Raw genomic sequence first — 72,089 nt, 5'->3', positions numbered from 1 at the left:
GCCTTTGACCGTTTTGTGCGTTCTGCCATCGTAGCTAGCAACAAAATGACAAATGAAGCGAAGTAGCGCGTGAGGAAATTAAATTCTTCTTCGTTTAGTTTAAAGGCGGTTGGCAGGCCATTCAATTGAATTTAGTCATTTTATTAGTCAAACGTTGTATGTTTGTGCACCAGTGATTTGATTGAAATGACATTACTTATTTCTCGAGACATAAGTCATAAGTTACATTATATTACTTAGTCTCGATAGCGCTATCGATAAGCTCGGACCTTATTGATATTCGGGTTTTGAGAAATTTGGAACCGGGTCCTTACAGAACCGGGTATCGATTCCCATCCCTATACATCACGTTAGCGTTGTCGGTGAAAGCATGGAGCGCAAATTCATGAAACCTGGGGATGATGTCCTACGAAACCTGGGGATGATGTCCTACCCATAGATAGAAGAAGGTAGAGAAGGCGAGCCTTTTGGCAGTTGGTGCAAGAAAGAGAGCCTGGTGTTTTTGCTCGAGGAAGCTACTATATGCCAGCAGTGGTAAGAAAGTGCTTGCTCGTCATGTCATAGAGCCGCTGCCCGTGCATTCAAACTTATCACAACGTTGCCAGGAGCAACTGTTACCCTGCGTGTCCACTACAGCGGCGCGGGCGGAGCGTCAGTTTCCAATTAATTTTCAATGAAACCGGGCATGACGCTCGCGTAGGGCATTGCGTTGCTGTAGTGGACACGCAGCCTTACAGCTGACACACCGTTGTCTATGACTAACCGTGTCTGCGACTTAGAAATACGTTTGTGCACATTTATTGTGGAACATGACTTGTCATTCACAATTTCTTACACCCTGTGTAGAAAACTAGCAGAAGACAAAAAAGTGTTTCTCTCCAACCCCAGGAGTTGTCTTAATGAAAGGCTATATGGCTTACTTTATAGGTTGATATGTAATTATGTTATATATAAATGTTATATAGCACACACAGTACAGCTGTGTGCATGTCATCAAGGTCCCTGGAAAGGGCCGTGGAGTTACATGGTCCCACCAACTTAAGAGGACATACAGAAATACACACCCTAATATTTATGTGAATATTATTGTCCTTTTGAAAGGGTCAGTGTACGCATCCCTAGATAAGAACTGTGCTTAATTACAATCAGCAACCTGTTTGTTTTGAGTTATTTTAGATGTATGTAATATACTGTGACTCTCATTTAGAAACTCATCAGAGTGATGGCAGCCTTGGGGCATTACAGGCACGAATAGAGGAGCTTGCTGTGATCATCAAAGTGCGAAGCCAAACGTATTAGGTATGTAACGGAGTTCAGCAAACAGAATTCAATCTTATCCAGATTAACTAAAGCAGTGATGCTTATTGTTTTATTTTGTCACAATAGGGATTCTAGTCTAAATGTATACAGTACATAGTGAAGTGACAGACAGTGACTGAAGTGTGCAATTTTTTAATGTTTTTTAGATACCAACAAGAGATGCCACAAGATTCGAAAAGTCATTTGGATGAGAAAAAACGCTTGTCAACTGCCGTTGATGACTACAACAAGCTGGCTGAGCAAACTTTACAGATGGTGTCACTTGATGCCATCCCCCAGACTGATATGTGGCCTTGGCAGAACATAAGACATGAAAATTAGTTTTCTATTATTTATTTTTTTACTTAAAATGTAGGCTATGCTGTTTTTAACAAATACTTATTATCTCTGTGCAGTGGTGGCAAATCAGGAACATAGCTTTCAAGTTGTTAAAACTATAATATCTTCCCTTCTGATGTCGATTAATTGAATTTGCAGTTGCTGCAGACCTTCAGACCAAAAGGAAGGTGTTGGCTGTGAGGTGCCTGAAGGAGGAGGAAATGATCCTTTGCAGAGAAATACAGCAGCATTGGACAGTGTTGAAGGCACAACATTTGCTGACATGGCTGAGGATTCACAGAAGGGACTATGGTGTCTGGTGCTTAAAAAGCAAACAGAGCTTAAAGCACAAATGCTGAAAGTACAGCAGAAACCTCAGCCACCAACTGCTCCTGGACATAGACTCAGAGGAGATGCCAGAAGAAGATGATGCAGCTGACAGTGATTTCAGCACTTCTGACGAGGAGTAAGTGTGTCTACTAGTTATGTTGCCAATTTCACCTGTAGGCCACACCTATGCTCTTCTTGATTAGTTGTGTATCTGATTGGAATCATTGAGTTTTTATTTTGTTCTGTTTCCAATGTTGATACTGTCTGCTTTGATACTGCAGTTTTGACATACTACTTCATAATTTGACCTTTGACATATGCAATATTTTCATATGCAGTGTTTGACTTTGTGTAATTATATACATAATATGAGCTCATCTTAATTTTGAAACCTGTATCAAAAATATGACTAAAACATATATTTCTATCACTTAAGAATTATTGCGAAGGTGCAACCTTTTCTCTCTCTGGCTGACACATATTTTCTGATTATTTTACAAGTTTATAAATCACTCCATAGTCATGCACCATGCAATATATTTCAGGACTGCTCTCAAAATACATACTCAGTAGATCCCTAAGTTCCTGTGGCACTGTACTTTTAACAGTTCCAAAAGCCAGGACAGACATGGAGAGGCAGCTTTTAGTTTTATGCTCCCAGCCTTTGCTGCATAAGTAGCTTTACAAGTTTGCTAATGTGTATATAAAATGTGTTCTGTACAGTTTGTGTGTGTTCTATGGTGTTTAAAGTAATGTAGACAGGCATATACATTACCGTTCAAAAGTTTGGGGTCACTTAAAAATGTCCTTATTTTTCAAAGAAAAGCACTGTTTTTTTCAATGAAGATAACGTTAAATTAATCAGAAATACACTATACATTGTTAATGTGGTAAATGACTATTCTAGGTGGAAACGTCTGTTTTTTTTTATGAAATATCTACATAGGTGTATAGAGGCCTATTTCCAGCAACTATTACTGTATGTGTTCGAATGGTACATTGTGTTTGCTAATTGCCTTAGAAGACTAATGGATGATTAGAATTAGAATGCCAAAGGTCTGCAATGTTGTAATTGCTGCAAATGGAGCATTATTTGACGAAAGCAAAGTTTGAAGAACAAAAATTATATTTCAAATAAAAATAATTATTTCTAATAATAATAATTAACCTTGTAAATGTCTTGACTATATTTTCTATTCATTTTGAAAGTTATTTGATTAATAAAATAGTGAGTTTTCATGGAAAACACAAAATAGTCTGGGTGACCCCAAACTTTTGCAAAATATGCAATTTTTAATTAATGTCGTTTTGACGTTTGTGGCTGTCTGATATGAAGACAATCTCAGTAGGTTACGGTAACTAAGCCTGTTATAGCAATAAAAAAGTTTTTTTTGTACAACGTAGCTGGCAATGCAATGGTTATTTCTGCACACACTGCAAGTATTCAAGAGTACATTTTCGGTCTCCCACGGTGGAAATCCGGACATAAAGATCATACTGGTTTAACATAAGACGAGACCTATCATAAGCGATGGCAACAAAGCTGGAAGTAATACCGTAGGGACAAACTTGTAGCATTCCCATTTGAATTTATATTTGTTGTTTTTATTTTTAGTTATATCTGTCCATATATATCACATATATTGTGACAATGTTGGTACTCTCACAAAAACGGGACTAATTCCACACTCATGGCAAAAACACGATTCAACACCTTTCCCCAGGATAACCACCGAACGTTAGAATGGTACAGTAGTACCGTATTTTTTCAAATAAACGCCACTGCGTTTATTAAATAACGTTCATTTTGGGTGAGGTGTTTATTTGTGAGCGGCGTTTAATTAGTAAGAGAGGTTTCGTGAATTGTAGCTGCAGTGCAGCCATAGACAACTTCGTTGCTGGCATTGTGACAAATCATGCAGCTAAAAACGCAGGTTTCATTTACGACCGCTGACCTCCTTGTCTATTCTTTGTTTGTCTGTGAGTGCGGCAACTCCCTTTCTCATTGGCTATCAATCAGGTGTGCGTTGGGTAGCCTACAACTGTCTCAAATACAAGTGTTCTACATTGTGTAGAAATCTGAAGCATCATGCCGAAACGTTCATACACGTTAGCTTTCATACAGAAATCTGTGCAGAAAGTTATGTACATGTGTAATAAATACTGGGGTTGAATTTAACCAATTAAATAAACGTTCCACAACGTTCATTTTTGGTGCAGCGTTTATTCGAGGGCGGCGTTAATTCGAAGAAATACGGTACCTCAAATTTTTGTTTGTTTTGTTTGTTCCTGAAGAAGTCATCCACGAGTTTCTTCACATCGGCTGCCTTGTTTGTTGTTGTAAGAGGCTTACAAAATTAAAAAAACGTCCTTTATCAAGTCATCTTTCACATAGCGCACAAATACAACAAGCTGGCTTAGATTGGAAATGTCTGTGTCTTGTTCAGTTTGAGGCTGAATTTTGCTGGGCTTGAAATCAGATCCGAAACTACTTGAGCCAAGATGTCATCGCTCATGTCGTCTATTCTGCTGCTGATAGTGTCATGTGAAAGAGGAATTTGGGATGATTCATCTTCAGCAGCTTTTCCCAGCATGATATTCGCCATCTTCAATGCAGTTGGTTTTACGAGTGTTTCACCAATGGTGTGTGGTTTGCCCTGCTTTGCCATCAGATACGCAACTTCGTACGATGCTGTGAGTATCGGTTGGTCGATGGGTACAAAGCCGAGAACAGGCAGAGTAGCCTTTTCATCGAATCTGGATCTCTTCACTTTGAATTCAGCAAGCGTTGTGTTCTTGTATTTCCCATCTCCATGCAGCTTTAAGAAGTGTTCCCTTAGTTTTGCTGGTGCTAGACTAGAATTGCTCAACTTAGCATTGCAAATCATACATTGAGGACGCTAACTCCCATTACGTTTATTAATACACGTGAATCCATATTGTAAGTCTTCGTCTTTTTTTCTCTCAACATAGTTAGTATGAAAGGATTGAAAGATTAACCCTCGTACTGCCTTCGGGTCACATGACCCAAAGGTTCATAACGAACCATCGTTGTGTTTACCCAATTTTACCCAATACAAAAACAAATTAAAATAATTTTCTTTTAACCATCGCAATGTGGGGGGTCTGAGACAGCCTAGCTGTTAAAAGAAAATGCTTCACTTTGTCTTTGTATGCGGTAAATTTGTCGCAATACGACGGTGGGTCACAATGACTGATGGGTCAGAATGACCCGAAGATAACACAAGGGTTAAAAGAAAATCACAAATGATGTACAGAGAGCGTATAGTGTCTTGCTGAGTGAACACCGGTGTTACGTCCCTACTGGTTCCCAATTTATCTGGTTCCCCAGCTGTGCGTGCACCTATGGAGTCAGTCAGTCTGCCTCTATCACCAGATTCGTCACAAATTCAAAAACATATTACTGGCGATTTTCTAGTCGGATCTCATATTTGCTGTGGCAAATATGAAAGTAGGCCTATAGGCTCTGTGCGCACTACATTAGGCTACCATTCGCGACAAAATAAATGGAGACAAAATAAAACATTTGCAGGCTCGCAAGAAGTGGGATTCGATCGCACTAGAGCAAAAATACGTGTGCATCAAAGTCCGTTGATTTACACCGCAAGCTATACCAGCTCACAAAATGTAGCTAAATCGTTACGTTAACTACGTTGGCCTTCAGGCAATGCGGTTTTGGTTCTTCTGAATCAACTAGTTACCGTAGACACTGTAGGCTACTCATCACGTATTTGGAGTTGTCTCAAGGCAATAACCACGATATCACAGACCCTTAATAGGCTGCAAGGTGAACCACGAAAAGTCTTTTAGAAAATGATTCCCGCTCCACAGTCTGGCATCTACACAATCTTTAGCTCATAAAAAAGAATGATTCGTGCTAAGCTACCCAAAAAAAGTTTGTAGCTGAAATTGCAGTCGATTATCGTTTAGCGTCTATGTTTTATGCAGAACTAGTTTCTTCCGAGCGTAATAGGATTTTGGTGGCACGGTTCGACACGTGATCGTTCTACACCAATAAGGTAGCTGCTTTTTGTCAACATGGATGGATATGTTTGGCAAATAGAGGATGGGACCTTGCACGTAACAGAAATTCGGCCCCTGACAGTGTTTTGCATGTGATACACTGCGGCTGCAAAAGTGCGTGTGATACAGGAAGATGTTCATGTTTTTCTGCAGGACTGTGTTGCACAGACTTATGTCGTTGTTGTAATTGTGCCAACACAAACGAAACTGAGGAACTGGAAGATAACTGTCCTGACACTGACAGTGAGGACTGAGTGTCCTTAATCTGTTATTCCTTATTCTGTTTTGTACAGTTTTATATATCATATTTTTGATTACGATTGTTTTTATGGTTGATCAGTGTTTTCATTTGTGGAAGAATGAATGAATGAATGTTACAACAACGATATAAGTCTGTCTGCCCCCCCCCCCCCCCCCCAGGTTAATGTAATAGCCTAGTTTAACCCTTGTGTTATCTTCGGGTCATTCTGACCCATCAGTCATTGTGACCCACCTTCGTATTGCGACAGATTTACCGCATACAAAGACAAAGTGAAGCATATTCTTTTAACCGTTGGGCTGTCTCAGACCCCCCACATGCAAAGGTTAAAAGAAAATTATTTTAATTTGTTTTTGTATTGGGTAAAATTGGGTAAACACAACGATGGTTCGTTATGAACCTTTGGGTCATGTGACCCGAAGGCAGCACGAGGGTTAATAACTAATGTAATATTGCACATATTTTCGTACTATTTCCCCTAAAGCAATAAGGTTAGGCTACTTAGAGACCTTCCACTCATAAAGTATGTTCTAAATGGCATAAATGCTGCCAATTATTGACGTATTAATGGACGTTGGTCAGTAGCCTAGCCTATCGATTAAGGTACTCGAAAGCATGTACACTGTCTGCTTCATTTGAGCTTGATAGGCTAAGCATTCTGTAGCAAATAATAACAATAAACCCACTATTAATTAAAACTACTTCTGCATAGTAATGCACCGAAAATACAAACGTAAGCAAAGGCAGCAATCGCTATCGAATCAACAGACATGTGCAATTTAGCAGGGGAATAATACAGATCACCAGTTAACTTAATTTAAATTAGCAAGAATATAGACTAATACAATAACAGGCTTAAATTAACTGACAAGTTAGCTATACGACTTCTCAAAGACGCACAATCTCAACTGCGTTGTGAAGCGCGTATCCATGCTATTCTCCGACATGCACTCTAACAATCACATAGACGTCCTAAAATTTAGTACAGCCCTATTTCTGATACCATGACAGCAGAAATGTAGTCGTGGCGGGCCGCCACGGCAAAATAAACATGAAACACTGTAACGTGCAAGGTCCCATCATCTATTTGACAACCATATCCATCCATGTTGACAAAACGCAGCTACCTTATTGGTGTAGACGGATCACGTGTCGAACCGTGCCACCAAAATCCTATTACGCTCTGAAGAAACTAGTTCTGCATAAAACATAGACGCATCGACAATCGACTGGAATTTCAGCAAACTTTTTTTTGGTAGCTTAGCAGGACTCGTTCTTTTTTATGAGCTAAAGATTGTGTAGATGCCAGACTGTGGAGCGGGTTGAAACGATAACAGGGTTCACCTTACGGCCTATAATGATCCAGTCAAAAAATCATAAATTCCAGTTTTCCAGTTAGCAATCAGCAGCTAAACTAGCAGTAGGCCTAATATTGTACCCAATGGGGTAGGACCCCAAAAACACTTCTTAAATGAAGAACACCTTGTATACTGTGTTATATAACTGTGTACAGTACACAATTAATTCTGGGGCTCTTTAAATACTGTATGTGTGTGTGTATACTTGCATGGATATATGTGTGCATATATATTGTGTGTGTGAGAATATCCGTGAAATTGGAAGAGACAAGTACAGATGCAAAACGGAGGATGTAAACCACATTTTTGTTAAGAAACCAGGCCAGCGGAGTGCTTTCGTAAAACATGTTCCTTACACATATTCCTAAACAAATGTGTTATTACATTTATAATACAAGAGTTTGGCAGATGCTGCAGTAGCCAGAGGCCATCTATGCGATCAAAAGACACATACTGAGAAAAAGCGATTGAGAGAGTGAAAGACAAAGAGAGAGTGGACGGTGGGATGGAGGTAGAGTAAGAGATACAAATAAATGTGAGCGTGTGTATAGAGAGAGTGACAATGAGGGGGCAGTATTAGTAGATTAAAGTAGTCACAGGATTAGGCAGCAGGTTTTAATGATGAAAATTGAAAAGGCCCCACAATTTCTCACTCTCGCTCTAAATTTTTTTTTGCATGAAGAGCAAACACAGAAGACACACATACATTCACTGTGGCATTCTGGACACACACTAATGCATTTCAATAAGGTTATATGCAATGCATTGACATTTGTTTGCAGTCATATGTGCCATAAGATAAACCTGTCCATTAAGACTGTTCTCCCCTGAAGATTTTACTGTATCTTCATACGTGGATTCAATAGATGAACACATTACAAAACATTGTCTGACAGCGAAGCAGGGGGCAGAAAAACAGATAGCCCATGATGGAGAGTAAACCCTCTGATACACTATACTTTCCTGTGTTATATCCTCAATGGGAATATGAAAAATGTGAAGTGGTGTTCTGCAAAGAAGAGATGAGGGATGGTTTTAGGCAAAGTGTATAAGAGATGTGACAAGAGAGATATAGACCATTGACCCACCAAACGTTTACCACAACATTGAAAACTGAAATGTGGGGAGCAATACTTTAACTTTTCTGACAACCTGCTATTGAAATGTTAAAGATGTAGCCCTTTATTCTGTATAAAATTATACTGTGTTCAACATTCCATGTGTGCAGAGAGGAACTACCTCTAAGTTAACTCTAGGCTTACGTAAACATGCAGACTCTTATCTTGTTACCCTGGGGGAAGGGTGATAATTTGTTACTGACTGTGTGACTAAGACTAAAAGATGTTGGGTGTTTGTTTGTTTAAAGGAGATACTGTTCGACAGAGCTAGGTGGAGACATAAGGTCTGGTAACCATTTGCTTGTCACCTTTGTGGAGGAGCTTTTATGACACCAGAGGCCTGTATGTCAGCCGTATGGCCCCTCCTTATATTTAGGAATGCCCAGGACACAGAAGTACCACAAGGAAGATGTGTAAAAAAAAAGATACTTTTATTCCTATCTAACATGTTCGGTTAAAAACAAGGTTTAAAAGTAATGGCATGATCGCTGTAGTACAATCGAAAAAATAGTCCCGAATGTCGCAGGGGTACTCAATTAGAAACCCAAAAGGTCCACTAACTAATTGGCGGACCGCGGTCCGGGTCCGGACCCAGGCGGTGAAGATAATTAATTGTGGAGCTGGCGAAGTGCCGTTGTATTAATAGAGAACTGTCTAAATAGGAGTGTTTTGTTGAGTAATGTTGAGTTAGGGGAATTCTATATTAGCATTTAACTTTCGTTTGTAGGCTAACTTTAGTTTGGTTAAGTGAAGCCCTCGTGTGTGTGTTTTTCTTTTGCTGCAGATTTACGGTAAGTTTACACTGCAGCGACGCGACAACATGCTTTCCATTCATTTTCAATGGAGCTAGGCGAATCGCTTGCGTGGTGCATTGTGGGTAGCGACGCAGCGCGATCCAAGCGATTCGAGATTTTCTCAACTTTATGCAAATGAGGAGCTTTCGCTAGCGATGGCCAATCGGAGTGTTTTCTTGTTTCTCGTAACGTAGCAACCATGGTAAACATTTCTAGCTTTCAGTTTCAAAATGCAGGAGAAACTAATCGCCTGTGTGGCTGCATATCCAGTCCTGTACGATACGTCTCTGTATTTGTACAGAGACATTAATAAAAAGAATGAGGCCTGGCGCAGGGTTGCCGACGTTGTTGGTGCTTCTGGTGGGTTTTTTGTACTTTTAAATTCATTCTCGTCACATTACGTAACTTCGTTCTGTGGTAACTAGCTAGCTAGCCCGGCTGGGACTCCCTAGTTGTATTGACAGATTAGCAGAGACTTCGAGTAATATAATAAAACGTTTTTACACATGTCAACGTGTATGTCTATTAAACATTTTTGTATAGGCTACAAGTTGTATTTTGATCAATATTGCGAGTACGTAAACCAAAGTCTGCACACTTTGCCATGACGTTATACGAACTACAACAGTGACTTTAGAGAACTACAACTCTGCATTAATCTGTCTGACACGCCCGAGCGTGGTGCACTGTGGGAAGGCGAGCGATGGCAAGCGATTCGTGTCGCTGCAGTGTAAACGCACCGTTACATGTTCTCACACTCGTAGTGTAACCGAGCTCTTTGTAGGTTCGTTTTAGATATAATATTATATGGTCGTGTGGACAATAACAGGGTAGCCTAGAGAGCGGTGCTCTAGAGTCGTTGCTACAAAACCAGCAAAACGCTGCCCTCAGAACGTTGGTTTGGTGTGTTGTAGTTCTTTCTGTGGGTCTGGTGTTGGTATGTATGAGGTGATAAAACTACAAATCCTGTGATAAATGCAATACCTGCCCGCGAAATACGTCTCCTCACAGTTTGTTAAAGTTCGGCTATGTGTGGAAAATGGGAAAGTGTACTTTCAACGAGACATGGCTAGATCACAGCGATTTCCGCTGTTGGTTACAAGCGGTACCCAGCTCCAGGTACGAGGCTCGCTGCAAACTTTGCCAAAAAAATATTCAATTGGGTGTGAAGGCGCTGGAGTCACACTCTCACTCACACACTTTCTCTATTTTGAGGGCAAGTTTGTTTTACCCTATTTTCATTTGGGGGGTAAGGTTTTGGGGATTTGGCACGTTGTTGGGTGTGGAAGGTTACTAATGTGATTAATCTATGTGTAAAATTAATGCTTTTTCAATGACTGAATTCATTTAAATAAAAAGTTTTTTTCTGAATTTCTTTGATTTGAATTTTGGTAAGACGTCGTGTAGGTCTTAAATTTCAATCTTTATGGTCTTAAAAAGGTCTTAAATTTGACTTACTGAAACCTGCAGAAACCCTGAATAAGACATGGACTCGGTCCCTTTTCACAACTTGTATTTGCCCACTGCTCTTCTTGACACCGCAATTTGAACAGCCCTCACTGACTTCACCTAATGCTTACGTCAGCATCATGCCTACGGCAACTCCCGAGGGACAAAACACCCTTGTCCGTTGAACAGAAAGGTCTGCTACAGTAGGCTATCCTCAGGATTTGCAAGCTAGCTACACTTATGCTATATCTAAAATAATTTTGTAGACATAAAAATGGATTTTGTCACTAAGTGAGTGACTTGGCTTTATTTCTGGACATACAATCCACAACCGAAGTGTGTTACACAATGCTGTAAGAACGCCTATACTCGTGCATTGCTTGGTATTGTAGCGACAATGCTCTTGGTACCCAGAATTCCCCGCGGCAAGCTGAAAAGCTACGAAGTTAAGGGCAATAGCTTAGTTAGATAAGCATTGTTTGGAGTTCTATTGTTGTGTTTGTTCTGTTTTGATATGTGTAATGCTATGGTCTGTAGTTGAGATAATTGGAGTGTTCACCCTGATTGGGAATGTTGTCTAGTTAGATGGCTATCCAAGCTGTCCAAGAGGAAAGTGTGTCTGGGTAAATAAACAGTTGTGAGCATTGTTCCGCTCAAAGCTAGCTGGCACTCTGGTTCCCGGCACTCTGGTTCCCCTTCAGGCGCATGGGTGAACAAAGAAATCGAAAGTCCGGGGTCGAGCGGTGTATGGGACATGGCTTGCGATTGCTTTGTTGACTGTGCGGTGGGAAACCAGGTATCGGTCCCCCCTCTCTTTCTGACTACTTTCCCTCTTTTTTTTCACCACTCGGCTGGAGACGGAGGCAGAATACGTGGCTTGACCGCGGTTCGGCCAAAATCCCCAGCCCAACCACCCACCTCCCCCCAGTTGCGGAACACCCCGAACCGGCCCGGAACCCTCCGGTGCCACAGGGCCTGGTGAGAGGCAGGAGGCAAGAAAGCGGGAGGAGGGTGCTATGTCGTGGTAGACCGGCCCCGACCCCCCCCAGCTTTTCCCAGCACCCCTGCCGACTCCCGGACCCGTCCAGCTGCGGAACACCCAGGACGGGACCGGAAGCCTCCGGTGCCCGCTGGCCCCGGTGAGAGGCGAGAGGCAGAGGAGCAAGAGGAGAGGCTAGGTCGTTGCAGACCGGCCTGACCCTCCACTCCCAGTACTCCGCACTCTCCCGGATCCCCATACCCCCCCCTCCCTTGCGGCTGGCCAGACCGCTCGATGAGTCGGGATCGGGATCGTCCTTTTCCCGCCAGACCAGACCCGGAGGGAGGAAGGAGGGACAGACGGGCAAGAGCCCCACCACCTTCGCCGAGAGCAGGGAGACTCTTCACCCCAGACCAGACGGGAGGAGGGCCAGGAGCCCCAACACCAACGTTAGGAGCGGGCGAGCCACAGGAGAGTGCCGTCCCTTGGGGACGGGCTACCAAGTGGCCTCAGCCCGCTCTGAGTTTCTCTTCCCCCCCCCCCTCACCCTAGCAGGTTCGGGGGACACGCACCACCACCATCATCATGGCTGCCAGGATGAACCCTGGGGCGATGAGACGGGTGAACGCCGTCAGAGTGACAGTGAAATCCGAGGAGGCTGCCGGGGACGGAGCCACCACAGGATCCACAACCACCGCAACAACGACAGGACAGAAAGACACGACAACCGGAATGACCCGCCTGGAATTCAGCAGAGCCGTACTCCAACGAGGTATGGGCTTTGTGCCGAACGACCTCAACTGCCTGGTGAAACCACCCTCAACCCCCAACACCTTTGAGGTCAGTTTCAAAACACCACAACTGTTAGAGCAATTCTGGACCATGTACCGCCAAAACAAAAATAACCCGCCCTTCAGTCATCTCCACACAGAACCACTTTCAGACAGGGAAAACAAAGTAGTCACCATCCAATTCCACAACGAAGCTGTGCAGGAGTACGACGTGGAGGTTTGGCTGCGCCGCTATGCCCGCGTCAACTCTGGAGCGAGGAGGGTCCTGGACGAGGATGGAGTGTGGACCGGGGCACGGAAATGGCTGGTCCAGCTCACACCGGATCCATCAGCGGTGGGCGGTGTCCAAGACATCCCCAGTACCATCAACCTGGGGAACCACAGGGGCACCGTCCACTACTACGGTATGCCCAAATTGTGCAGGACCTGCGGCCACCTTGGACATCTGGCCGCGGCCTGCACAAAGATGATCTGCCGCATCTGTAGAGGGGAACACCCCACGGCGGCGTGCACCCACACACGCCCCTGCAACCTGTGTGGGCTTCAGGGACACCTCTACAGAGACTGCCTCCAGTCCTACGCCAACAAAACCAGGAGACCGGCCACTACCACCACTACGGCAGCACCAGGAGCTCCACCTCAGATAGAGCCAGCCGACCCCCCTCTACCGACTTCCCCCATCCCTACCCCTGCCCCTCCCACCTCCCCTACCCCTGACCCCCCCCGTCAGACTCCTCCACATCCCCCCTATTCATCATTACGGACCCCGACCCGGTTCCTGACTCCCCCACCAACCCCACCCTCGACCCAAAGACCGACATCCTACCACCGGGGGCAGTCTCCCCCCCACTGACACAATTAGGCCTACTGGACCCTCAGACAGACCTATCCATCCCTCTCCAACCGACACCTGTCACGACAAATCAGCCAACATTACAGGACTCTGACTCCACTGACATGACTTCCCCGATATACCTTCCCATACGCACCTCCACCCCTGCCGGGTCGGTAACCGTAAGGGAGCCGGCCCTGGTAGGGATTGTCACCCCCCACGACTTACCCCCACATTCCCAGTCACTGTAAAATGAAAACAGCAACAACACACCGCTCACAGACTGGAACCAAGTCGTTCTGAAGAGGAAACGTAAAACCATCACTGCGACCTCCGAAGACGACTCCACCTCGACATCCGACTCCCCCTCCCCCCCGGAACCACCACCAAAGCCTCCAGGCCCCCCTCCCTCCCCCCCCCTCCCCTCCCTCCTCCCCTTCCCCCACGTCCCCGCCCTTGCCCCAAGTCCAGACGCCAACCCCCCACAGCAGTCTCTGAACCCACACAGGATCAGACCAGCCAGTCCCGGCCCACCCAAGGACCCTCCGTGCCGGCCGAACCTCCACCACCAGGCAGACGGTGGGGGGACGATGAAGCCGTGAGCAACCAGGGGGAGGTGCCCTATCCGGACTACGCACAGGAGGCCATCAGGAACCTCCAAATCATCGCAACAGGAATCGCCGGACCCGCCAAACCATCACAATCACCATGACCATCACAATAACATCACTCAACACCCGCAGTATGTTACAACAGGAGAAGAGGGCAACCGTTTTCAGACACCTCTCAACACAACCGGCCGACATCTACCTCCTCCAGGAGTGTGCCATCCCCTACAAAGGGATGGATGCACTTCTGGAGGGGGAGTGGACTCGGGGAGACTCTCTCTGGTCAGGTTCCAACACGGCCAGAGCGGACGGGGTCGGGATGTTGGTAGCCAATCCATTCCTCCGACAAACCAGCCATCGAGTCGTCGAGAGCGAGCGGATCCTGGCCGTCGACCTGGAGGTCCGGGGTTCCCCGCTCAGGGTCATCAACGTCTACGGCCCCACCAGCGTCGCAGAGAGAGTCTCCCTCTACGCCAAGCTCCGACCTCTCCTGATGACCCCCATGCCAGTAGTGGTAGGGGGCGACTTCAACTGCGCTCTGAGGGACGAGGATCGGAGCAAACCCAGGAAGGACAGATCTACCACAGCACTACAGGACATAATCAACGACTTCTCCCTGGTGGACGTCGGCGGCACCTCCCCCCCAACACACATGTGGGTGAGATCCTCGGGCTCTGCCTCTTCAAGGATCGACATGTTCTTGCTCTCGCCAGGCCTGGGAGTGTGTGCCTTCAAGACCCAGGCGACGCACTTCTCAGACCACAGGATGCTGACCGTGACCCTGCGATGGGAGGGGCCAGTCAGACCAACGAGGGGGCCCTGGAGGATGAACACATCGGCACTCCAGGACCCCTCCACTAGCCACTCCTTCTCCAGGCGCTACCTGGAGTGGAGGACCCTGAAGGAATTATTTACATCCCCGATAGAGTGGTGGGAAATGGTTAAGTCCCGGGTCAAGGGGTTCTTCGGAGGGGTGGGAAGGAGGAAGGCTAGGGAACAAAGGGCCCGTTTTCACCACCACAACGAGGCCCTACAACGCCTTAGCCTCCTCCAACTCAGAGGATTCGACGTGACCCGGGAGCTGTCAGAGACCAAGGAACATCTGGCCACACTCTATCGGGAAGAACAGGAGAGGAAGACCTTCAGGGATAAACTCCGGGGCCTGGAGGAGGAGGAGAAATGCACAAGATTTTTTTTCTGCAGGGCACGGTCCAAACAACAAGGCATCCAGTCCCTCTATAACACCAGCGGCCAGACCGTCACGGACAGCGACGACATCAGGGAGGTGACTGAGGAGTTCTACGGCCGGCTGTTTGACATCAAGCCGGCAGACGGGGCTCTGGCGGAAACCTTCCTTGACGGTCTGGACCAAATCAAAGAGGGGGGCGAGAGCGAGGAACCAGAGCTGAGCCTGGAGGAGCTCACCCGGGCCGTGCACTCCATGAATACCCAGAAGGCCCCGGGACCGGACGGGATCCCGGCGGAATTCTATCAGGCCTTCTGGGAACTCGTCAAGGGCGATCTGGCCCAGGTCCTCCGGGCAGTCTACAGGGAAAGGAGGCTAGGAGAATCAATGCGACAGAGTACAGTTACACTAATACCCAAGAAGGGGGACCTCAAGGACCTTCGGAACTGGCGCCCCATCAACCTCCTCTGTTCGGACTACAAGATTCTCACGAAGGCCCTCATGTGGCGCTTCCAAATACACCTCCCCACAGTCATCAACCCGGACCAGACCTGCGGCGTCCCCGGAAGGTCCATCAATGACAACTTGCTCCTGGTGAGAGACCTCATCTTCCACTCCCAGGAGCGGAGGTCCCCCTTCGCGCTCCTCTGCCTCGACCAAGAGAAGGCCTTCGACCGGGTAAGCCATGGCTTCCTGCAGGAGGTGCTAGGGAGGATGAACTTCCCACAACACCTCATCCACTGGACCAGGCTCTGCTACAACAACATCACGAGCAGAGTCCTGGTCAACAAACAGCTCACAGACCCCTTTCCTATCCGGTCTGGGGTCAGACAAGGATGCCCCCTAGCACCCCTGCTGTACGTCATCTACCTGGAGCCTTTCCTCCGTAAAATCAGAGCTACACACACCATCCAGGGTTACCACCTCCCGGGGGCCCAGGGAGAGAGGCTTCAGGTGGTGGCGTACATGGACGACATCACCATCGTCGGCACGGATAGTCGGTCCATCGCCGTGGCAACGAAGGTGGTGGATGACTACTGTGCAGCCACTGGCGCCCTGGTCAATCGAGGTAAGAGCGAACTGTACCTGTCGCAACACTGGAAAGAAGCGATGACCACCTCCTTCCCTGTAAAAACAGACAACATCAAGCTGCTCAGAGTCATCTACCAGAACAACGGGAAAGGGACCCTGACCTGGGCCAACACCATCAGTCAAGCCAAACAGAAGATCGCCCAATGGAGTGCACGGTCCCTCACAATAGCGGGTAAGATCCTGATCCTGAAGGCAATAATCCTCCCCATTCTCCTCTATGTCGGTAGGGTGTTTCCCCCGGACAGGGTGACGAGCAAGACCATCAAGCGGCTGATGTTCACCTTTGTCTGGGGGAGCAACATGGAGCGCTTGAAGAGGACCATCATGTACAGCGCGGAGGAGAAGGGGGGGAAGGGGGTCCCAGACATCCTCAACATCATAAGGGCACAGGGCCTCTCCCAACTGAAACCCACCAGGCTCAATGGGAAGTACACGGAACATTACACCTGCACCCCAGTACCCTTTCTCACCCCCTTCCTTCCTCCCCTCTCCACCATCTCCCCCTATCACCTCACAGGGTTCCAGTTGGCCACATCAGCCCAGCAGCAACATCCTCCACCCCTCAAGGACCGGTCAACCCCCCCACCCCCCCAGCACATCCGCTGCAGCACCTGGAACCCTCCTCCCTGGACCCCCGAAAAGGACACTACAGCCCCCCCCCCCCTCCCTCCCGGCACAAGGACAAGCCCCCCCCCCACCTCATCAAGAAGAATGGCCCCTCCCCCCCCCCCCTTTTCACCCATACACCCCACCCTACTTACCCGGACACCACAGGGCACACTACACCGCACCTGGACTGGGCCCGACCTGCAGCACCCCCAACCATCCCTGGAGGAGGGGATACCCCCTCGAATGGCTCCTCCCGAGGTTTCTTCAAAATTTTCTCTAAAGAGTTTTTGTGAGGAGTTTTTCCTCGCTTTCCTGGAGGGTTTTAGGTTGGCGCAGGGAGGGCCCACACTCTGGTGAAAGATTAATGAGTTTTTGAGGTAATTGTCATTGGGTGATTGTATATGTTTTTGTATTATTTGCATTGGGTGAAATGTGGTGGAAGTTATAACATGTATTTGTAAATACTTGTTTTAATTTTGGTAAAACCAATAAATACGTAAAATCAAAGCTAGCTGGCGCTACGGTATCGTTGTTCGGTCTATATTCCAGTGCGGCCTGTACTCTGATATACAAACACAAAGCTCACATTCTGGTGGGGTGCGGCTTATAGAAAATGCGGCTTATTTTCCAAAAAATACGGTACCCGGCTTCCACAGAGCTTGATAACAACCCATTCATTTGAAACAGGTGTGCTGGAGCAGAGAAACATCTAAAACATGCAGGACAGTGGCCCTTGAGGACCAGGATTGGAGAACCCTGGTCTACTGTCTAATAGCTGATGTAATATTTCACATATTTTCGTCCTATTTCCCCTAAAGCAATAAGGTTAGGCTACTTAAAGACACCCCTTCCACTCAAAGTATGTTTTAAATGGTATAAATGCTGCCAATTAATAATTGACGTAACTTATTGTAAATGGTCAGTAGCCTAGCCCATCGATTAAGGTAGGCCACTCTAAAGCACGTGTACACTGTCTGCTTAATTTGATCTTGACATATAGCCTAAGCATTCTGTAATAATTAATAACAAACCCACTATTAGTTACATTATCTTAGTGCAGTGTAACTACTTCAGCATAATAATGCACCTAAAATACAAACGTGAGCAAGGGCATTCAGCAATCGCTATCGAATCAACAGCCACGTGCAATTCAGCTAGCAGTTGAAGAATACAAACAACGAAAATCACCAGTTAACTTAATTTAAATTTGCAAAAACTATAGACTAATACAATAACAGGCTTAAATGAACTGACAACATAAGTTAAACGATTTACAGTTCTCAAGGACGCACACACGCAATCTCAAATGGCGGGCCACCATGGCAAAATCAACATAGAGGACTGAGTCAACAATTGTCTGAGTAATACCGTATATTACATGCAATTTTGTGGTACGGTTATTTACTGTTATTTTACCGAATCGGTCTGGAAACTTTGTTGCCAGTGCTTTCTCAGATTTTTTTTACAGTGTATTTCTGTCATTGTTATGCATTGCAATATTTTCTTACGGTTGAAAAAGAGTGAGGAAAAGGGTGTCTTATTTAATTTCATGAATGTTAAAGCATTATGTTGGAGCTCAATGCTCTTAACACAGTGGAGATGGTTGTGTACTTCAGGAAGAATACAGTCCCACTCACTCCCATCACCCTGTGCGACTCCTCAGTCAACACTGTAGAGTCCAGTGTTGCCACAGTTACTCTGAAAAAGTAACTTAGTTACGTTACAGTTACTTGATTTTAAAAGTAACTAAGTTAGATTACAAGTTACATTCAGCAGCTGCCGACAACACCCCCACCGCCTCAACATAAAAATAGGTGCGTTCGACTTCATGCAGCGCCGCCGGTGCACCTATTGACAACCGTCTCTATAAGTTCGACTGTGCAGTGCTGCGACTCCAAATGTTTCTTCAAATTTAACGTTGTGTTTTTGTAGCTTGATAGCACTTTGTCGCCACCAGCACAGAGTGTACAACGAACTTTGTTCGTTCAATCACTACATACAATCACTTCGTACAACGAAGTGATTCGTACAACGAAGTGATTGTATTTCCAACTCGAAAATGCGCATCTCTCTCTCTCCTGCTACATTGTTGTTTGTGTCGCTGAGTGGTGGGTCTATGTATTTACACGTGACGTGACCCTCGTGCTGAAAGCGTGACTTAATTGTCGCATAGGCTTAACTCCCAGAGACGCAAGAAGAAATCAAATATATATTTTACTAATAATGAAAAAATAGTAACGCACAGTGACTTGGACAAGTAACTTTAATCTGATTACTGGTTTGGAAATAGTAACGCGTTAGATTACTCATTACTGAAAAAAGTGGTCAGTGGTATCACTGGTAGAGTCCTTCCGCTTCCTGGGCACTATCCTCTCCCAGGACCTCAAGTGGGAACTGAACATCAGCTCCCTCCCCAAGAAAGCACAACAGAGGATGTACTTCCTACGGCAGCTGAAGAAATTCAACCTGCAAAAGACAATGATGGTGCACTTCTACATAGCCATCATTGAGTCCATCCTCACTAGGGCTGTCAAAATTGCTCAAAAATGACGTTCAAATATTCCCTTTAAAAAAACACATATATTCGAATATATTCGAATTTCTGGTTGCCCATTAGGCACGTCAATAACAGGACAAATTAATACAACGAGAAACAACTACTTGTATACTGTAGGTAGGCCTAATTTATTGAATTTTAAACATATTTAACAACATATAACCTACACAAAAAGAAGTAAATTAACTAATGGCCAAGACCGCAGACCTTGGCCTCTCGCTCGCACACACGCACTCTTTCTTTCTCTCTCTCTCCCGCACCGTCGCGCTCTCTGCGCATTGCGGTGTAAAATGAATGACAACAATAAACAAATGCTGAGTTCTGATCAAGAGTTTTGTGCAAGCAATTTAAGGTTGCGATTCTTGTCCCAAATATGGCAGGCTTCATTCAGTGATTGAAACAAATATTATTAACATTAATTGAAGTTTTACAGTATAGAACCGACATTGAACGCTCCGAACAAGCTGTGCTGTGGTAAACATGGAGATGTAGCCTCAAGTTGCTAGTTGTTGAATGGTAAGCTAACTCTAGCTTACATAGCTTACACACTACTTTAGCTGTAGGCTCAACAAGTTTACCATCAACTGACCAAAATCCAAAATATTTCCAGACATCACTCTTTAGATGTTTTGGGGTTACAATCACTTTCTCTGCTGCGGTCAAGCTGGGTTCTGCACTTTCTGCCATCTTCCACGCAAGTCAACTGTCAGCAGTGACGCTGAGGCGCGCGCCCACCCGCAAAGCAGACAGACGCGCCGCTGCTGCCACGGTTGTCTTTTTAAACTTTTTTTTTACATTCAAATATTAATTTTCACATTCTAATTTCTGTTTTTAAACCACTATTCGAATATATATTCGAATATAGAATATTCGTTGACAGCCCTAATCCTCACCTCCTCCATCACCATCTGGTACACTGCTGCCACTGCCAAGGACAAGAGCAGACTGCAACGTATCATCCGCACTGCTGAGAAGGTGATTGGCTGCAATCTGCCTACCTTCGAGTACCTGCACACCTCGAGGACCCTGAGGCAAGCAAGGAAGTCTCCTCCCACCTTGGACACACTGTTTCAGCCACTTTCCTCCGGCAGAAGGCTGCGGTCCATCAGCACCAAAACCTCACGCCACAAAAACTGTTTCTTCCCATCCGCTGCTGGCCTCATCAACAAGGCCCAAGACCCCTAACTGACACTAACAGACGAATAGAGTACTGAGCGTTACATTAACATTTCTCTGTCACTGCACACAGCCTTACTAAACTCTTTTACTTTATCATTGCATTTTATATTGTACAGTATTTTTTGTATTTTGTTGTACATTTTAACAGTTCTTACATTTTATATCTAAGGATGGCACACATAAAAAATATTTTGAGTATGTTTACTGTATGCACCTGCCCACCAAAGTTAATTTGCTGTTTGTGTAAACTACTTAAACTTGATTCTGATTCATCCCTTCAGGTGATATGGGGGTGGGGGGTGGGAAGAGATCCATTCTCAACAACAGTGAGACAACAGTCTCTCACACATGTGCCCATACAACCAAGAAGACACACATACACTCACTATGGGGGCGTAAAAACCCTGTTAACATTTCAGAGGTCAACATAAGCATCTTACCATACGTGCGCAGCAGCGAGAGTCCCCACTGTAGTGAGGTCCACAAGACCACACAGAGCCAACATCTTGCCACACCTGAAGAGTGATTCAATCACATCAGACAAACCTAATCAGCCCTTGTGACACCCTCAGTATGCTGATTACCCACCAAACGCCGATGCAAAGGAACCATAGAATTGGGGGGGACTTCCCCAATCTACCTAATCAGCCCTCCTGCTAGCTTGCAAGCTTCAAAGGGCCTGCTTGAGACAACACGTCTCCAGCAACCATTTGCTATCCGTTTCGGCGGCGATTTGAACAAAGAACATACCTTGATCAGAACTTTTGAGGAAAGTTCTTGAGACTTCACCACAAGAGTACAAGGTGGAGAATTATGAGAGGGATATTTGTGTTATGTTTGTTACTTTGTTTTAATGTTGTGTTCACTGAAATCTTGATTCTAGTAACAACTCCTTCTTCCTGAAAGATAACCACGTCATTCTTGGTATCTACACGAAGCTATCATAATAAAACAATCATTCAACTATATTTTGTAACTGTACCAAGATGTCCAGAACAATATTTGAACCATCGAATGAACCAGCCAGAGATCAGATCACACCTTTGGTAGGTGTGAAGGAAGGAGGGGGGAGTTGAGAACCCAGCTTCCCCCAATCCACATCTGACCATAGGATGTGAACATAGGACCATAGGATCTAAACATAGGATTCCCTAATGTCCTAAACCAATATTAGGGTGGTGCCCCAGACTTTATGATAAATTAAGTATTTCTATCTTTAAACGAGCAAACCCCGCTACACCACCATTCCCAAAAAAATTAAAGGAAATGCACAGAAAGACAGAGGTAGAGAGAACAAGAAAGCGGTAGGTAGATGTCTAAATTTAAAGTGACAGCAGTATCAGTCTTGTCTGACTGAGGGGAACTGGAGTCTGCTTTGATCTGCCTCAGGCTCTGATACAGATTATTTCTCCTTCCTGTCGGACATATTCTACTTTGTCTAATCTTAACCCACTCGCTGCAAGGACTAAGCAACTTAAATGAAGTTCATAAGTATCAGTAACACCAATTCCGTTTTTGCATCCATTGTGTTTCAGTGATGAGCAGCTCTCCAGGGAATTCGTGAAATCAAATTAGGGTTAGCTAGGAAAATAGTATTACCAACCTTAACCCTGAAACCAATATTCTGAATTAAACTGTATTCTAATGGGTAATTCCCAATTATCAATCACAGAGTAGGTTCTTATCCTGATGACTATCCTGACATTACTGCAGCCTGGTTAAGTCTGTCAAACGCATCTGCATAGGGTCCGTGGACGCCACACAGCAAGGCTACGTGCACTAGCTCATAAATCTCGAAGCACGTGGCTTCGAGACACCCATCTGCCAAACAAGCACACTTATCTGCTCAAGACCAAGGGGCAACAGTTTACTAGCCAGGTGCATAGAGGCAATTAGAGGAGAAAGGCCGTTAGAGAGGTGGCTTCTCAGTCAGACCCGCCCTTCACAACTTACATTTAGTCATTTAGCAGACGCTCTTATCCAGAGCGACTTACAGTAAGTACAGGGACATTCCCCCCGAGGCAAGTAGGGTGAAGTGCCTTGCCCAAGGACACAACGTCATTTGGCAAGGCCGGGAATCAAACCAACAACCTTCTGATTAATAGCCCGACTCCCTAACCGCTCAGCCATCTGACCCCCCCATATGACCCCCCAACTTCACCCTCTCGTCCAAATATGGTCACTTCTGGCTCCAAAAACCCAAGATGAAAAAGAATTGAGGCTTCAAAGCGGGCTTTCACAAACCAATGGGTGACATCACGATTACTACGGCCATCTTTTATATACAGTCTATGCTCGAGACATATTCAAAAGCCTTGGTGCGTCTTCCGTTTTTAATTAAATTTAAGCAAATACGTTCTTCCAACTCATTGTCCATCTCTTCATACAATTTCACTGGTTCTCTCAAACGCGTCATACCAGAAAGTTTCTTTGTGTCTTTCCTCATAGCTAGGTAGCTAGATATAGAAAATAGATAGATAGCTACATAGCTATATTGGATATCGTGGAAGACACAAAATATATTGTTTTGTTTACCAAACCACAGTAACATCTTCTGTTAGGTTTTCCTGTGTTTCAAGCAAACACATTTTGCGCGATTGCACCACTTAGTGCCCAAAAAATGCAATGGCTACAACAAGGCCGCAAAACTATAAAAACCTGCACATTACATGAAGAACGCAGACCTGCAGAAGCATAAACCAGGCTTTAGTCCCATCAGGCCACAGAAAGAAGGGACAACTCCCCCACAAAGGAGGGGTTTAGATTGTTCACTTCCAGGGTTGATAGCCTTCATGTGTTTCCTGACAGCAACATGTAGCTGCAGCCAAGCAACCACACAGTGAAGGGGAGAGACAGATTTTTGTATTTTTCTTCTGGCTTTCTCTCTTTCTGTCTTCCTCTGCCTCCATGAGTGGGTGTGTTATTGAAGATGGTAGATGCTTGTGGGCGAGTGTTTGTTTACCGGCCTCAGGCTAAGCCAGCCAGGGGCTGTACCCCCACCCCCTCCGCCTTTCACAAACACACACACTCCCCTTTTCACATTGTCGCACATACACACAAACAAATACTTTTCTCTTATGGTCTTTCTGATCTGTCAGTCTGATACCATGGTCTAATCAATTATTCAGGCCCCAGCCTAGGCATCTCTGGTGGGGAGAAGTAACCAGGTGAGCCTGAGGCTTTGAACAGAAGGGCAGGCCTCTCTGGGGCTCTGGGCCTGGCATTAATTATCTGCTACATTGCGTCCGAGTCCTAGACCCCTTCTCCATTGGGGGTGTCTCATTACCCTTACTCTCTCAGTAGGGGTGGGGGGATGACATATCCACACATATCCCACATCATCAACACCCCCACACACACACACACACACACTGTTACGCACTCCCCCTTTGAAGGAGGAGACAGTAACACGCCGCCACACGTGAGCGCTCTAACAGGGTGGGTGAGGTGGTGAGGTGCGCGGGTGAACAAACAGGACAAACAAAGCAGTACCGTTCAAACCAGGTTTAATTAAAACCCAAAACACAGTAAATGGGAAAAGGGGCTGAGCGGAACTAAAGCAACAAAATAAAGATTCAAAAGACCCCTATCCTAATATAAACTGCAATAAACCACTATACTCTCTACCTAAAATAAATACAGGAGGTGGTCCGCCCAGGGGCCTGTACTACGAATCAAGATTTGGTGTTAGCGAGGTAACTTCAGGTTCAACCCAGGGTTTTCTGTACTACGACGGTGGATCACTTGTTACCGGGGTAGATCGCCATGGTAACACATGCTGAACGGCTAACCTGGTCGGGAGCAGGTTAAGTTGGAGATCAGAGATCAACCGGTATAAAAACCCCGCCCACTAACTCATTCTTGAGAGGATAATGCCTGGGACACACTGGCTGCGAAGCGCCTGGAAGGGCCGCGCAGTGCCCGATCGGCTACGACTGAGCAAAAGCTGTTCACACCAGACGCGCATTTCTTCGCGCCGGTCACCAAGCCTTTCAGCTACTCTGAGCTTTCCTTTACGCTGACATGGTACATAAACATGGCATTGGCTATATCCCAGCATTTATCCATATCTACGTTGTCCAACTACGGGTATGCTAGCTCAACGGATCAATCCGTTGATTTTCAGAATCAGAATCAGAATTCGGTTTATTCGCCTGTATGTATGTTATACAAACACGGAATTTACTGTGGCAGGGAGGTGCAAACACTAAACATATACGAATCTTAAATTAAGTAAAGGTACAGAAGTTTAACTATTCCTAAGAACTAAACAATCAAAAAATAATACAATTTAACCCTTGTGTTATCTTCGGGTCATTCTGACCCATCAGTCATTGTGACCCACCGTCGTATTGCGACAAATTTACCGCATACAAAGACAAAGTGAAGCATTTTCTTTTAACAGCTAGGCTGTCTCAGACCCCCCACATTGCAAAGGTTAAAAGAAAATTATTTTAATTTGTTTTTGTATTGGGTAAAATTGGGTAAACACAACGATGGTTCGTTATGAACCTTTGGGTCATGTGACCCGAAGGCAGCACGAGGGTTAAATATAAAATAAAATATATATAAAAATAAGAATAAGAATGAGCAGCATGAGTGGTCAACATAGTGCAATAGTGCAATCAGATACTGGGTTAAATAATGAATGAATGTCAATGGGAGTCCTTGGCCTTGTTGAAGAGGCCAGTAGCAAATGGAAAGAAACTGTTCTTATGGCGTGAGGTTTTGGTCCTGATGGACCGCAGCCTTCTGCCGGAGGGGAGTAGCTGGAACAGGGAGTGGCCAGGGTGGGAGGGGTCGGCCACAATCTTCCTCGCTCGCCTCAGGGTCCTTGAGGTGTGCAGGTCCTCGAGGGTAGGCAGATTGCAGCCGATCACCTTCTCAGCAGTGCGGATGATACGCTGCAGTCTGCTCTTGTCCTTGGCAGTGGCAGCAGCGTACCAGATGGTGATGGAAGAGGTGAGGATGGACTCAATGATGGCTGTGTAGAAGTGCACAATCATTGTCTTTGGCAGGTTGAATTTCTTCAGCTGCCGTAGGAAGTACATCCTCTGTTGTGCTTTCTTGGTGAGGGAGGTGATGTTCAGTTCCCACTTGAGGTCCTGGGAGAGGATAGTGCCCAGGAAGCGGAAGGACTCCACAGTGTTGACTGGGGAGTCGCACAGGGTGATGGGGGTGAGTGGGGCTGTATTCTTCCTGAAGTCCACAACCATCTCCACTGTCTTAAGAGCATTGAGCTCTAAGTTGTTCTGGCTGCACCAAGTCACCAGGTTGTCAGCTTCCCACCTATAATCAGACTCGTCCCCGTCAGAGATGAGCCCAATGAGGGTGGTGTCGTCCGTAAACTTCAGAAGTTTGACAGACGGATGACTGGAGGTGCAACTGTTGGTGTACAGCAGGGGTCACTAATTGGCGGACCGCGGTCCGGACCCAGGCGGTTCCCTATCCGGACCCGGACCTATAACCGATATATTATTATGGAATTAATTCATTTTGACGGAACGTTTCCATTTTAACCGGCACATCTTTTTGTTCCAACTAAATTTGGTTTCTATCTTATTTGTCCAATACAAAGGTCCAATCAGGAGCTTTAATAACTGTAATCACCATGACAACTCACTCACTGAAAGTTGGTTGCAACCTCTGTGGTGTGGGTCAGGTTGTGTGTCATTCGCAACAACGCAGGCTAATCGATTTGCTAACAGTACCTGTTTCTTCCTTAGCGAAAAACATGGCGTGCTCTAAACCCGGCGAAAAGTTGATTCCAAAAATACCTAATTTTAGACAAGTATGCATTTGTGCTGCCGGTGGGGCGCACAAAACCGATGTGTTTAATGAGACGGTTGCCCTTGTCAATAGTGGTAGCTAATGTGAAACGTCACTATCATGGCCGTGGGAACTAGGAGTGCTGTAGCACCCCCTGACAGCACGAGAATTTCCAATGATATGACTTGAAAATTCACCACCGCGGCGCAGCCCAGCCCCGCAGTAGCAGACTGGCCATCGGGAGCACTGGGAGAAGAATAACAATGGAAAAACAGGCTAAGAAACGTAAGGGTGGGGCTGAAAAATTAAGAGACAAAAAGACATCACCTTCACTAGACAAGGTTTTACCAATTGAAAAACGGCTATGTTCATTTGACTTAAAGCTCAAAAAACTATTTTGTGCTCAAATAAAGGCAAAAAAAAAAAAGATCTTGCGTGCTATGCGCGCTCGCATTAAGTATCCTAGCGTTCTCACGAACTAGCATCACATCAAACAGAATGTGCATGACCTATTTTTACTCCCAGTCCATCCCTACCGCCCCGCAACATTAAGAACCCCCCCAGCAGCACCCCCCTGATATAATATCCTATGTTCCCGCGGCTATGGTCACTATGACACAAAGCATGGACACTTTGAACAAAATTACCCCCAGAACTCTGAGGTAAGGGCCAGAAAAATAAGCCATAATTGTTCCGGACCCTGGACTGAATGGAAATTTGGTTAGTGGACCTTTTGGGTTTCTAATCGAGTACCCTTGGTGTACAGGGAGCAGAGCAGAGGGGAAAGGACACAGCCCTGAGGAGATCCGGTGCTGATGGACCGGGAGTCAGAGACTTGTGTTCCCATCTTAACGCACTGCTTCCTGTCAGACAGGAAGTCTGTGATCCACCTGCAGGTGGAGTCGGGCACGTTCAGCTGAGAGAGCTTGTCCTGAAGCAGGGCGGGGATGATGGTGTTGAAGGCAGAGCTGAAATCCAGAAACAGGATCCTGGCGTAGGATGCTGGGGAGTCCAGGTGCTGTAGGGTGAAGTGGAGGGCCATGTTAACGGCGTCATCCACCGACCTGTTGGCTCTGTAGGCAAACTGCAGTGGGTCCAGGAAAGGGTTGGTGATGGATTGGAGGTGTGCCAGCACAAGGCGCTCAAAAGACTTCATGACCACAGAGGTCAGGGCGACGGGTCTGTAGTCATTGAGTCCTGTTGGCCTTGGCTTTTTGGGCACAGGGATGATGGTGGAGGACTTGAGACAGGCTGGCACATGGCATGTCTCTAGGGAGGTGTTAAAGATGTTGGTAAACACCGGAGACAGCTGGTCAGCGCAGTGCTTGAGGGTGGCAGGAGAGACAGAGTCCGGCCCAGCTGCTTTGCGGGGGTTCTGCCTCTAGAAAAGTCTGTTAACTTCACTCTCCTGAATGGAGAGAGTCGTCACTGTAGAGGGGGGGAGGGGGAGGCCTCTTGGGTGGGAGGGGGTAGATCAGGACAGTCCAATTGTCTTTCAAATCTACAGTAGAACTCGTTCAGGTCGTTGGCCAGGCGGGAGTCGTTAGTGGAGTGGGGGGCTCTGGGCTTGTAGTTGGTAATCTGCTTGAGCCCTCTCCAGACAGACGCAGAGTCGTTAGCATAGAACTGGTGCTTCAGTCTGAGTACTATCCCCACTCCTAAAAGCTTCCTCCTTCTCTGACCTCAACCTTCTGAGCTCTGCTGAGAACCAGGGCTTGTCGTTGTTGAAGTTCACCCTGGTGCGTGTTGGAATACAGCAGTCCTCACAGAAGCTGATGTATGATGTCACAGCCTCTGTGAGTTCATCCAGACTATTGGTAGCAGTCGTGAACATATCCCAGTCAGTACACAGTCCAAGCACGCCCGCAGATCCTCCATAGCCTCACTGGTCCACTGTTTTGATGTCCTCACAACAGGTTTACAGAGCTTTAATTTCTGCCTGTATGCAGGAATCAGATGGACCATGGCATGGTCAGAGTGACCCAGTGCTGCACGAGGGACGGCGTGGTAGGCTCTACTGACTGTAGTGTAGCAGTGATCCAGAGTGTTCTCTTCTCTGGTTGGGCATTTGATGAATTGTCTGTATTTAGGGAGTTCGTGGCTGAGATTACCTTTGTTAAAGTCGCCGAGTACGATAACAAGGTAATCCGGGTTTGCTTGCTCCACACTCAGAATCTGGTCGGCGAGCATGCGTTGGGCCTCTTTAACCTGTGGACCCGGCGCCATGTAGACTCTGACCAAAATGAGTGACACATTTGTTTTCATCAGGGTAACCACATGTAAAGGACGTTCGTTACCAACATTGTTTAATTATGAAGTCTACAACTTTACAAATGTTCACCGTAGTCTACAATTAATGGAGTACAATCTTAATAACATGTTTTTTAATTCAAATATATCAACTAATATGGTGTATTTCATCATCCTGCGGCCGATTTCGCAAGCGTCTCGCAAAAAAATTCGACCAGCTGCCGAAACGATCGCTGCAGATCGCAGGCGATCGCAGGCAATCGCGGCGCTTCGCAGTGAGTGTGGTCGGTCCCATTTGATAACATGGGCGCCGAAAGAAAAAAGGAGGCGCTTCCAGGCGCGTCGCAGCAGATCGCAGCCGATCGCAGGCAGTGTGTCCCAGGCGTAATGGCGTCACCGTTCGTAGAAGACCCCGTGGAGCTTGGGGCGGATAGTGAGAGGTGCGCTCAGAAGAGCCAGAACTTTTTGAGACCGACAAAACCCGTTGGCATTCCATGATGGCCATCTTTATGAAAGATATCGATTCTCAGCTGAGGGAATGTCTTATCTTTGCCAGCTTCTTGAGCCGTATGTTGTCAATGCAACACATCAAAGCCGTGCGCTCACAGTCCCACAGACTGTATGCGTAGCGTTGCGTTATCTCGCTACGGGTACTTTCATGTACAGTGTGGGTGATGCGGAGAACCTGAGCAAGAACACGGTCTGCTGCGCAATTCGCAAGGTGGTGCTTGCTTTAACACAGCTCTTGAGCACATTTGTTGTGTTCCCAGGGCACTTGCCCATGCAGGCAATTAAAGAGGGATTTTATGAAATAGCAGGTAAATATTCACTTAAATTTAAACTTCATCTATAAATAATCTTGCATATGAAATATATATATAATAATATTGAAATTTATCAAACTCTTTAGGCTTCCCAAGGGTGATTGGGGCAATCGATTGCACCCATATCCCCATTGCTGCATCGCTGGGGGAGAATGAAGGCGACTTCATAAATCGCAGGTCATTCCACAGCATCAACGTTCAGGTAAAGCATAAAGGACAGGCTACACATGTTTGGTCATACTGGTAAAGGAGGAGTCCTTCTAATGCATATTGATGTTTCCCTCACGTTAATGCTGTTATGTGGATGGATTCTAACACAAGATTATTTTGCAGATGACTTGTGACCATCAGTGCTTGGTGACCAGCATTGAGGCAAAGTGGCCTGGGTCAGTCCATGACTCCCGGATATTTAGGGAGTCTGCACTGTGCCACAGACTAGAGCAAGGTATGGCAATTGTAACTCACATTTTGTATTGCATTTTGTTATACCGATTATGCTAATATAATTTTTCTTCTTCAGGGCTCTTCAGTGGATTGCTGGTAGGGGACCGAGGGTACGCCTGCCAGCCCTTTTTGATGACCCCCTATCCGGACCCCAACACACGGCCACAGAATTCCTTTAATGTGGCCCTCAACCGAACAAGGGTCAAGATAGAGATGACCTTTGGGATCCTGAAAGCACGCTTCAACTGCCTGCATGGCCTCCGAGTGGCCCCAGACCGGGCTTGTCAAGTGGTGACAGCCTGTGTCGTGCTCCACAATGTGGCCTCCATAAGAAGGGAGAGAGCCCCACCTGTCAGCCAGCAACCCCCAGATGTAGTAGACCCCATCACCCTCGACTACCCTACTGGCAGGGCCGTGAGAGACGCTATAACGCGGCAGTTTTTTGTTTAAAGATCCTGTAAAGTGGACCTGGAAACGAGTTTTAAGTTCGCCACACCACAGAATAATGTGTTATTAACTACCCATCCAAATTCTAATGAAGAAATAACACCGACAAGTATGTTAAATTAGGCTTTGAAATCATGAAAAAATCAGCAGTCTTCTCTCCTTGAGACTGGGGGGGCGTGTCGCCTGAAGGAGCTGAAGCTACGCCCCTCGCTGCCTAGTGCCTACCTCCGACCCAGATAATGGACGCTATGTCAAGCCGAACAAAACCGTATAGAATTAGTATTTATTTGTTCAATGAGTGAAACATACAGATGCATATAAATGAAATGTTCCCCTGAGCTGTAACAGTAAAAATGGACACCAGAGACGGCAGACAGTGAGCTCTCCAACTAGGCTACTTCTAACACATTAGCTACCATTTCACCAAAATACCATCATTCTACACCGAGTAGCCTAATATCAATTTAGCGGTTTGCACTAACTCATAGCAGAGATACCTCTGGAAAAGTTATCTAGTATAATTATAACAAGCACACAGAACTGAGTGATGAACTGCTGGCGGCGGTGGATGGTCCAGGTGCGACCGGAGGATGAACGGCCGGAGGGGCGATGCTCGGTACGGCTCCGCGCTGCAAGAGAAGCCGTGTGTTGGTAAACCCCGTCTGTCTCTGGTCCATGTTAAAACTGTCCGCTGTGAAATGGTCAGTGCAGAGGCGGCTGTTGGAGTTTATCCGAAGCTTTCCATGAGCGTGTCTCTTCACAAAATCTATCCACCTATTTTTCCTTTCATTAGCAATAGTGAACTTAAATGGCGTTGCAGCGCAGCTGTAGTTCTTGCATCCAGGGAAGATACAGTTGCGGGTGGTGGGAGACATCCTGAAGCTAGCTAGCTAGCTGATGTAGGCTACAATACCAGTACAGCAGGAGGAGCCATTCAGTGATCTGACGTAGATAGGGCGAAATGACGTGGATAGGGCATTTTTTGGCTCCGCCCATTAAAACCTGATCTGAAAACGGAAGAGAAACTGTTCTTCGGTTTAACTCCACATTTCAGTGTGACAAAGTTTTAGCGCTTTGCACATGCTTTCAGGAACTAATTTCACAGGTATATAATGTACTTAGAAGCAAAACATGTCATTTACTTTACAGGATCTTTAAAACATAAGGGTATTGGTCGTCACCTAGTGGCAACGAGTATTTTGACATGTATCGAGTAGATATGAGCATGTTTTGGTAATTACATATTTCTTTAGTTTCATAATCCTCTCATATCCTTGATGGTTTTCACACACACATTGTGTGACTTTACTGTTGCATTTTGTGGTCATATGTTGATAAGGGTCAAGATGTGGTCTGATTGGTTGTTCCAAAGATTATAGTTGGGTATAAAGGAAGATAATTATTCTCTAGATTCTTTGTCTCCTGAGGTCCTTCTCCTTGGCTCCTGCTTTTTGCTCTCCTCTTACACTTTCTCTCCTATTTACAATAATCATGGTACAGTAGGTAAGATTTAAAACCTTCAATTTGTAACATGTTTGCTTTGGACTTCATTTAATTAATTTGCTATATTATTAAAATGTATTTAACTAATTTCACCCATAGAGAAAATTAACTGCAATTCCAGCATATTTTGTTAATATTTATGCACTGTTCAGTTAACCCCTCTTCCATAAGGTCAAGGGGCATAGTTTTGGTTGTTAGGTCATTATTTTAAAAAAACGAAGCAGAACTAAAAAAAGCCAAAGACAGTAAGGTCAAATATAGACATACATTTATTTTACAATTTAAAAGCAAACCTCTCATTTAGTTTAAATTTGTTATATAATTACAAATAGATCTGTACAGGTCAAGTTCCCAAGTGTAGAAATACAGTACACAGTTCATGCACATTCACACTAACAAAAACCTTGAGGATACAAAGAAATAAGAAGCAACAGGTGTCTTCTTTTTGACAGCATGTTCAGCTTAAATCAGGACACAGGAATATAAAAAACAAGCATACCACACGCTCAACACTACTTTCTCACTTACACACAGTACAGCATTCCTCCCTCACACAGACTCTGCAAATGCACCTGCCAATCAGTTAAATGGCTGAATGTCTTGATTACTTCTTTTGTCTTGTCACATTTTAAAGGTTTTATTTTGTTTTGAAACGGTTTTGTATGTTTTATGTTTAGTTTCTCATAAGATTTTATCGTAAATTGGTTACTTTATTTATATTATTCTTTGTACATCACGTTCTTTGCTAACACCACAAAAATAGCTGCAGCTAGTTATGATGCAAAATAAATCATAAACACATAAAAACTAATCTCCAACAATGTCAAGCTAGAATCAAGTTTCTTTCCACTTAGCTCAAATGAACCATTCTGTGGTTCAAAACAATATCTCTTATCTATACGCTTAGTAAGACAGGCTTAGTCCCAGACACAGATCAGAACTAGCCTTGTCCCAGAAAAATCACGCCTTGCCATGCCTGTCTATAAACAAGGCTATAAAAACATGGTGATTACACCAATAAATGCATTTTAGTTTGTTAAATCCATCACACTTTATGTGGGCTACACTTGATCTGTGTCAGTTAAACAAGACTCTACAGTTACCCGGAAAACACACTAATGCTTCTCGGAAATTATCATTTAAACCTGGCTTATCTCTCACTGCTTAGCCCTCAACAGGACCAGTGGTTACTGTTTAACAAAATCCACAAACATTTCCCACAGGCTATTTCACTGGAAAATTCTTACCTCTATGCAATCAAATTAAACTAGTCCTTGGTGTGGCCATATGTTTTCGTCAAGAATCAAGCCCTTGCAAGCCCTAGTCTCAATGCACCAGTATTATGCAGGCAACAAACCACCCTCCACTGAGAAGAGCTGGGAATGGAGTATACGATTTAAAAGCATATTTTAAAACATATGCTGTGCACACACACAGAGCATATGTTTTTTTAATACCTCTTGGTTGATTTTTACAGGGAGGGTGTTCACCTCTAACAGGAAACAGAGTAAGCTTTCTAAAACTAGTCCGGGCCTTGGTCAGATGTGTGTGTATCCAGTTTCAAGTCCAATAGTACTGTGATAAGACATCTTAGCTTGATCAACAGCTTTGGTAGTGTCTGATTGTGACAAGGCACTAGAGTAGATAAAGGACTGCATTGCACACTGCTGCAACCTGCAAGGCTAGACAGATAGGCTGGCTCAAGGGGGATCACTAAAGCTACAGGTTTTGATTTAAAAGTTTTGGGCCCAGTGACCCAGTTAACATTCTATTTGGCCTAGAGAAAGAAAAAGAGAACGTCAGGAACATCTCAACAACATTACCTCCCCAGACAGTGACAGTAACTCCACCAATCATGACTCAAAATTCAAAATGTCATGACCACAGGCATCAGACCAAAGCCGTCAATTGAATAATTCAAAATGTTAAAAAACACACACACTCAATCCTCTCTCTTCCTCACAGTGCTGCTTGAGGACACAATCATATTTCAAGACAATGTCACAATGGATATTTTCAGCCATTGGCCAGGGCATACAGCAAGCTCTTAAAGCTATTCTAGCAGTTTCCACAACCAGGATGTGGGATGGAAAAAGGGGGCGAGTGAGTAGGTACCATCACAACCTCTTGAACACTAACATCTCTAGATAATCTTCAGCCTGAAATATTTCTGCTGTTGCATTTACCTTAGAATATGGCACTGTTCAAGTGGTGTCATTATAATTGATACAAAGAAAGTGTAGCCCACATGGTTAAGTTAACGCTGTAACAATGCTTAACAGAGTCAGTAGCAAGGGTTTCCCAGGGTTAATCTCTGTCTGCTCCAGCCACCTGATCCCTGCCCCACTCCCCCCACCCCACCTCCCTCCCTTCTGTCAGGAAGCCTGGACTGCTTGTAAAGGCTTTGCTTTTCTCTATCTCCTCGATGCTTGGCAAGGAGAGGTGGAGAAGGGGAGCATAGGTACCAGTTTGCAAACCATCCAAACAGCCAGCCCAGTAGCAAGCCAGTCAATTCTTACAGTACAGACAGTCAATTTGATCTGATCAAAGTACAGTGCTGTATCTGTCTGCATCTATTCACAGTCAGTCCCTATAACTTGAGCACTAAAAAATCAGCATTATATTCTTAAAAACATAAATAAAAATCAAGAAAATTAGATGTGGTGATTTGGAGCAAGGAATCATTTCAGTAAAGATGATGATGATGGCGAAACAATATCAGATCCAAAGTGACCAAGATCTTTGGTCACTTCTTTGGTCATCGTCATTTCAGTAAAGATGATGATGATGGTGAAACAATATCAGCCTGGACATCTAAGACTTGACAGGATGAGATGACAAAGACGGGAAACAAAAGTCTCGTAAATTTTCTAAACAACTGTCTTTCCTTCTTTTCTCTACTTGTCTCTCCTCCTCTTTCTCCTAGTCCTAACAGCCCTAATTTTACAACACCACACACTTTTTGCCATTCTTCCGTGTGACAGGGTATAGAACAGCCCTCACTGCCTCGGCAAACACATCTCTGACTCCATCCTGCTGCAGGGACGAACACTCCATGTATTTCACTGCCCCGATCTGCTTGGCTAGGCCCCCGCCCTGCTGCTGAGTGCTGGGGACCAGCCCCTGCTCCTTCAGCTTCTTCACCGTCTCCATGTCCTCACGCAGGTCCTTCTTGGTGCCCACCAGGAGAATGGGCACCGCTGTGCAGTGGTGCGACACCTCAGAATGCCACTTAAGGCGCACGTTAGCATAGGAGGAAGGGCTCCCGATCGAAAAGCAGATGATGAAGACGTTAGTTTGCGGATAGGAGAGGGTGCGGAGGCGGTCATACTCCTCCTGTCCTGCTGTGTCCCAAAGGTTCAGACTGACAGTGCGACCATCCACACTGGTCTGGGCACTGTAGTTATCAAACACGGTTGGTATGTACTCCTCCGGGAAAGCATTGGTAGTGTAGGAGATAAGCAGACAGGTCTTGCCCACGGCTCCGTCACCCACTACAACACATTTGATGGACTGCATTGTCCCTGGCCTGCCGTACACTACACCACACCACCTCTCAGCCCAGCACCTGGAACAACTGGACACAGAGTCAAAGTCAATGGATAGTTCACACTGCATATAAATGTGAAGTTGTACATCATTCTCTAAAAGTCAGATAAATGTGTTAAATAAGTTCAGTAGCCTAACATTGTCCCTCTATTACAGTGTAATACACTGTAACAAAGAAAAGGGTGAACAAAGCAATAACGTTTTTCAACAGACAGGGTTTGCTTGGTGACTTATTCAGTGGTCCACACAAGCTAACCTTGAGTAATAGGAAAAGTATTGCTTTGTTGAGCTAACACACCTTAAGTTAATATAATTTCTCTCTAGCATTCGAAAACGTATTATAAGGTTCCTACTAGGTTTTAGTTATAATAACGTTGCTGGATAAGCAAGCCGATTCATAATTATAGCCTAGGTGTTCCTAAATAGCTTGTTGGCTACGGAACTAGCTTGTAACTTGCCAAGTTAACCCAGAAACGGAATCAAACTTTATGAAACAAGACAACACCAGAAATTATAAATAGATACGCAACCAATGTAAGCGACATTACAAAGTAGTTTTATCTTACCGCCTGTGTATGCGAACTCGCGTTCTCTGTTTATCTCTCGCAGTCAATCACGACCACAATCGCATTGGGGCCGGAGTTGACTATGCGCACAATGCTTAGAAGTGCAGTTACACGGACCGTATAGCCACCAGGTACACGGTCCGTGTACCTGGTGGCTATTGGTTTTTCTATTTTGCAACCAATGTTAACAAACGCAATATAGGGCCGTAATATCGTTTTGTCACTTTAGTAACTCAAACACACATTTAAGTTTAACGGCTTGTTGTGGGTTGTATTGGTTTTGGGGGGAATAATGAAATAACCATATACAGGGGCGGACTTGGGGGAAAAAGTGGCCCGGGAGTTACTGTCAGACCGGCCCACTCAATACACGGCGCGCGGCCCACTCAGTACACGGCGCGTTGCCCACTCAATACACGGCGCGTTGCCCACTCAATGCATCACACGTATCGACCAGTCAGTGGCCTACTTGGAAAAATATCCATACACTTAAAATTATTTTGGATTTTGGAACCCATTTTCAGGCGTTCATTAATAAGGTGGAGATATTTTTTTACGTTGAACTTCCGAAGTCCGTAAGAAAACATTTCAGAAGACACTTCAGAAAATGTTCAAAAAATAAGCACCATGAGTGTGTGAATACAGATCGCGAGGAGGAGTATAAAGGTCAGTCAGTGATTTAGACTACAGGTTTTAGAGCAAATTATACGTGTTCAAGCTGTGTACACTGGAAAATAATTGGAGGTGCCAGCGATGTCAGAGAGAGGGCCGGTTGGAGATGGAAGTGGTCCGGTATTTTGGACCATCCCAACCCCGTCGGCCCACCGGGGATTGCCCCGGTATCCCCAATGGCCAGTCCGCCCCTGACCATATAACACAAATGGTATAACGAGCCAATAATCGTTGTTTTGATAATTCCATATCCTTTATGCTGATATCTGCAAAAAAAATAGGCTCGTAATATCGTTTTGTCCATTTAAGATGTCAGAACCAGATTATGGGGAAATTCTTCGTTTCCGTTTTGTTTTATTTTGGAATAACGGAATAACCATTTACATTTAGTCATTTAGCCGACGCTCTTATCCAGAGCATTCTCCCCGAGGCAAGTAGGGTGAAGTGCCTTGCCCAAGGACCCAATGTCATTTGGGACAGCCGGGAATCGAACTGGAAATCTTCTGGTTAATAGCCCGATTCCTTAACCGCTCAACCATCTAACAATAAAACACAAATGGTATAACGAGCCATTACTCGTTTGTCTGATCGGCCGTATTATGCATACTGGCACTAGTGAAAAAGAGAGAGGGAGAGATGTGCAATGATTGGAGGTGTTATTACTTCCGAACATCAGAGGGCAGCAACGACTAGCTTTTTTAAACCTTTGATCTGTAGGCCTACTATCTTGACGACACAGCAGCAGGTTATTTAGTAGAAGACACACACTAAGCTGGAGGCACATGTTGACTGAGTTTGCTAGTTGCTACTTAGTTAATACATCTTTAATGAACCTTTAATATATATTATAAACATTACAATACGGGGCTCCAGTGTGTGTACAAACAAGGCCAAAAATGCCATACGGTATCAGTTGAAAAGACAATCACACCCGTCCAACCCCCCCCCCCCCCCCCCCCCACCTAAATTAACGCTTTTCGCTCTGTTGTACTTTTTAATGAAGTGCATTGAGGCAATCATAGTAAGCCCAAGACCGGCCCTTTTTTTTGTATACCAAACAGGGCCGGATGCAGCCTGCTTTGACTGGGGGTGCAGTGAACCTTTCTGGGGGGTATCATGATTACAGAAAGGGATCGTATAATTTTTTATATTGATACAATTTTTGAGACTGCTTAACGATCCGAGTGTTAATCAGGCACGGAGCCAGACGTTGTAAACATTCGGAGCTTTGCCCCAACCTAGGACTTAAGGGTTTGATGTGATGCAAGATAGGGAGTTCTACACTTAATGCGAGCGCGCACTGCCCGCGAGCGAACATTTTTGGCCATTATTTGAGCGCAAAATAGTTTTTTGAGCTTTATGTAAAATAAACAGATGTTTTTCAATTGGTAAAACCTTGTCTAGTGATGCCATCACTCCGGCCCTGCTCCCATCCATCCTCACTGACGCGTATCGTTACAGTAGCGCCCGTCCCAGCTATCGGTAGCCGATCTGAGAAAACTTTTTGGAAAAGACAGGCTATGGACCCAACCAACTCGGGGAGAACTCCCTCACATGGTACAACCCATGCAGAGGCTGAGGTGTCAGAATGCAGAACGTGTGTAGTCTACTTTAAGAGAAGATAGACTAACGTGACAAATGTCAACAACAAAAAAATCCTCAAAAGCCCAAAAGTGAAGCGGCCCACCGACCCAAAAGTGAAGCGGCCCACCGGGAACTTTCCCGATTCTCCCGATTACCCACCCCGGCCCTGCACACAATTGACAATTGTTTTTTTCAAAGTTCTGATCATATTCTATGTCCAATGCAACTTCTTCAAAGTCCAAAAACACCACGGAGCACGTGTGTGTACTACATTTATTTTCCAATACCAGGGGCGTCTAGACTTTTTACTGGGGCATGTGCCCCAGTATAAATCTGCTGTGCCCCAGTAGAATCAAAAGTTTTAACAATTTACTTTATTAGTCAGTGCATTCATTTAGATTGATAAATCCCCCCCCCCCCCAAAAAAAGGTAAAATCAAAGCAGTTTAACCGAAAACACAAACCGATGCCCGCAGAATTCCATGTCAGCACGCTCTTCTGAGCTTGCCAAATAGCCACTGCAGCAGCACACAGAAGTCCAGGGGCCGGTTGCACAAAGCACCTTAAGTTAAGATTTTCCTTAAAGTCAGAGTTAAGGTTTCCTTAAAATGTAATCGGTTGCACAAAGCACCCTTAAGTATTTTCCTTAAGGTTTCCTTAAATGTTCCCTTAAGTATTTAAGGTTTTCTCCTTAACTTCGTCTTATACTTAAGGAATCCCTTAAAGTTCGTTAAAGCGTTGCACGAAAGACCTTAGCAACCAAACTAAGGAAGAAAACTTAAGGTACCTCTAGTAACTAGAGGTACCTTAAGTTACTCGGCCATGTTGCGGATTAAAAATGAACTAGAGTCTAGTTCATTTTTAATCCGCAACATGGCCGAGTTTATGGATATAAATGAACGTAGGCCTATCCCAAGAAGAGTGTTCCGCGACTGCGAAAACCCAATGGAAGGCTACAGTATTTACGGGTCGGCTAGTCTACCTCGACTAGCTACTGTAACAGTAAATGTTACAAAACGTTACTGTGTAGCAACTACAGTAAGCTACACCTACAAGTAAAGTTGATCTCACCAGTTTTGTTGGACTCCTTCCTGAAATGCGTGATCTCTTTTTTGGACATTACAGTTAAGTTATCATATTTGTTTTCAATTTCTGAAATTGACCGTTTGATCAAACTTCGTGAGTTGGTTGCTATTTCCTCCCACATTCGTAGTTTTTTGTGGGATGTTATGTGCGGATCGAATTTACTTTTCAGTATGTGTTTTCTTTTGCTATATTCCTGTAGAAGGACAATCTTTTCCTCCTCTGACCAATTCGGTTTTCTTGCCTTTTTTTCTTCCATTTTTAGCTCTACTGTATAGCTCTTGTAAGGTGATGTAGGCCTACTAACGATAAAACTGAACAGACGCGGTCACCGTGGAAACGGTCGAATTTTACTGCTGTGAAATCACTTTTAATGTAGTAAATCCCTTAACGTTTCACCTTAGCTAAGGAAACCATATAAGGGATTCTGTGCAACCCCCTTAAGTAAATCCCCAGCTAACAAAATGACGTCCCCAGGACGTCCCCGAATGTTATCAGGACGTCGCAAGGGAACGTCCCCATGACGTCTTTTTGTAGGGTCCCCTGAAGGTCCCGGGGACGTCGCAGACAAACGTCCCCGGGACGTCCATGTAACGTCCTCATAACATTTAGGGGACGTTCAGGGGACGTTTGTCTGCGACGTCATGGGGACGTTCCCTTGCGACGTCCTGATAACTTTCGCATACCAAATGCAGAATCAATTTCTGAACCTTAATTTATAGTCTCATTTATGCATATAATGGATATGTATTGTATACAAAGTATACAATGCATATTAGCCTATAGTGCAAAACTAAACTGAATGTGTTCACTTAAACTCAACAATGTAATTTAACTTCTTTATTTTAAAAAATCAACTTGTATAACAGGCTGTATTGTAACTTATTATGTGTATGCTTATAGAAGAAAAAACACGATTTACAGTATAAACAAACACTTTATTCAAATGCATTTTAAAAGCCTGAATTAATTTTCTTATATTTAATTGTGTCAACCCCTCCTCATCCTCTCCCTCTTCCTCCTCGTCCTCCACCAGTACGTCCGGAATCAACACCTGCAACATGAATTAGCTACAGTTAGACAGCAGATCAAATGCAAAGAACATTAAGTGGAAGTGTATTGTATCCATATGCTCCTGGAGTTATTTTTAGGACCGTAACAAGTGAAACGGAAAGCTTCCCTGACCTTCAGTATCCAGATATTTACAACCATCTAGCTAATGCTAATCAACTTTCCTTCATCTACTCATCGTGAACATTTGTCCGACGTAGCAACGTAGCATGTCATTATGATACTTTTCTTGCAAAACGTCTTGGTTTATTGTAGCTATAGTCTAGAGCTAACTGTCCAAAAGTAGCTTGCTACTCTACAGTAGAGCTAACGCTACTTGACTAGCTAGAGCTGTGGCCTTCACCTGTCCAAAAGTAGCTTCAGCTGTTTTGTATTTTCTGTATCCTTAAAGAGACGACACCACTAGTGTGTAGGCATCCGATTTAGAGCTTGTCCGACGTAGCAAGAGTAAGTAGAGATCATGCGCGTCTGAGTCCGTAACCAGGACAACAATGACGCTAAGTGGCAATGACAGCCAACTGTCATTATGATAGCTACTTTTCTTGCAAAACGTCTTGGTTCATTGTACAGTAGCTCTAGTCTAACTGTCCAAAAGTAGCTTGCTACTCTAGAGCTACTTGACTAGCTAGAGCTGTAGCCTTCACCTGTCCAAAAGTAGCTTCAGCTGTTTTGTATTTTCTGTATCCTTAACCACTAGTGTGTAGGCATCCGATTTAGAGCTAACTAGTGCTATCGATAAGATTGTTAGCTACAGTACTGTACTGTACAAATTAAGACGATACAGTACTGTACGACGTCTCAATTTAGCCGAATTAGAAAACCAGTGCCAACTCAAATTGGCTAGAAATTAATATACATTTATGTTCGATATGGCTATTTCACGTTGGATAAACATACAAATACATAGATAGCAGAGCTAAAGTTTGTATTAAAACATATTTACCTCAAATTCTGTCCTTCGGGTGGCCCACATTCACAGGAGTGCGCTAAATTACTCTAAACTACCCAGCTAACACATGACGTTGCGGCAACGTTGCCAGTAAGTGCTCAGTTGGTAACCCGCGACGTTACCTTCTGGCAACGTCGTGGCAACGTCGTAGCTACGTTATAAAGGGAATGTTGCCAGTTGGTCCCCTGGACAACGTTGCCGCGACGTTGTACCTTGGTCGGCTGGTTACGTTATTTTTAGACCCGTGGGCAACGTTGCCGCGACGTCGTACCTTGGTCGGCTGGTTACGTTATTTGTTGGTCCCCTGGACAACGTTGCCGCGACGTCGTACCTTGGTCGGCTGGTTACGTTATTTTTTGGTCCCCTGGACAACGTTGCCGCGACGTCGTACCTTGGTCGGCTGGTTACGTTATTTTTTGGTCCCATGGACAACGTTGCCGTGACGTTGTACATTGGTCGGCTAATTACCTTATTTTTAGACCCGTGGACAACGTTGCCGCGACGTCGTACCTTGGTCGGCTGGTTACGTTATTTTTTGGTCCCGTGGACAACGTTGCCAAGACGTTGTACCTTGGTCGGCTGGATACATTAATTTTGGTACCATGGGTTAAGTTGCGGCTAAGTCGCTCTTTGGTCGCAGGACAACGGATCTCGAGTGCATATAGTGGTTTATCCAGAGATGGAGAGATCACACTGGACTGCTCTCAGTTCTGACACTTTTGCAATGTACCCATAGTCTACATGAATTTCAATCACACACAATATTAAATGTTGCACCCAGCACGTATAAATGTAGACAATGCATGTAATTCATGTGCAGCTCAGCCCCAGCATGTCATTGGTCATCAATTTTCTCATATGCAGAAACATAGCTTTAATAAATAAGACTGAATCTGGAATATAATTTAGTCTTTCATTCTTTACTATAAACATGTACAAAAGCAATCAATGTGTGATGTGTAACATGATTAAGCAAACATTCTTTGTATAGCACACCAAAGCTGTATGACACACAATGCAAATTTGTGCTCCAATAATTTTTGTGATACAAAATTGTTAAATGTGACCAAAAGGTAAGCGACTCTTAAGAGTTTCATTTCCAAAGACAAGTCATCACAGAATATTACAATTCTTCCTTAGCAAACCTGCCCCTCAGTCTGCCCCTGAGCAACAACTTTGCGCATGCCCATTTCAACGCATCGCTCAAATTGGGGTTTCAGAAGAGATTTTGCAGGGGTTCAACACCGTCTTGTACGCATTGGATTTCAACTGGAAATTAGCTACTTCAAAGGTGAGTTTCTTTACAGAAATATATAAACATATTTTAAGAAATTTGATGGGGCATACTTATACGTATATGTTTGAAATGTAGGCCATTTAGCCTGTTTATGTGCTATCAGATTCACATTGTTTACGTTAGGATTTCGATAGCTACAGTACAGTAGAGGTTAAACCCTCCAGAAAGTTATGTTGAAATACTGAAAATGCATAGGCCTACATGTTTTCAAAGTTTAGCTTCTCACAAATCACCCACAAAAGAATCAGTGAAAATAAACGTTCAGAACTGTTAAAAAACCTTGTCCCAAAATAGTTTATTTAGCCCGGAATTTTCAAAGACTGTGGAGCTAGCGTGGCTGATCACGTTTTAATCACAGCAATGGCGTCTATAAAAGTATCATGTCACTAATTTTTCCAATTTGTACATGACATCTTTTTTTGGATAAGTTTATTCGTTTTAACCTTTTAGATGCGTGAGTTTTAAATATTTCCGACGCTACCACCAGTTATTTTTCCAAAACGGCAGCTAGGTTGCTTTAATTAGCTTCCGTTACCTAGTAACCTAGCATAATACTCGTAGCAATGCTACTACCTGCTAGTGTTACTTGTTAGCCTACTAATTGTAAATTTTGAAGCCATACTATAGCGTTTGTCATATAGTTTTTGTCCATCGGAAAACAGTCGGTTGGAATGTTCAGAATCACACATGTGCGACGCTACGATGTGGGGCCCTGCTTTCGAACGATCACATATGTGCAATGCTACTCCTTTTATATCAATATGCTATAACTATGTACATAAACTACATTCCATTTTCATTTCTGTACAGATTATCCTACCACCGTCACACGGCCTAGCACTGTGTCCCTGGGAAATGATGGTAAAGTAATGAATGACCGTTTAAAACAGTGACAATAATTGTATGAGCCATGGCAACCTAAAGGCTATGTTTTGAAGCAAAAGCATGACTTAAAACTTTTGCATCACCAGATTCCATACCCCTAGATGTCAACTCTGGTCTGGTGGAGGTGAACCAATTGGGGGCCCAGGAAAACAGCTGGCAGCCAGGCAAGTGCAAATATAAGACACTCAAAAAAAAATATGCTTTGTATACAACCATTCAAGGTAACATTTGTTATTTACATAAATGTTACAGCTAATCTAGAAGAACCACAGTGTATGCCAATCATGCTAACTCTTGTAAACTTGTTTTACTTGTCTTTAATGACAGACACATTACAGGTTATGCTCCGGAAGATGGAGACATTGGAGGAGAACCAGCGAGAGGCTCTCCTATTCAGGCGACTACAGGGCAGACACACTGCCAGTGCCAGTGATGGACCTACAGGTGGCCCAAACACAGGCTGAACTCCAAGACGCCTTAAGCGAGGAGCGCCTTAAGGTGCTGGAGTTGCGAAAGAGAGTGGTAAGTGTTTGGAGATGCCATGAACTATGGCTTACACGCAGCGTTCAACGTTCACATTGGTGCTGACAATAAGTTCATGACTTCTAATTCCAGACGCTGTGATGAAGTGGAAGACGGGACTGGGAGAGAAAGCTGTGGAGCTCCTCATAGAGGAGACACTCAAACACAACCCGGCAGCCCGTTCAAAACAAGCCAGGTGAATGAATCATGATTGCAGCTTCCATATCCAACCTTTCACATGGCTATGTGACACAAATCTAGAATCACATGTTTTTTTGATGATATTATTTTAGATGTGATTTTTTTATGACTTGTATAGCGCCTTTTTACACGTGCAATTATGTTGATAGAACACTAACTTATTTTGTGCTTCATTGTCAGGGCCAACAGACAGGACCTGTAGCGGGGACTGGCAGAAGATTTTAATTCACTGTTTGGCACTTTGTTTGACATAAAATGACAATGTTACATGGAAATGCTGCCTTGTTTATGATTAGCTGGAGTTAGGCTACACATCACACAAACCTCCTAAAGTTGGCTACCATGTAGCCTATTATACAAGAACAAGTAGCATTTTGGGCAAATGAGGTCTGCATATGAACCGCCCCAATATAAGCAGTAGAATTGAGAAATATAGGTTACTTAGTTAACGTTGCAGTTACGGACTGGCAACGTCACAAAATTACGTTGCTAGGAGGTCGCGGTTACGGACTGGCAACGTCGGAAAATGACGTTGCTAGGAGGTCGCGGTTACAGACTGGCAACGTCGGAAAATTACGTTGCTAGGAGGTCGCGGTTACGGACTGGCAACGTCGGAAAATGACGTTGCTAGGAGGTCGCGGTTACAGACTGGAAACGTCGGAAAATGACGTTGCTAGGAGGTCGCGGTTACAGACTGGCAACGTCGGAAAATTACGTTGCTAGGAGGTCGCGGTTACGGACTGGCAACGTCGGAAAATGACGTTGCTAGGAGGTCGCGGTTACAGACTGGCAACGTCGGAAAAATAACGTTGCCACGACGTCGCGGTTACGGACTGGCAACGTCACAAGATTACGTTGCGGTTACGTTCTGGCGTCCCACAGATGCACGGTCCCGCAACGTCGCCAAAGACGTTGCGGCAACGTATGTTTGGTCATCGAGTGACGTTGCGGCAACGTAAGGGCAACGTAACTGTGTTAGCTGGGTAGCCAACTACACAAAAAACACCATTAAAAACACAATAACAAAGAACTATACTATCAACACTAAAACTTAAGTTGAAGATATATTTACACGAATTGATTATCACACGGTATTATAGCTATAAATGAAGGATGCAGGATCAAAAAGTTTTGCTGTCTCTCAACGACTTCTTCACTCAACAGGGTTCACGTCACGAGCGGTGACGTCCGCGAGAAATGTGCTGTAATAGGCTATATGGAACATTTCTAGAGACGCAGCTGGTGCTTGGATAGGCTGGATCCAGCTTAGATGTTGTTTCAGTGATGGTACATCACCAAATTATTTATTACTAATGTATTACTTCGCTCAAATGCAAGTTATTGGTACCATACGTAAACAATTGATTTAATACTGTACAGTTTCCACAGTGACAGTAGGCTATAGCTCGAGCAAGTCACATCACAGAATGACACACAAACGAAAATATCCGTTCGGAATTTAGATGGTTAGGTTATGACCAACGAATGACGTTCTGGAACCCCCCGAAAGTTTTAAACATAATGTCATCATAACCAACCAGGGACGTTCCTGGAACGTCACGAATGTCCCCCGAAAGTTTTTAAGATAATGTCATATCATAACCAACCAGGTACGTTCCTGGAACGTTCCTGGAACGTCCCGAATGTCCCCGAAAGTTTTTAACATAACGTCGTATCATAACCAACCACGGACGTTCCTGGAACGTCCCCTGAAAGTTTAAAAATAAATGTCTATAACTGACTAAATTGTGACCTTTTAGGAACTTTAATAACGTCCTAAGGACGTCCTAAGGATAACGTCACGGTATAACCTATAGGGGACCAAATAGGAACGTCACCGAACGTCCCCAGGACGTCCCTTGTTAGCTGGGTCCCTTAGCTAAGGAGAAATTTACCCTTAAGTGTCATACTTAAGGAAAAAACTTAAGGTGCTTTGTGCAACCGGCCCCAGGTGTCAGACTCGGCACACAAGTCAAAATTGAGGTAGGCTAAGAAAACATTACAAAACTAAAGAAAGTTTCTACATGATAGGCCTACCAATCATCTTATTTTGACTACAACATAAAAACAATATTACATGAAGCTCAAAAAACAGTATTTGCGCTCAAATGAATGCAAAAATGTGCACGCTTGCATAAACTATTGATGTCCCTGCCAAAGCTGATATCAAACTTGCGTCCGTGAACTGTTGTATAGTGGGTAAAGAAAGGGGAGTTTCTATAACCGAGTAGTGTATTGTGCGCAGCAAGCTTGGAAGAAAAAAAAGGATATGAATAGTGGCCTGTGCCCCAGTAAAGCTTTATGTCTAATAACGCCCCTGTCCAATACCATTTACAGTCAGCCATAGGTTATAGCCCTTCACCATTGCATGGTGCCATTCATTCTATACAGATCACACCCATCAAGTCAAAGTGAATAGTAACTGGTCCAACTCCATGTCCAAGCCCATGTTATCTGTGGAGGAATACAGTCACCACACTTGTCAAATCCTCCCCACACAAGTCAAATGACTTTATAACTTTAATGTAGGCCCATACAATAGCAGTTTGCAGACATACAACACAGATGAGACCATGGGCAGATCTACAGGAGGTCAAGGGGGGCAGCTGCCCCCCCACTCTAGAGCCTTGCCCCCCAGTGTGATGGACACCTAACAGCGGCCCACACAGGGACTTAAACATCCTTATTTTCTTTATGTACATGTTAACATTCAGCAACACCATACAACTGTCTTCACATAAATTACACACGTCACATAGCTTTTGTTCCTTAGTTCTCATATCAACTTTATTGCCTTTGGTTTACCATATCTTTGTTTGTTTAGTTTCAGACTTTTTGTTACCTCTTTCTTTGATCATCATGAGGGCAGCATGGCTGCCGTGTCCCAGTAAAGGGTGTCTGACTGGAAAACATGATGCTTAAATGGGGTTCCAGAGTGGATGGGAAGCTCCCATCCCTGTCTGGGCTGTAGGGGTGTTTGCTCCAATTTTGCTCCGATTATTTGGTGGGAGGATGTATGGCGTCCCCTCCCTATATTTATTGTGGCAGCCCAGGCTTATATAACTGTAAGAGGAGCAAGCAGAGGGGAGAAATGAAGAACCAACCTAGAAGGAAGACCTCTGTGCGTATGAGGCATTGGTTGGTTCTCATGTATTGTTTTTATCTTCACTACTCGGTTTTATTTACTTTGTCCATGTGTTCCATCCGTTCAAATGTAAGTAATAAACCCCTGAATATTTTGCACCCTACTCAGTTCTCGTGTGCCTTCTTGGTCATGCCCTCACACCCCCCCAGCTGCCTCCCTAACTTTGGTGATCCAAAAACTGTAAAACTTTGTAAAAACAAACAGCCACTATGTCCACAAGCTTCTCAAAACATTGAACTGAACAAAACATTGAACTGAACAATACATTTACCAAAAGTGAACAATTAAATGTTTTATTTTAAACGTATTCTTAGCCCCCCGCCCCTCAAATAGCTACGTTCCTGCATCAAACGTGCAGAGCTGCGTTCACACAGTCTGGAGGCACAGCATAATATATCATATAAATTCTTGTTTGTATCCATAACGTTTACTGATGGTCGCTGTTTTGCCGACCTTACGTTACACCACACAATAATACAGTGCCAATTGGGAGATCGATCATTTATATGATTAGCTAAGCGGTCCTATAAAATCCACTTACTCTCACATTGTTTGTGAAACATTTAACTGCAAAGCACAACAACTGTCGCCTTAAGCTTTCCTAAAAAAGATGGGTGATCATGGGTCATTTGTGGACTGTAATGATAAGTTTTTAATTATAATAAGTACTTGCGTGTAAAAAGGGCTATACAAATCAATTTGATTTGATTTACTTGGGTATTGTCTGCTGTTTTATACTTGTAGTCCACTGCATCTTGGAAACAAATATTGTACTTTGAACAGGGCTCAGGCCCGGAGTGGCAATCGGGAGAATTCCCAGTGGGCTGCTCTGCCCGCTCATAAATTGGACCAGCAGATCGCCTGCTTTCTTTGTTTTTTTACACGCCGAATAAAACGATATGTGTTAAGTTTGTTAAGTTACTATGTGACTAATAAGTAAGCTAATAAGCTACACTAGGTTTTAATTTAAATAAACGCATGATCAGACCCCTTCCAGTGGGCTCACCACCTACAGGAGGGGTAATGGGGGTCGGGTGCAGTGTGAGACGGGCGGGGGCCTTGAACCCCCTCGAACCCGGTGGTGGACGCCAGAGGTGAGGGATGCCTTCAAGCTGAAGGAGGCTTATCTGACTTTATTGGTTGGTAGGACTCCAGAGGCAGCTGATGTGTACCGGCAGGCCAAGCGGAACGCGGCTTTGGCGGTCGCGGAGGCAAAAACCCGGGTATGGGAGGAGTTTGGCGAGGCCATGGAGAATTACTTCCGAACGGCTTTGAAAAGGTTCTGGACCGCCATCCGGCGACTCAGGAGGGGGAAGCAGTGCACTGTCAACCCTGTATATGGTGGGGATGGTGCGCTGCTGACCTCGACGGGGGACGTCCTGGATTGGTGGAAGGAATTTACATTTAGTCATTTAGCAGACACTCTTATCCAGGAATACTTTGAAGACCTCCTTAATTCCACCAACACGCTTTCCGACGTGGAGGCAGAGTCTGGGGACATCGGGGGGGCCCTTCTATCTCTGGGGCTGAGGTCGCCGAGGTGGTTAAAAAGCTCCGCGGTGGCAGGGCCCCTGGGGTGGATGAGGTCCGCCCGGAGTTCCTTAACCCTTGTGTTGGCTTCGGGTCATTCTGACCCATCAGTCATTGTGACCCACCGTCGTATTGCAACATTTTTGCCGCATACAAAAACAAAGTGAAGCATTTTCTTTTAACCGTTGGGCTGTCTCAGACCCCCCACATTGCAAAGGTTAAAAGAAAATAATTTGTATTTGTTTTTGTATTGGGTAAAATTGGGTAAACACAACGATGGTTCGTTATGAACCTTTGGGTCATGTGACCCGAAGGCAGCACAAGGGTTAAGGCTCTGGATGTTGTAGGGCTGTCTTGGTTGACACAACTCTGCAACATCGCGTGGACATTGGGGACAGTGCCTCTGGACTGGCAGACCGGGGTGGTGGTTCCCCTCTTTAAAAAGGGGGACCGGAGGGTGTGCTCCAACTTTAGGGGGATCACATTCCTCAGCCTCCCTGGGAAAGTCTATTCAGGGGTTCTGGAGAGGAGGGTCCGTCGGATTGTCGAACCTCGGATTCAGGAGGAGCAATGTGGTTTTCGTCCTGGCCGTGGAACTGTGGACCAGCTCTACACCATCAGCAGGGTCCTGGAGGGTGCATGGGAGTTCGCCAAAAAAAGGCTACACATGTTTTGTGGATTTGGAAAAGGCGTTCGACCGTGTCCCTTTGGGGCTCATGTGGGGGGTGCTCCGGCAGTACGGGGTACCGGATTCCCTGATCGGGGCTGTCCGGTCCCTGTACGACCGGTACCAGAGTTTGGTCCGCATTGCCGGCAGTAAGTTGAACTTGTTACCGGTGAGGGTTGGACTCCGCCAGGGCTGCCCTTTGTCACCGATTCTGTTCATAACTTAAATGAACAGAATTTCTAGGTGCAGCCAGGGTGTTAATAATATAATCAAAACTGCAAAATCTTTCTCTAACCCTAACTCTATCTAGCATAATGAAACAAAACGTTTTTTAAGTAATCAAAAAGCCTACGCTTGCCCTCATTACTTAAAGATCCTGTAAAGTAAATTCCATGTTTTGCTTCTAAGTACATTATTTACCTGTGAAATGAGTTCCTGAAAGCATGTGCAAAGCGCAAAAACTTTGTCGCACTGAAATGTGGAGTTAGACCGAAGAACAGTTTCTCTTCCGTTTTCAGATCAGGTTTTAATGGGCGTAGCCAAAAAATGCCCTATCTACGTCATTTTGCCCCATCTACGTCAGATCACTGAATGGCTCCTCCTGCTGTACTATTATTGTAGCTTACATCAGCTAGCTAGCTAGCTTCAGGATGTCTCCCACCACCCGCAACTGCATCTTCCCTGGATGCAAGAACTAGCTGCGCTGCAACGCCAGTTAAGTTCCCTGTTGATAATGAAAGGAAAAATAGGTGGATAGATTTTATGAAGAGCCACGCTCATGGAAAGCTTCGGATAAACTCCAACAGCCGCCTCTGCACTGACCATTTCATGGCGGACAGTTTTAACATGGACCAGAGACAGACGGGGTTCACCAACACACGGCTTCTCTTGCAGCGCGGAGCCGTACCGAGCATCGCCCCCCCGGCCGTTCAGCCTCCGGTCGCACCTGGACCATCCACCGCCGCCAGCAGTTCATCACTCAGTTCTGTGTGCTTGTTGTAATTATACTAGATAACTTTTCCAGAGGTATCTCTGCTATAATTAGTGCAAACCGCTAACTTGATATTATGCTACTCGGTGTAGAATGATGGTATTTTGGTGAAATGGTAGCTAATGTGCTAGAAGTAGAAGTTGGAGAGCTCACTGTCTGCTGTCTCTGCTGTAAATGTTTACTCCTGTCTCACAGCTCAGGGGAATATTTCATTTATATGCATCTGTATGTTTCACTCATTGAACAAATACATTCTAATTCTATACTGTTTTGTTCGGCTTGGCGTAGCGTCCAATATCTGGGTCGTAGGTAGCTTACTTGAGAGAGGCGGAGCCTTCCAGCGAGGGGGCCGAGCTTCAGCTCCTTCAGGCGACACGCCGCCCCAGTCTCAAACAGAGAAGACTGCTGATTTTCTTACGATTTCAAAGCCTAATTTAACATACTTGTCTGTGTTTTTTTTCCTTCAAATTTGGATGGGTAGTAAATAACACATTATTCTGTGGTGTGGTAAACTTGAAACTCGTTTTTAATTCCACTTTACAGGATCTTTAAATGAAGCCGGTCAGGACGGTAAAATTCCAAAATAGGACGCGAGTGTCTCAGAAATAATATATTTGTCTAAAAGGCCAACCAATGAGAGGCCTATATGCCAATATTTTGAATAAAAACAACACAGAAACAGGCGGCAAATAAACAGGCAAATGTTTGACTTGCATTGTTTGAAAACAAGAAGCGGGAAGCCCTAGTATATAACAGGCAGATGTTGGATGCCAATCATATCAAACAATGGAAAACCAAAGTCGTCCCCACGTATGGATCGTTGGCAGCTCGTTGGTTTACTGGCTTGCGCGGCACGCGGAGGAGGTCGGACTGTACCCCGACCTTGCACTGGAGGGCCATATTGAATGGGTAGGAGTGAGAGGCATGAGGTGGGCAGACCTTGTGCCTAAGCTCTGTGAGAAGCGTGGCATGCTTCCCAGCCCGGACATAATGGTGCGCTGTTCCTATTGGTCCAGAAGACGTTCTCAAAAGTTAATAATACCGTTTATATACCTCCCGAATGTTCGCAGAGGTAAATACACGGTTTTATGGACCTAGCAACAAGCGGTTGCCTTGGAGATTTAGCCATTGACCTTAACAACGTAGCATAAGTAGCCTAAGTTGCCAAAAAAAAAACTAAAACAACCAAATATGGTTTCTGCACAGGTCCGCAAACGCCCCGCAATCGCTTCGCGTTTAAAAAAAGTATCTGAAGCAGACAGAAGACGAATTGATGTTGTTGATATGTTGCCTTGGAGGTGTAGTGACGTCACCAGTGCAAGTGCAGCTGATTGCTCTGACAACATGGCGTCTGCTCCAGATTCGACCTGTTTGATTTGGGATCTTCCCACGTATTGTTGTAGTATATAAGAAACCAAATGTTTCAGGGACAGGGACACGCAAACGACAGGTCAGCAAACGCTTTGTAAACCGAGATTTGTTAAAACGATTTGTTTGTAAACCTCGACCTGCGGTCTCGGTTAACAAACGTTTTAACAAATCTCGGTTTACAAAGGCGTTTGCAGACCTGTCGAGGAGTAAACATTTGCTGTATATTTTATATTAAAATGCCTACTTATTATTTATGAAGATCGCATAGATTTAAAAGCATAGCCTACATTTGTTGCTGCTCATGTACAATTCAAAATACAAAAAGTGAAGTGTAGCATGTCCCTGTACTTACTGTAAGTCGGTCTGGATACGGGCGTCTGCTAAAATGACTAAATGTAGAATGAACTTAACCTATATGACTAATACGTCACCTTAAGTTTTTCCCTTCTACAGTAGTGATATTTTCAAGCATTTAACCCACTCATATTGCATTAATTCATTAACAAGCACCTTTGAAATAAGCTGAACCCCCTTGAAACAAGCTTTTCTAAGAAACAACCCTTACAAAAAAGAAGTATACTTCAAGTTTATTTTGTAAGTATACTTAGTATAAAAAGTACACCATTATCATGTTACTTAACGTATACTAGCAGTGTACTTATTAGGGTTCCTCCGGTAGGAGGGAACCTATTGTTTTTTAGGGTTCCTCCGGTAGGAGGGAACCTATTGTTTTTGTTAGTATTCTTATTATTATTAGGGTTCCTCCGGTAGGAGGAAACCTATTGTTTTTGTTAGTATTCTTATTATTAGGTTCCTCCGGTAGGAGGGAACCTATTGTTATTGTTGGTATTCTTATTATTAGGTTCCTCCGGTAGGAGGGAACCTATTGTTATTGTTGGTATTCTTATTATTATTTTTCTTCTCCTTGCGCCCCAATATCTCAAAAAGTCCCTGGTCATAAATTTTATAATTTGGCACATTGATACTACATCCAAGTGGGTACCCCCACACCAAATATGGGCCACATCGGACCATAGGGGGCGCCACAGGCCACGCCCAAATGTCCGATTTTCAAAGTGATGGCATTTCCACCCCATTGCTCCAATTCTTCTGAAACTTGGTGTGCAGGCCTCATTTTTCATGAGGAACAAAAAAGCCTCAAGGACCCATAAGGTCCGCCATGATGGATTTTCCTGTACTGTGATAATTTGGGAAAACCTTCAAAATTCCTCTTCTCTTGAACCAAAGGTGAAATTGACTTGAAATTTGGTACAGATATGTATCATTGACGTATTTAAAAACGTTACTTAAGGCAATTGAATCAAGTACAAAATGGCTGAAATGGGTGTATTTATGTAAATGTACACATTGCCTCAATATGTTTGTGTCACTAAATCAAATGTATTTTTGAAGGATGGTTCAAACTTAATAGGCTTTAAGGTGAGATGCCCCTGAAGTACCATGCAAAGTTTCACTTTGATATGTCGAAATATGACTGAATTACAGATGTTTGAACTTCTACCAAATCTGACAATGCTCGCCATAGGAGAAACAGCTTTTTTTATTATCCAGTTTTGTGTAATCCATGTCTGGGAATGGCTCAATTGGCTGGTAAGCAAATGGTTGTAGGTTCAAAACCAGTCAGAAGCATAGTTTTTAATTTTTTATTCTGGTAAAACGGTTTCTAGTCTTCCGATCAATCCTCCGGTTGTAAAAACATAGCAATGCGTGTTTATTTGAGCCCATCACAACACTCTGATCATCTGTTTAGCGAGACTGTGTAAACCACTGCAAAACAAGCCAGGTTCACCACAGTAGCTAGCTACTTGTAGTCTACGCATGGTAGAGATAACTCTAATGGTTTTCTCTAATGAAGTCAATTGATTGTTCAGGTGGATCCCTTGCCTGTTGCACAAATTCATTTCAGTAACCTAAGCCAGGACACATTCCCACTGATGCTAGGCATGATTTAAAATTCCCTTCCATGACAAGTTATGGCACTCCAAACAACCTGTTAAAAAAAAACGATGAGAAAGTTATTCTTTACAGCAGCAACCCAGTCATCCCGTTTTTATAGGAAATGTACAAGCAGTTTCAACTTAGGCTGAATCTAACAACACTTACCACAGGAGAAACAGCTTACTTTTTTATACAGTAACTGAACATGACAATATTCAACACTGATAATAGGGCTGGGATGGTGACCTGTAAAGTATAAGGTTGTAGGTTGGAATCCAGCCATAGTCTTTTGGCCTGTCATAATTTTGATTATCTGTTTAGTTCAACAGGATGACATCTTTCTGAAGTACCACAAACAATTTCACCTTGGTATGTCAAAATATGATTGAATTAAAGGGGAGTCAGGTGGCTGAGCGGTGAGGGAATCGGGATAGTAATCCAAAGGTTGCCAGTTTGATTCCCGGCCATGCCAACTGACGTTGTGTCCTTGGGCAAGGCACTTCACCCTACTTGCCTCGGGGGAATGTCCCTGTACTTACTGTAAGTCGCTCTGGATAAGAGCGCCTGCTAAATGACTAAATGTAAATGTAAAGCTGTTTCAACGTTGGCTGAATCTAACAACGCTTACCACAGGAGAAACAGCTTACTTTTTTATACAGTAACTGAACATGACAATATTCAACACTGAGAATAGCTCAATGGGCTGGCATGGTGACCTGTAAAGTATAAGGTAGTTGGTTGGAATCCAGCCATTATCTTTTGGCCTGTCATAATTTTGATTATCTGTTTAGTTAAACAGGATGACATCATTCTGAAATACGATGCACAATTTCATGCAATTTCACCTTGAAATGTCAACCGTTTCTTAACCTTTGTCCAAAAGCTGACCAAAGCTAATACTCTGCCCTTTCTATTCATACAATCTCAACAGTTGGTGTGTAGCAGAGAGGATAGAGAGACTGACTTGTAACCTTATGCTCATGAGTTCAAATCCCCATTCAGCCTGTTGTTGGCCAAACATGAAGTAGTTTTGCTCCCTTGTTGTCCAACTCTCGATCTTCTGCAGTGTACATGTTTATAATATTTTGCCATTTTGCGGAGGAACCCGCATCGCTGCTTGCAGCTATATTTCTTATTATTCTTATATTTCTCAGCTAAATGGCCCAATAGCTCAAAAAATCCTTGACCCGATTTTTTCAAGTTTGGCCCAATGATACAACAGGTCACTCACTACTCCCAGACTGCTAATGGCCCATGTACGCCCATAGGTGGCGCTATAAGCCACGCCCAAAGTCTACGTGATTTCCCCAGCGCCCCATTATTCCAAAATGCCTGAAAATTGGTACACATGTCTTATTTCTCATGGGGAACAAAAAAGCCTCAAGAACCCATAAGGTCCGCCATGATAGATTTTGCTGTACTGTCCAAATTTGGTACAACCTTCAAAACCCTTCTCCTCATGAACCATAGATCCAATCGACTTGAAAATTGTTACAGATTTGTAGAATACATGTGTTTCTATAGGGTGAAATTGAATAAGGAATGCAATACAAAATGGCTGAAAGAAGTGTATTTATGAAAATGTCCACATTGCCACAATATATTTGTGTTAATAGATCAGATATAATTTTGACTGATGGTTTTTCAAACCTTTGTGCCTTCAAGATGACATCATTCTGAAGTACCATACGCAATTTCACCTTGATATGTCAATATATGATTGAATTCAATTGAATTGCTCCACAGCGCGCGTGTTCCAAATTCTCAGACTCATCCTGCCCCTTGACACTAGGGTGACCACCTGTCGCGCTTTGCTTTGTGTCGCACAGCATTTTCACCCCTTGTGTCGCACGTCCCATATTGAAAATGCTGTGCGATACAACGCAAAGCGGGACAGGTGGTCAACCTACTTGACACACGCGCGAGCTTGGCGAGATGTACACTCATCCTTTCTGGAAATTGTGTGCTGACCAAGCCCCCACCCTCTGTTTTTAGCTCCTGTTTCATTTCGCTTCCAATCGCAGCTCGCCGTTACGAATATAAATTCTTTTTCGGCGGCCATTGTTGTTTTCAACTGGAATCGCCTGATAGTGTTGGAGGATTCCTCCATAAGGAGGAATCCTGCTTACGTAGGATTATAACTAATAATATTTGGACTACATACACAACGGCGGTGTCAAAAGGTTCGTCTTGTTAGCGTTGGTTGTATTTTTATTTACGTTCCGTTGCATGGTTTAAGTAGAAATTGCGTTTTGTGGTGAAAAGTGAAGCTAACGGTGGCTAATTTGCTAGCCACAGTCACTGACGTTACTTACGTCACTAACGTCACGAAAACACGCGTGACTACCTGTAGCAGAACATTCGTTTCGCATCTTTTAACTTGGGGGATAGCTAGGCTAACTATTGCTTTACTGCACGGCAGCTGCAGAAACGCCACAAGCAAAGAGGCCAGGGTGATAACTATTTACTCATTTTACTTTGTGATGTGAAACACAATTATGAAATGTAATGTACAATATTAGCTGATATTATTAAGTAAGTAGGCCGACATCTACTTTTGGAAACGGTAGTCTACTATTTCACTGAAGCATTAGCATCATGACATTAGCCTCTGTTGCCTGGGCAACACATACTACAGTGGTCTATGATGCATCTGTTTTCAATCGTTAAAATAAACATTCCTCACAAATACATTTTCTTTGTAGGATTTATTATGACATTACATTACAAGTAAATGATTTGTTGGTGAAATTATCATTACCTGTGGTTTCAAACCAGTGTTGCTCATTGCAACGCTGTAGCCTACACGAGACACACAACAAAAACATCTACACAGCTTTTTAGGAAGTCAAACGGCGACAGAACATGTTCGGCACTCCCCTTACTTAAATCAAAAGTCTTTCAATAGGTGAAACTATCTGACTACTAACCTGAACTTCATTGCCAAAGCCTAAACTTTGTCAATCTGTTCATGAAAATAATTAATTTCAGCCTAAACCGTACAACGGAACGTTAAATAGAATTCAACCAACGCAATCGCTACCAAGACGAACACAGCAGTAGTCTAGTAGACTACTGTACCGTAGTAGTACAATTTACCGGGCAGCTTCTCCACAGGGCTATATCGCATTTTGCGTTGTTACTGACAATGATCGCTACCAGTGAGCTTTTTATGAATGAGCGATTTTCCACTAAATAAATGTCAAGCTTATTTACGTTTTGGGGGGCATATTTTCAGTTAGCAGATGGTACTGTTTGAATCGCGATTCCATCTTCTACTGCCGGTAACGTCGTAGAATAATCTTCAAAGGGGGTTCTTTATTAATGAATGAATGCAATGAGTAGGCTAAATGCATGAAAATATCACGAGAAGGGAAAAACTTAAAAGGACGTTTAAGTCATAGAGATTAGGTCCATTTTTACACTGGTCTGCCAAATTTATTCGTTTTGATTCAACGATGTGGTTGCCTCTTGCAGGGGAAATGAGAAGACATCTATTTCATTCTACACTTCACTCGTATTTTCAGTTGTAAATGAGCAGCAAAAAAAAAATGCTTTTAAATCTATGTAATCTTTATAAATAATAAGAATGCATTTTTATATAAAATATACAGAAATATCTGTTGTAAAAATGTCATTCAAAAACTGACCCCTGTGCAACCGACGCAAGCAAGCACACCCTACAATTTCCCAAGAAATTATACCCTCTCTAGTTATTATTAGGATTCCTCCGTAAGGAGGAAACCTATTGTTATTGTTAGTTTTATTATTATTAGGATTCCTCCGTAAGGAGGAAACCTATTGTTATTGTTAGTTTTATTATGGAATTTATTTTGGAAACGGTAGTCTACTATTTCACTGAAGCATTAGCATCATGACATTAGCCTCTGTTGCCCGGGCAACACATACTACAGTGGTCTATGATGCATCTGTTTTCAATCTTTAAAATAAACATTCCTCACAAATACATTTTCGTTGTAGGATTTATTATGACATTACATTACAAGTAAACGATTTTGGGGGTGAAATTATCATTACCTGTGGTTTCAAACCAGTGTTGCTCACTGCAACGCTGTAGCCTACGCGAGACACTACAAAAACATCTACACAGCTGTAGGAAGTCAAACGGCGACAGAACATGTTCGGCACTCCCCTTACTTAAATCAAAAGTCTATCTAACTACTAACCTGAACTTCATTGCCACAGCCTAAACGTTGTCAATCTGTTCATGAAAATAATTAATTTCAGCCTAAACCGTACAACGGAACGTTAAATCCAATTCAACCAACGCAATCGCTACCAAGACGAACACAGCAGTAGTCTACTAGTACTGTACCGTAGTAGTACAATTTACCGGGGCAGCTTCTCCACACAGGGCTATATCGCATTTTGCGTTGTTACTGACAATGATCGCTACCAGTGAGCTTTTTATGAATGAGCGATTTTCCACTAAATTAATGTCAAGCTTATTTACTGTAGCGGGGTTTGCTCGTTTAAGATTAGCAATACTTAATTTATAATAAAGTATGTAGTTCTTGGGGGGGGGCACCACCTCTTATTGTTAAAGGGATAGAGGAAACCTTATTGAATAATATTTAAATAATAGCCTTCGTAATAATCAGTCTAATCTTAAGTCGTGAATTCTATGAAAGTAGAGCAGATCAGATAACGTGAGTGATACGCGAATATTATACCCAATGATTTATTTAGGAGAATGTAATTATAATGAACAAATACCAGATAAGTTATGGGTTAGTCAGAGTAGTACAGTGGCTGGATGCAAATGAGGGCGAGCAACACAATGGCTGTGTAGAGCGCGTGTAAAGGGGGAGGGAAAGAGAGAGAGGGGTAGAGAGGGACAGGTAGGCCTTTGTGGTAACAATGGACGAGCAAGGGCAACTGACTTAGCAAGGGTTAAGCTAACTCATTTGTAAGATACAATCAAACATCAACAATTTAATCACAACATGCCAATATGTCACAGGTAAGAAATATTGCAAATCGTAGTTACTTTTGTCGGTTTGAAGAAGGGTAGAGTCAATGGTTTCGTTATCGTCCAACGAAAATAGAACAACAGAATCTTTGGCCAAAGTTCCGGGCGCTCAGTGAATTTGCAGGTTGAGAGGAATAGTTTAGAAATGACGCGTTCACTTCAGTTTAATTCCTACGAACAAGCGGGGGTGATTGTACGTTTGGGGGTTTTATACTCCAAAGAACAAGGGGGGGGTCCCCGTGAAGGTGACCTCTTTCATTGGTCAGTTTCCCCCCACCTGGGCGTCGTCCTGAGATCTGCCTAGGTGTGAAGTAGCTGTACCTTTTGATTTCCGTTATTTCAACTGTCCATGGAATGCTCAAACTTCAGAATATAACAATAAAACATTCGTAAATGGTTTTGTTAGTATGGTACAATCATTTTGATATCAAGATTGGCTGACTTAACTATACTTGAAGGGAAGTTATAATCAAACCTCAATTAAACAACGTTCTAAATAAATGGGAAAAACACACATTATAACACATCAACTACTGTCATTGAAATAGTGTCCATGAGCCATGTAGTCCTTGAGAATATGTTTGTAAATCCACATAAGAAAGTTCTTCCTTGTAAATCCTTTGTCTGATACTGTGGGCCGTGTGGCCTCTGTATCTGACCCCATGCTGGGTCAGAAGCTTTGAAGCTTCTCCTCTGGGAGAAGGACAAAGGGGGAAGACCCTTTCCTTGTCGGGGGTAGGAGAAGGTGTGATGGTACCGTGCTTTGTCTGTGGACTGTGCTACATTACGTTTTGGGGGGCATATTTTCAGTTAGCAGATGGGACTGTCTGAATCGCGATTCCATCTTCTACTGCCGGGTAACGTCGTAGAATAATCTTCAAAGGGGGTTCTTTATTAATGAATGAATGCAATGAGTAGGCTACATGCCTGAAAATATCACGAGAAGGGAAAAACTTAAAATGACGTTTAAGTCATAGAGATTAGGTCAATTTTTACACCGGTCTGCCAAATGTATTCGTTTTGATTCAACGATGAGGCTGCCTCTTGCAGGGGAAATGAGAAGACATCTATTTCATTCTACACTTCACTCGTATTTTCAGTTGTAAATGAGCAGCAAAAAAAAATGCTTTTAAATCTATTTAATCTTTATAAATAATAAGTATGCATTTTCATTTAAAATATACAGAAATCAGTTATAAAAATGTCATTCAAAAACGGACCCCTGTGCAACCGACGCAAGCAAGCACACCCTACAATTTCCCCAGAAATTGTACCCTCTCTAGTTATTATTAGGATTCCTCCTTAAGGAGGAAATGATTGATATAAAGCAAATCGAATTTATCGCTAACGCTAAAATAATGCTTTACACATCCGCCGGCCAAAAACTGATACTCTGATCCAATCACAAGTTCATATGAAGACTCTTGAGAATGTTTAGTATACAAATCTGAGAAAAAGTTGACTGTAAGATGAAAAGTCGATTTTTAGTGAATATTTGAAACATGCATGCTTGGCTAATTGCTCCCCGCGCGTGCTGCAAATTCTCACACACTCAGGCTCAACCTTCCCTTGACACACACATGCTTTCTTGAAATTGTGTGCTGACCAAGCCCCCACCCTCGTTTTTTAGCCCCTGTTTCATTTCGCTTCCAATCGCAGCTCGCCTTACGAATATAAATTCTTTTTCGGCGGCCATTGTTGTTTTCAACTGGAATTGCGTGATAGCCGTGTTGGAGTCAGCCACTTTCGGTAAGTCCTATTTTTACACATTTTAAGCTAGAATTAATGATTGGGTTTGTGAAAGTACACTACTCTTGAATTATGGTGAAGGTTTTAGCACTTTTAGACCTTTTAGATCGTGATTCTGAAGTGACGGAAAACCGAACTCGAAAAGTAGCTACTGTAGCTCTAGCTTTTTTCCTCTGTGTTTTTAATTAGTGAGTCATTTTGCATCTCGGCGAATTGTTCATCAAAAAGGTCGAGGAGAGCAGCCTTTAGGAGAAAAAGCAATTCCCCACAGACCTGTCGGCTCATAATTTAGATTTGGGGCGTGAAAGTCTTTGTAATAAGCCTATGCGGCAGGGAGACCGCATAGGCGCTTAGGCGGCAGACATGCTTTCGTCGCGTCATGTTCATAAGTTCACAATTTTACAGTTATGTCTACACGAAAAAGGTTGAGGAGGGAAGCCTTTAGGAGATGTGGGAATTGTGCTTTTAGCCAGATGCTCCGATTATTTTTGTGTTTTGTGGACTTGCAATTGGAGTGATACTGCGTCCCGGGGGTACATTGTTTTGACGTTAGCCTCAGTCAGGCTCGGCTCGCCCACTGGCAGTGTGTAAACAATTTTGTATTTCACTCAATTCTACTCCAAAAACGTCAGGGAGGACTGCTTTTTGTAGACAAGGGCCTGCTAAAGATACCAAGTATATCTGATTTTTCAAGACGAGCCTGTTTCATTCGTCATATGCCCTGAGAAAGCGACCTACGTTAGCCAGGCTAGTTTTGCCAATTTCAGTAGGTCAGGCTATTTAAAGGTCTCTGACAGTCAGAATCACTGTTTACAGGCAAAGGTCGAGCTGGTCTTTTGTCAGATGTGTATATATTGACCAGTTTAGAGGTAAATACTCTTGCCAGAGCCTGGAATCGAACCCGTGTTTTGAGTGACTTTGCATGGGTCTCCATGAGGTCAACACATTTGGATTCAAGTTCAAGTAATGACACTGCATTTCACAGTCAAAACTGAAGTCTGTATCAAGTGTAGATGGGAAAAGCTTCATTTTTCACAACTGACATGGACCCTTTCTTCACTTTGACAGGTCTGGAGGGTCATGCAGAGGCCTGCTCAACAGAGTTCAACAGAGGATGCAACAGACTCGAGGATGGTGAGATCCACACAGACCCCTTGCTGGACTACCCCTCTCTAGCTGGACAGCTTCTCTTCAGCCCTGACCCCAGGACAGCTTCATCCAGCTGGCCTGCCTGCCTGCCTGAAGGCCCTGCTTGCCCCTGCCTGCCAGCCCTCCAGAGACAGTCACCCCACAGACACAGTAGCTCTGCAGCCTGCTTTTTTGAGGACATTGATGAAAAAGGACAAGCCAGCATTACTTTGATGAAAGTCTAAATGTTTAATCCTTTCCATGTGCCAGTATGCCAAGCTGCTGACTTTGTGTCTTAAGTGATGAAACTAGTTCAAGTGATAGACTTTTGACCTGAATCCAATGATTATTCATCTGAATATTCATCTGAAACCACTCAAGAGAAGTACTGCTTCTTGGATCATTTGTGCTCCACATCAGTACATCTCACACATTTGCCTTTGTTTCCATGGGATTCATGGAATTGTTAGTTTCTGCTCCACCATTTCCAGCCTAGTGTAATAATAAGTATAATTTAGGACAGCAATTACATTTTTGTGTTATCCTTCCGCATTACACACATTTAGTCAATGTTCTTAAACTCAACCGATTATTGTCATTTTACCATACTGTTCATATTGAACAGACATCAGTGTTTACTTGGAAAGATTACTGTATATTTTCACTTTTGATTTGTATTTCCATCGTAAGTTTGGTCTTTAATTTCATTTGGAAGTGGTATTAAAAGGTCTTACATTTAACTTGTTTATACATGTAGACACCCTGTGAAGCCCCCACCCCCCACTCCAGAGACAGTTGGTGACAGAGAGGTGCAGACATTAAGTTAAACATGCCTTAAGAGTAGAGTAACAAATAGAGACTAAATGTGTAAATGGCTGTTGAAACTCAGTTCTCTGAGTTGGTACATGTCAGTTTAGGCAAAGGTAACCTTTTAAACCTCTAGGTTTAAAACAAATTCAGATTTGATTGGAACTCTCTTTTATACATTTATAGTTGGATTTGACATTTAATTCATTTAGCAAGTTGTTTAACTCAAACAACCATAACACGGTACATATGGTATACAAAGCTGCAGTCAGATTTGGCAAAATTGTTAGCTTGGATGTTATCTTTACATATAGATGGGGTCTTGTTGATGCGCACGCAGCTTCAAGGCAGAAAGACGCGTTCCATTTCACTTTTACTGTACCTACACCTTTAATGTTCCCGCCATCCCCCCATTTCTGAATAAAGTTCGACTGATCTGATTTGTTGATTTCTGTTGCTATGAAAACCAGTTTAGCCAAGCTAACTAACATTGTTTTTAGCTAGCTTGCATTACCATTCAATTGCTAATGAAGGATTCTAAATCTATGTGTCTATTCCAATATGTAATGATAGTATTCAATGACACAAATCTGTGTCATTGAATACAGAAAGAGAAGAAAGAGTGGTCTGGAGTCGCAGAGGTCCGATAATATCAGCTTTAATGCAGCAGTTGGAAATCAACTAAGTACAGAGCTCTGGAGTTGTCTAAGTTTCCCTACCCGCAACAGAGTTTGGGCTGGTTCACGAAGTCCAACTGGCTATCTTTCCCTGCCCCAGCATATTATAGACAATGCAATTGAAAACACAAGTATCAAAAAAGGGTTGAGCTTGTTCTCTCGTGCGTCAGAGAGTTGTTCTTGCCTACGCGCGTCCCACCTGCTCGGGTGCCATCTCCACCCAGTTTCAAGGTTGTTTCTGAAAATGAAGAGATAGAGACACAAAGAACAGCCTGCTTCCCACACTCAGTGTGAGACCCAATGTTTAAGCCGGAGCACACTTCTAAGTTCATAACTTTAATAAGCACAATGCATAACTTTAATAAGCACAATATATTCTTTAATCCCTCTTTTGATCTCTGAAAACACTAGAGATCAATCAACATAGCCCGGACCAACCACCGCCTCCTCGTCCTGGTCAGCCAGCCCCAGCAACGGCATTTGGAACCCCTTCGTCGGGTTCTCCTCAGCCGAGACAATGATCCTGTTACACAGGGACCTGATACATGGGATACAGCAACAATCATGTTGATATTGATATAGCACACTCTTAAGTAAAATAGCGGAAACCTTCTTAGTCCAGTACAATTCTAGTGTGGTCAAGCAGTATCACTCTTGGCCTAGTCGTAACCCTCTTTTCTGGACTCTCACATTCGTAGCAATAGCAAAAGGTTCACTGGCCCTTCTCCACCAACTCCTGCAACGTACGACTGGATTCTGGAGCAGCACAACACATGCTCCAGTGGTACCACGTACTTCCTTTCCCCAGCACCCTTAGGGCGTGCAAGGTTCTCTCGATGACCTTGAATGGTCCTGTCCATAAATGTACAACAGGCTTCCCCGAACATCTGATGATGTATTGGGGCAGGTGGGACAGGGTCTTCAAGGGGAAGGGGGGGTGCAGACCACTCCTAGGTCTGATGGGGCATAGGGGCAGATGGGGCAGGGTCTCCAAGGGGAAGGGGTAGATCATCCAGTGAGAAGGGGGGGGAGACAGGGTCTCCAGGGGAATGGGGCCTTAGAACAGGGGTTAGGTAGTCAGACCCGCCGGTCTGACTCGTCCTGAAGTAGAAAAGAGTTACAGTCCCAGCATCACCTTATCTCCCATGATCAAGCAGTAACTGAGTCAAATGAGATGCGAACAGTCGAACACCAATGATTAAACACAGATATTGAAATCAAGAACCCATTTGAGGATTTAAAGTGGATATTTTTTAAGTTCAAATAAATCCCTCCTTTCACACCCTTATAGGGTGTGACAACAAACCCAAATTTAAAAAATATCCCATTACCGATTACACAATGTTGACATACAATAATGATGAGACTATGCAGCGTTATGGCCAAGTGGTGTGGACACACTGGACACAGTGGGAAAACCCTAATGATGTTATAGGGGAAAACCCACCGTCACTCCACAGAGTGGACATTTGACATCCATGTATCCACGGCAGACCTGGACATGCTCACAGGACCCCTTCACCACATACATACAACTTTAGCCAAGCTTTTAGAATTGTAATAAAATAAACTAAATTCGAAACAAAATAGAACAACCAGAAATTAGACAGGATATTTTAAAGTTCTCATAAGATCCCTCCTTTCATTGATAACTTCAATCAATACCCAATCTCCTCGTTTGACTCCTCCACTCTTTGGTTTACTGCTTCACCTGGAACAGAATTTAGCAGAAGACATCTCTTTTCTTGTGAGCATTAGGTTTAAGTTGTGTAATTATGATCTTCTATAATTCAATTCAAATGTTGTTAATGCATCTGGTACAGGACTGGGAAAGATTTCAATCCACTGTAAACATATCTATAATTACCAGGCAGTATTGACCCTTCAGTTTTCTTATTGTTGAGCAAACACATGTAACAGCATCTAATAAGACAATACATCATCATTTGATATTCAACTCCTATTAGTCATTCCTAGAAATGACCATCTGTTTCTTTGTTCCCATCCATCCATCATCTTCCGCTTGTCCGGGGGTCGGGTCGCGGGGCAGCAACCTAAGCAGGGAGGCCCAGACTTTCCTCTCCCCGGCCACTTCCACCAGCTCTTCCTGGGGGACCCCGAGGCGTTCCCAGGCCAGCCGAGAGACATAGTCCCTCCAGCGTGTCCTGGGTCTTCCCCGGGGCCTCTTCCCAGTGGGACGTGCCCAGAACACCTCACCAGGGAGGCGTCCAGGAGGCATTCTTATCAGATGCCCGAGCCACCTCAACTGGCCCCTCTCGACGCGGAGGAGCAGCGGTTCTACTCTGAGCTCCTCCCGGATGACCGAGCTTCTCACCCTATCTCTAAGGGAGAGCCCGGACACCCTGCGGAGAAAACTCATTTCGGCCGCTTGTATTCGCGATCTCGTTCTTTCGGTCACTACCCACAGTTCGTGACCATAGGTGAGGGTAGGAACGTAGATCGAATGGTAAATAGAGAGCTTCGCCTTTCGACTCAGCTCCTTCTTCACCACAACGGACCGATGCAGAGCCCGCATCACTGCGGACGCCGCACCGATCCGCCTGTCGATCTCGCGCTCCATCCTTCCCTCACTCGTGAACAAGACCCCGAGATACTTGAACTCCTCCGCTTGGGACAAGATCTCCTCCCCGACCCGGAGATTGCACTCCACCTTTTTCCGGTCGATAACCATGGCCTCAGATTTGGAGGTGCTGATTCCCATCCCAACCGCTTCGCATTCGGTTGCGAACCGCTCCAGTGAGAGCTGGAGGTCACGGCCCGATGAAGCCAACAGGACCACATCATCCGCAAAAAGCAGCGACCCGATCCTGAGGTCCCCAAACCGGACCCCCTCAACGCCCTGGCTGCGCCTAGAAATTCTGTCCATATAAGTTATGAACAGAATCGGTGACAAAGGGCAGCCCTGGCGGAGTCCAACCCTCACCGGGAACAAGTTCGACTTACTACCGGCAATGCGGACCAAACTCTGGCACCGGTCGTACAGGGACCGAACAGCCCCGATCAGGGAGTCCGGTACCCCGTACTCCCGGAGCACCCCCCACATGAGCCCCCGAGGGACACGGACGAACGCCTTTTCCAAATCCACAAAACATGTGTAGACTGGTTGGGCGAACTCCCATGCACCCTCCAGAACCCTGCCGAGGGTATAGAGCTGGTCCACAGTTCCACGGCCAGGACGAAAACCACATTGCTCCTCCTGAATCCAAGGTTCGACAATCCGACGGACCCTCCTCTCCAGCACCCCTGAATAGACTTTCCCAGGGAGGCTGAGGAGTGTGATCCCCCTAAAGTTGGAGCACACCCTCCGGTCCCCCTTTTTAAAGAGGGGAACCACCACCCCGGTCTGCCAGTCCAGAGGCACTGTCCCTGATGTCCACGCGATGTTGCAGAGTCGTGCCAACCAAGACAGCCCTACAACATCCAGAGCCTTAAGGAACTCCGGGCGGACCTCATCCACCCCAGGGGCCTTGCCACCGCAGAGCTTTTCAACCACCTCGGCGACCTCAGCCCCAGATAGAAGGCCCCCCCCCAATGTCCCCAGACTCTGCCTCCACGTCGGAACGCGTGTTGGTGGGATTAAGGAGGTCTTCAAAGTATTCCTTCCACCGATCCAGGACGTCCCCCATCGAGGTCAGCAGCGCACCATCCCCACCATATACAGCGTTGACAGTGCACTGCTTCCCCCTCCTGAGTCGCCCGATGGTGGTCCAGAACCTTTTCGAAGCCGTTCGGAAGTCATTCTCCATGGCCTCGCCAAACTCCTCCCACGCCCGGGTTTTTGCCTCCGCGACCGCCAAAGCCGCATTCCGCTTGGCCTGCCGGTACACATCAGCTGCCTCTGGAGTCCTACCAGCCAACAAAGTCCGATAGGCCTCCTTCTTCAGCTTGACGGATTCCCTCACCTCCGGCGTCCACCACCGAGTCCGAGGGTTACCGCCGCGACATGCACCGACCGCCTTGCGTCCGCAGCTCCGGTCAGCCGCCTCAACAATGGAGGCCCGGAACATGGCCCATTCGGACTCAATGTCCCCGGCCTCCCCCGAGACATGGTCGAAGCTCTCCCGGAGGTGGGAGTTGAAGCTCCTTCTGACAGGGGATTCTGCCAGTCGTTCCCAGCAGACCCTCACATTACGTTTGGGCCTGCCAGGCCTGACCGGCGTCTTCCCCCACCATCGTAGCCAACTCACCACCAGGTGGTGATCAGTTGACAGCTCCGCCCCTCTCCTCACCCGAGTGTCCAAGACATTCGGCCTCAGATCCGACGACACGACTACAAAGTCTATCATCGAACTGAGACCTCGGGTGTCCTGGTGCCAAGTGCACATATGGACACCCTTATGCTTGAACATGGTGTTCGTTATGGACAAGCCGTGTCTAGCACAGAAGTCCAACAACAAAACACCGCTCGGGTTCAGATTGGGGGGGCCGTTCCTCCCAATCACGCCCCTCCAGGTCTCACTGTCATTGCCCACATGAGCATTGAAGTCCCCCAGGAGGACGAGGGAATCTCCGGGAGGAGCGCTTTCCAGCACCCCTCCCAGAGACTCCAAAAAGGGTGGGTACTCTGCACTGCCATTTGGTGCATAAGCACAAACAACAGTGAGGACCCGTCCCCCCACCCGAAGGCGGAGGGAGGCTACCCTCTCGTCCACCGGGGTGAACCCCAACGTACAGGCGCCGAACCGAGGGGAAACAAGTATTCCCACCCCAGCTCGACGCCTCTCACCGAGGGCAACTCCAGAGTGGAAGAGAGTCCAGCCCCTCTCAAGGAGACTGGTTCCGGAGCCGATGCTGTGCGTCGAGGCGAGGCCGACTATATCTAGCCGGAACTTCTCTACCTCGCGCACCAGCTCCGGCTCCTTTCCCGCCAGCGAGGTGACGTTCCATGTCCCTAGAGCTAGCTTCTGCAGCCGAGGATCGGACCGCCAAGGCCCCCGCCTTCGGCCGCCGCCCGTCTCGCACTGCACCCGACCCCCATGACCCCTCCTGCGGATGGTGAGCCCACTGGAAGGGGGTCCCACGTTGTCTCTTCGGGCTGTGCCCGACCGGGCCCCATGGGAAAAGGCCCGGCCACCAGGCGCTCGCCATCGAGCCCCACCCCCGGGCCTGGCTCCAGGGGGGGGCCCCGGTGACCCGCTTCCGGGCAGGGGCAACTGAGAACCATTGTTAGTTTTCTTCATGGTAGTTTTTGAGCCACGCTTTGTCTGATCCTTCGCCTGGAACCTGTTTGCCTTGGGTGACCCTACCAGGGGCATAAAGCCCCCGACAACATAGCTTCCAGGATCATTAGGACACGCAAACCCCTCCACCGCAGTAAGGTGGTGACTCAGGGAGGGGCTCGCTTTGCTGCAGTTCAAAACGAGCCAATTAGCTCAAACCATCATAACCACAATTTATCAGACTTGATGAGTCTTCCCAAATTATTTTCAGAACTGAATGTTATAATAACCCTCTTCATGCACTAATACCATTTATTAGTACAACATTATCACAGCCTAACTGTTTATCCCAAACAGTATGCCAGGCTCTGATAAAACTCTCAAATAAAACTTAAAACCAAATTACAATTAAACTCCAAATAAAAGTACATTTAGTTATTTTCTCTTTCTCATTTTTAACCAAATTACATCTAATACCTTTATCAAAACTCTTAAAAACCCTAGATTTGACTATTTTGACTTAAAATGTTATCCCATATACCAGGGGTGCCCATTACGTCGATCGCGATCGACTGGTCGATCGCAAAGGCATTGTGGGTAGATCGCATGGCATTGAAAAAAAATTTGGCGCCAGCCTAGCATCAGTCCTCACAAAACTCTAGCAAGCTAGCGAGTAAGAAAGGGGATAAAAATGAGTGGAAAAGCTGGACCAAGTAAAAAGCCGAAGACCTACCACTACCATACGGAGTGGGAGGAGGACTTCTTTTTCACAATGTCATTTTCGAAGTGCGTTTGCCTCATCTGTCAGTCTACAATTGCTTTACCGAAGAAGGGAAATGTGGAGCGCCACTTTCGGACTGTTCATAAAAACTATGACACCGAGTTCCCTCCGAAAAGCGAGCTGAGAAGGAGAAAGGTGAAGGAACTAAAATCCCAGCTGTCCGGACAGCAGTCATGTTTCACACAGTTAACTTCAAAGGCAAGGGCGGCCACTGAAGCATCGTTCCGGGTGAGTCACTTCATCGTTAAAAACAAGAAATCCTTCCAGGATGGAGAGATGGTTAAAGAAGCATTTGTTGAAGCAGCCGACTCGTTGTTCAGAGACTTTAAAAATAAACCAGAAATACTAGCTTCGATAAAAGCTCTCCAGCTATCAAGAAGTACAGTAACACGGCGCAGTGAAGCCATGGCTGAGGATTTGACCCAGCAACTTTGGAAGGACATCGCAGATTGTGAGTGTTTCTCACTGCAGATGGACGAGTCTACAGACGTGAGTGACACAGCACAATTGTGCATTTTTATTCGGATGGTGTTTACTGACATGACTGCAAACGAGGAGCTGTTAACAGTACTGCCCATGAAAGAACACACGCGAGGAGAGGACATATTTCAGTCTTTCAAAAACTTTATCGAGAAAACCCAGCTCCCAATCTGCAAATTGGTGTCCATCACCACGGATGGCGCACCCGCCATGGTTGGCCGCTCGAATGGATTTATTGCCAAGTGCAGGGAGGACGATAATTTTCCGGACTTCCTCAATTACCACTGTATTATACACCAACAAGCATTATGTGCAAAAATGCTCAACATGAAAGAGATAATGGATGTGGCAACAAAGATCGCCTGTTCTATTCGGGCCAGATCTCTTCAAAGACGGCTGTTCCGTGCACATCTGGAGAAGGCTGAGTGCGACCACTCAGAGTTGTTGTTGCACACCGACGTGAGATGGCTAAGTCGGGGGAAATTCCTGCAAAGATTTCGAGAGCTGTTGCCGGAGATCAAGGAGTTTTTCCGTGAAGGTAAACATGCAGATTATAGCCAACTAAATGACCATCAGTGGCTGCTGGACTTGGCATTTTTAACCGATCTGACCAACATGCTGAATGACCTTAATCTAGACCTGCAACGAAAGGACAAAACTGTGATCAATATGATCAGCTCAGTTAATGCTTTCAAACGCAAAATGCAACATCTCTCCTCAAAGCTCCACCGCCATGATTTGGCAAACTTCCAGAACCTCGCGGCAGAGCTGGAGACACAAGAGCAGTCATGTGCGCAGCTTGACAGTGCACGCTACACAAAGCAAATTGACAGTTGTCTGTCAGAGTTCGACAGACGCTTTCAAGACTTTGCTGTACTCGAGCCAGTAGCTACATTCATGTGCTACCCTTTCCAGCCTTTCCAGGAAGATGCTGAGGTTGTTTCACTGGCATCAAAAGTTGCAACACTGTTTCACCTGAACTCTTCTGGAGTGGAGGGTGAGATTCTGACACTTCAAGCCGACATTCAGCTGAAGGCCAGAGCTCATGGACAATTCTGGAACTTACTCACAGAGGACAAGTACCCCAACATCAGGAAATGTGCTACCTTCTTGACTGCATTATTTGGCTCCACTTATTTATGTGAGTCAGCCTTTTCCCACATGAAGATCATTAAGTCCAAGTACCGTTCCACCATGACTGATGAGCATCTGGAAGTCGGCTTGAGGCTGGCTGTCAGCAGCTACTGTCCGGACTATGCATCCCTGGCTGATTCCATTCAGTGCAAGTCATCAGAGTAAAGTAATGACAAAAAAAATGTACAGAGTTGTATTGTGCAATATAGGTTGATGCAGTAATGCAAGGTACACCAGCATATACTATATAAAAATAATTCTCAATATATTTATAAATAATGTGTTTTGCATTTTTAGTGGGCGGTAGATCATTTTGACTCGGTCATGTCATAAGTAGCTCTCAGGTTGAAAAAGTGTGTGCACCCCTGCCATATACCTTTCCAATTGCTTCCTCATAATTTTTCACATACATTTCCTCAAACCATTCTTTGACCAACACAGCTGGTTTGCTCTAGTATAACTCTTCCAATTGTATTAGAACCAATTTATAAACCAGGGGTTCAATTTCTGCATTTTTACTGAATACCCTCACACATCACAGATTTTCCGCCTAGAAATCCAAGTTCTGGTCGGAAAGGCTTAAAAAAAAAAAACTCCCTGTTTGGCTAGGAATTATAACAAATGTTGATCACGCATTTGTTAACCACCAAACTTGGGATTCATCTAAACGAACACATCTATCAGCATTAATACTCACATAATTATGCAGAACTATACCCTCTGGGATCACCTTTGTAAGATCTCAAGTAACAGGACTCTTTTAGCCCCCACCTTTCTCCAACTCTCCTCGGGATTTCTGTAACTTCTTGGTCAAAGAAAAAAGCACGAGATTGATAAAAGTGAGTGATTTCACAATTTGAAAACTTGTTAGACTTTGCACTGAAGGCAATTATGGTCCTTGGAGGACACCTAGTGGATTTATTTATTTATTTATAAAGAACAACAGATCTGTTTAAAATACCATTCAACTCAACCCGATTCCACACAAATATTACTTTTTCAGGGACTGTGACCCTTTTGTACCGGAGAGGACAAAGGAAAGAAAAAATAAACACACAC

The 72,089-nt window shown here is 44.6% G+C and overlaps 1 protein-coding gene, 1 long non-coding RNA gene and 1 pseudogene across 3 annotated transcripts; 2 read left to right on the top strand and 1 right to left on the bottom strand.

Annotated features, from left to right (window-relative positions):
* The first annotated feature begins 29,229 nt into the window (after positions 1–29,229).
* On the top strand, positions 29,230–30,560 carry LOC134032999 (putative nuclease HARBI1; annotated as a pseudogene).
* A 1,751-nt stretch (positions 30,561–32,311) lies between these two features.
* LOC134032593 (rho-related GTP-binding protein RhoG-like) lies at positions 32,312–36,297 on the bottom strand. 2 transcript variants are annotated; one of them, XM_062476598.1, is made up of 2 exons: positions 36,176–36,297; positions 32,312–35,637 (listed from the first exon to the last, which is right to left on the bottom strand). In XM_062476598.1, the coding sequence occupies exon 2, from the start codon at positions 35,577–35,579 to the stop codon at positions 35,004–35,006; it is 576 nt and encodes a 191-aa protein (XP_062332582.1). In that variant the 5' UTR covers positions 35,580–35,637; positions 36,176–36,297; the 3' UTR covers positions 32,312–35,003. The 2 variants fall into 2 exon arrangements, with proteins under 2 accessions (XP_062332582.1, XP_062332581.1); XM_062476597.1 differs by having other exon boundaries at positions 32,312–35,628; positions 36,176–36,247.
* Positions 36,298–42,728: 6,431 nt separating this feature from the next.
* LOC134031996 (uncharacterized) lies at positions 42,729–43,854 on the top strand. Its single transcript, XR_009931975.1, has 3 exons — positions 42,729–42,824; positions 43,641–43,691; positions 43,802–43,854. It is a non-coding gene; the product is annotated as an uncharacterized LOC134031996 (long non-coding RNA).
* Positions 43,855–72,089: the final 28,235 nt, after the last annotated feature.

This window comes from Osmerus eperlanus, chromosome 13 (genome assembly GCF_963692335.1).
Source record: "Osmerus eperlanus chromosome 13, fOsmEpe2.1, whole genome shotgun sequence".
Classification (NCBI taxonomy): Eukaryota; Metazoa; Chordata; class Actinopteri; order Osmeriformes; family Osmeridae; genus Osmerus; species Osmerus eperlanus.
Note: the sequence above shows the minus strand (reverse complement) of the source record. Positions and strands in the feature narration are given on the sequence as shown.

What these genes read in the sequence shown, in the direction of transcription:
- LOC134032593 (XM_062476598.1), bottom strand. Translation starts at nt 35,579, where the DNA reads ATGCAGTCCATCAAATGTGTTGTAGTGGGTGACGGAGCCGTGGGCAAG.